Source organism: Pinus tabuliformis, chromosome J, assembly GCF_031772625.1.
Source record: "Pinus tabuliformis cultivar Carrire ecotype Pingquan chromosome J, CPIR1, whole genome shotgun sequence".
Classification (NCBI taxonomy): Eukaryota; Viridiplantae; Streptophyta; class Pinopsida; order Pinales; family Pinaceae; genus Pinus; species Pinus tabuliformis.
In genome coordinates this window covers 64,911,271-64,983,359 of record NC_142295.1, presented here as the reverse complement: position 1 = coordinate 64,983,359, position 72,089 = coordinate 64,911,271, and the positions used below count along the sequence as shown (strand labels likewise).

The window sequence follows — 72,089 nt, the reverse complement described above, 5'->3', positions numbered from 1 at the left end:
TATAAGACGCATCATGAAGAAAAGTAACACTCATAGGAAAAATAATATCAAGGCATAGGGTCCAAGTTGAAGCTTATCGCTGGGATGGGGTTCAATGGGTCATCTAGGGGATGCCCAACATTTGAGTGAATATCTAGAAAACACTTGACTCGCTCCATCCTTCGATTAAAAGTATGCAGGGGTTGTGCAAGTGGTACACATATTGGATAATGTTCATCCGATGTTCAATATTGATTAATTTTTTGAGAAAGAACTTCATCTTCTAGTACAGGTCCACCATCTTCATGTATTGGTTGAACCTGCCTCTTGTGTGTTTGATATCTAATATCCACTCTGTCCATTCCATCCACACCTTAGAATTTGGAAAGGAGGTTCTATGGTATGAAGCCTCACCTTTGGCTTGGGTAATCTCTGCATGGTGATGCGAACCCAACAATACAATGATGCAATCTAGTATTCCCACACGGGTCTATTTCCTAATAGTATGTAGCTCCATGTTGGACTATGGCCCTTTGACGTGGCATGGATGTCTAGACTAAAAATGATTTATAAAAAAAAAGTATGTCTTTTTTCTTAGATGACTAATACCCCATTGCCATACTTTCCATTTCTAGCCTGAGACTAGAACCCACTCATTGCTATACTAGCAAAGAATAATTGCCCTCAATATTAAAGGAGAGAGCCTCCCCATTTTTTTTGTATGCCCCCCAAAATCACTACAACTGCTCTAAAGTCTCAAACGAGTCACCTATAGCCCCTGACACGTAATATAAAGAGTTCTTTAACAAAAACAACCATTCACTATTAATCCAAAACACCATAAACATATTTATTGATTTTATTCACCACAATTAAAAAGTCAAATTATTTAAATAACAAAAATATATATTAACAAATATTAAAAAGTATCATAAAAAAATATTTTTTAATATCTCTCTTTAACATTTGAATGACAATTGTCTAGTATATCAACAAACAAATGTAAACCAACTAAAAAATTGTTGTCTTCAATGTCCATACAAGTAACTCAAGTTTTGACATTCTTTTATATACAAGAGAGAAAATGTATGATATTTACTACAATATCCTGAATTAAAGATTCAAATGGTCTACAATTTTGACCACGCTTTTCATATGATCCAGATGAAAAGATGCAAAACTAACATGTGTGACAATAATAACAATAGAAGAAAAGTTTGAGATTGACCATAATGAAGACTATTTTCGATTAACTAAATTCTTATTATTCACGTTTTCTATCATTCAACATTGTTAGATTATGACTTTGCATTCAAAATTTTTATTTCAGCGTTCAAGCTATTAACAATCCTTATCATCTCAACAAAATGAGATAACTAAGAAACTTTGAAATTAAAATAACCATGTTAATCTTAGACATATTTTAAATATTTTAAATGATTAGAATTATTAGATTCTGAACAAACTTTCCATGGCCGCATATGACTGAAAACAGCCTAGATCCATTTTAACCCCGAATATATCAAGCGCTAAGAGGGATCAAATCTCTTGAGGTGCAAACCTCTCTTTTATTGAAATGAAACTAGTGTCGGTCTTCTAATTATTCTTGAGTCATGACTTGATGTAATTATTGATGTACTTGTCAAAAGAAAAAGAAAAGAAAAAATATTTTATTCAAATGGGTTTCTTTCCCATCATGTTGTGGTCCTTGGTAAAATCACCCATTGAGTGCTCTAGGGGTCTTGTTTTCAAGTCAAATATTCAAGGTCGTGATGTATTAGCCCTTGGAGGGATAATGAAACAAGAAAAGAGAATTAATTTTGTATTTTTTGGAGTCCAAAATCCTATAAGTGATGAGTTTGTCAACCACCCTTCAAGTCGGTCTGAGAAGGTCTAATACATCTCCTTAGAATGCTATAAAAGGAGACGCACTCACCTTATTATGTACACACATCCAACAAGAAATAACTATGAACCAAGTGAAGTCTGATCTATCTAGAAGAGGTATGAAATTTCTATGAAATCCACAGAAGCTATTTGGAGGCTAGGGAAATTGATAAGGAAGGAAGAATTTGTCTTTGATATTCATATGTGCGAGTTTTGGAGGAGAACCTAGGGTTTCCTTAGTCTGTTTTGTAGTGACTTGTTTGGGTTTGGATGACTCATTGCTTAGGATTAATTTGGTCTGTGTTCAAGGTCTTGGAAGTCTTTATTGAAATTCTATAAGAAGAGGATTTTGTGGGTTTTCCTCTCTAGGAGAGGTTTTGACCCTGATTAGCATCCTACATCTGGTGTTCTTTTGTTTGTATTGTGATATTCTTATGAACATTTGTCTTGATGATAAAACATAACTAAATGATAATAATAATATCACCAGAAAATGTCATGGATTAACGAGAAATCAAATTTAAAATATCCCTAACTATTATGCCCTAGATTTCTCAACACGGTATCATAGCTAGGGCTTTGAACAATGGGAAGAAAGAATATTATTTTGGATTCAACACTTTTTGAGGAAGAATATAATTGTAGACTGAAGTTCTGGAGGCAACTAGAGAAAATTTGTGGGCACATATTCTATCCCTAATTACAAAGACAAGTTCACAGTATACAGTGCAAGAGAGAATTAGTTTGAAGGGTTTGTAATCCCTGTTCATAAGAACCTAAATGCTAATATAATATTCCTCCCTAATCTACACCTTCTGACAAGTAAATCGAACATTTTTGGCATACTTATTATCTCTATTCTCTGTAAATAGGCTGCAGATCTATCTTTTGATAACGAGGCTACAAGAAGGTTATTTATGAAGAAGTGAAGGGATTGTCAAGAAGCTCAATAAAGACCACAATCATTGGCATAGGAGTGAAGGGAAAACATCACAAGGTTTTCCATCTTCATTAAATCCTCCAAGTTTCTGTGCAAAAAATTCACATCTCTTGTATGTACACTAAATTCATTATTAAAATTTATTAAAATTATTGTGGAATAATTTCTCTAGTATTGCATGACGTTCAAGGCTTATCTATTATCAAGAAAGGCACAAATACTTCTATCAAAAGTATGAAATTCTGGAGTATTGTTTTAGGCATAAAAATAGCACCAGAAAGATAGTTAATAAAAGAAAAAAAATTCTCGCTCTACACCTATGCATAAGGAGAAACAAGTCAAAAGTGATTAAGGGTATCGTTGGAGGACTATTGTAAGCAAAGGTCCTAGTACAAAATTTTCGAAGAAAAGTGTCATTGAAAATTAAAAGCATAACCAAATTTTGTGCATAATACATTTCTTGTTTGAAGGGTCATCTTGCAACAAATCCAAACTAAAGGATTGAAGGAAGGAGCCAAGACCTCCCTTAAACTTTGGCTCAAGAATTCTTCCCTATTCATCACAAGGGTCTTGTGTATCCATCTCAAAAATTCGCAAGACCTAGTCGTGTAGAAGTTACATGTTTGTCTTGAAGATGTCTCTATTTTAACTATGGTAACCAGTGATCAAAATAGAATTTCCTAATTTGTTGACCTATGGAAGTGGTATAAAACCCCAATATATGAAAATAATGAAGAACCTATGCATTCTATAGTAACAAAGTTGGCACACACACACACACAGAGATAGAAGTAAGTAAAGTCGACCTACATGGGAAAGATATCAGTAAGGAAGATACATATTTGATTTTTCATATTGAGTAAAAGGAAAGTTGCAGGAAGTAGTAAGGTCATTGTGAAAATGATCAATGAAAAATAATTATGTTGACAATTGTTGTAAGTCAACCTTTGAAGCCAACTTTTAGGTAATTGTCACATCTGTTGAAAGCAATTATGTGTGAAGTCTATTTCTAGTAGCAATCTATTAACATTGAAGAAAAAATAGCAGGCCAATAGGTTGCACATAGGGTCACAATATTGTGACATGCATCTTTTGAGGGAAGCAAATCTGTTCCAATAGGTTGCACGTAGGGTCACAATATTGTGACATGCATCTTTTGAGGGAAGCAAATCTGTTCCATCATAGGAAAGGATTACTATTACAACAAGTTAAGTTTTTGTCAACAACCATTCTTGGGTATATGGTATATCATTGCAGAAAATTCTCTAGAATTGTACACCATTGATGATGAAGCAGAAGAACTGTAGTATATTGATCCTAGGGCAAGAAAAGATAAGCAAACAAATGCAGTAAATTATCTTTCGTCATCCAAAATGGATTTTGGATAGACTCCTAAGTCTAAGTGTTCGTCACTAAGGAAAATGAAAGCCCGAGGGTGTTCCTGGAACTATTCCCATTGCAGATATCGTCTCATTCTAAATCTCCTGCAACTTGAATGGGCAAAAACTGACTTAGGATGTAGAAGTTATCACAAAATGAAGCTGCCCTTTTTCCTTCGAAAAAAAAAAAGGAAAAATCCCCTAAAAATGGGTCCTAAAAGCCCTCTAAGTCTTCAAAATCTCCTAAAAGATCAAAACCATCGCAAAAGGAGAAGTTTTAGAAATATCGGACTACACTATCGAAAGGCAAAAACACAAAGAAATGACCAAAAACAGGCCTATCGGAGGCTTAAACCAACAATGAACAGGATCCGTTGGATCTGGCTGATCAACGGTCTAGATCTGATCGGAAAATCACAATCGGTGATTACAGTAGAGTGCTTACCAAATAGCCTGGGGCTTATGTGAGATGCGATTGCGACAAGTCGCATCGTAATATCGCATCGGAGCTACACAGAGGAGTGCCATATCATATATATATATATATATATATATATATATATATATATATATATATATATATATATATATATATATATATATATATATATATGTGTGTGTGTGTGTGTGTGTGTGTGATGCGATAGCCGGACCCGATAGAGTTATAAATGATATGCCATAAATTTTGAAATCCGCCCAAAGGCATTTTCTATGTATTTTTGCATATTTCGTTTAATAAACGAAAAGCGAAGGAATGCGCTGATGCGATGAATCTGGACCCAAAGGGGTTCCTAAATGCAAATGTATATTATTTCAAGTCCGCATAAAGCCATTTTTGCGATATTTTCAATGTTTTTAACGTATTTTCTAAATACAAAGGGAAGCCACGGAATGGGCATTGCGACTTGTGATAAGCGATTTCAGACGGACCCGATAGTGTTATAAAGCGGAATTAAGGACTTTTGAAGTCCGATAAACAAATATTTGGCAATTTTTCCTATGTTTTACAACGTTTCTCTGTGTAAATAGGGAACGACTATTTCTGGGGGATTTCAAGTGCCGATGCACTCTTCCATTGTAGAACAGGTGGCCACCTCCCCTAAAGGCATTAGCAATGATTATTTAATGCTTAGAGAGGGGATTTGAGTGGACCAAAGCAGGAAGCCAGAGAGCCCGAGAGGGAAAATGAACCGACAGCACCGATTTGGCTTAAAAAGCCACAGAATGACAGAGACAAGGGTTGTTGAAGGTTGTTGGGGGTTGTTTCTGAAAGCAAAGCCAAAGCAGGAAGCTAAGGCAAAAAAGAGCAGAAAGAGGCAGTGCAAAAGGAAAAAGAACAGCTAAGGGAGTCACTTGGAAGTCAAGTGAAAATCCAAGAGAGCTATAAACTGATAGAGGGCTAAAGAAGCCAAAGCCGAAGAGCCAGAGCCAGAGCCAGAGCCAAAGAGCCAGAGTCAAAGCCAAGAGCTAGGGAATGACATGGTGTCTGAACCCACTGTTTCTATGTAAAACAGTAGGAGTTGAGCCAAGAGCTTGTAAAGAGGACTTATACCATAAATCCCAGAGAGCCTAGTTGAGTTGACTAGAGCTCATGGAGACGTAGCCCAAGAGTTGTGGGTGAACTCCTAAGTAAATTGTTGTTTCTATGTGATTGTTTATTGTTGCATTGTTTACTGTTATATGCATTTATATATCAGTTTAAGCACATCAACTTATAACACAGACAATAGATTTTAAGGCATATAATCAGTTAAAAATAAACACAAGCATACACCCATATTTTCAAGCACATATTTAATTCTGCATTGGTTAATCATTAAGACTTGGGAAAATTTAAAGCTTTGGAAGTGGGAGAGGTTCTTGTAAGTTAGACAAGAAGCCTAAGTGCCCCATTTTCAGATCAGGTGGTATCAGAGCTTAAGTTTGATTAACCACACCTTCAAAGAAGGTTATATCAAAATGCTTGATTAACAAAGCAAATATTTCTTGTCTGAAAGGAGTTTAAACAGTCGGAGGTTGATTGTACGCTTGTTGCAGACTGACTATTGTTTGAGTTTGCAGAGGTGAAGGGAAAGCTATTGATAGCTCAGTCCAGGAAGGACAAGAAGGAAGAATGGCTGAAGGCACTCTTCTATTCCAAAGGACCTCAAACCAATCCTTGAAGCACAAGAGGTTTGTTGCAAAAGGTTTCTTAATAAATCCCTTTTTTAATATTGTTTGAAGTTCTTCTGTTCATTGGCATAATGACAACTTCTACAAGTGGGTCCTCAAATTCTATGTTCTTCACAAGATTCTTTGATGAAGACATGAAGCAAGAGTTGTCCACCATGATGGATATGGTGAGAGAAATGTATGAGGATGGATGGAAGAGCAACATACTTAGAGAGCAATTGCTTTCTAATAGACTGTAGGAAATGGAGAGGCAACTTCATGTTGCAAATATGAACCTGAAGAGGATGCATGAGTTGGAGTCACAGCTCTTTGTTGCCAAAGAATCCTTGGTTAAGTATCAGCTTGAAGAAGAGGTAAACCATTCCAGTTTGTCTTCAAATTCTTCTAAGAATGCTTATATTGGTTCTTTTGAAAAACATACTAGAGGCATAGGTTCCAAGCTAATGTCCAAGATGGGCTATGAAGGAAAGGTCTTGGGAAAGCATGCACAAGGTATTGTTGAACCAATAACGGTTGAAGAAAGGCCTAAGTATTTGGGTCTTGGCTATGGACAGTCTTATGGAGAGAGTTCCAAAGCTGCCATGAAGGCCATTGAAACAACTCCAGGAAGGGGTTGTATTACAGAGTGTGAAGATTGTATTCAGGAGGAATGCAACAGCTTGAAACATAATTTGCAGGATGCAGGTGTTCAGAAGCACACACTTGAACCAGAGAGTTAGGGAGACTCCAACAACCTTGAAGAGATTGAAGGTGCTCCAAAGGAAGCCACTTCTTCATTTTCTTCACCTCCTCATGAAGGCAATAAAGGTGAAATAGGTAGGTATAAATCTGGTTCTAAACATTTTCCTTTTGATTTTGTAAAGCATGGTAAATTTCCACATATGTATGGGGAAAGAATTGCATGTTCCTTTTGTGGTTTGGATAACCATAATGTTTCTAGATGTTGGAAGAGAATGGCCTCATACAAGAAACTTTTGAAGGAAAAGAAGCAAGAAGCCAAAGGTCCATTGGACAAGGAAAATCATGCTATCAAGAGGATGTACATGTGTTGCACTTACTTCCATAAGCAAGGACATCTTGTTGCAAAATGTTGGACTCTGAATCTAGTAATGCTTCCACAAAGGTTGAAGAAAGTGGAAAGAGAAGATGGTAGAAATGGAAAGGTAGATTCCATGACTAATGTGTCTCAGGATGATTCACATGTTGATGCTGATGTGCAGACAAAGGTAGTACCTTTGAAAGGGATTGGTGAGAAATGGCTAGGGTTCTTATCCAATTAAGGTTACATGTCTATTGATGCATCTATTTTCATTTCTTTGTTAATGATATGCAAGTTGCAGGTTATTACTAAGAAGGTGAGTGGAAAAGTTGAGTAGGAGACTCAATTTATTACGGAAACATTATATTTTATTTTAGCGTTGAAAGTATAGTGTACTTAAGTTAAAGTTGAAGGATGAAATGCATGCATGAGCATGATGTGCATGGACACAAGGATGTCAATGTTTTCCTTGTTTTGAACATGTATGTGTAATTAACTTGTAGGGTTGATTGCTTTGACATGCATGTGATACAATGTTGACTTGGGAGAAGTTAACTTGGCCTCCAAGATGGAGATAATAATGAAGTGTTTCATATTTTGAAAAAGAGTCCTAATGGTCTTTTTCTACATGCTTGACTTGAAGGGTCATTTGTTTAAAGGCATGTTTTGTGGGCTTGTTATCTATTCCATCATTTGTATGTAGATGTAGGACATGGAGGTGTTCACAAGATGTGAAAATTTGTTTCTTTTGTTGAAGCAGGAGTTTAGGAAATCTAGTTGTTGTCTGTATTTCTTTTGTTGTTAACAGTTGTTGTTGACAGCTTGTCAAATAGGTAGAAATGAAAGTTTTGTGGAGCATATGTACTTCACATTTGTTGAGCCACCTTGGATCCATGATCAAGGCAAAGAAGCTCAAACTACCTTCCATAACCATTTCAGCAGGAGTTTTGCAGGAAGGCAAGGAGGAAGACAGTTCTTCCCAGGAAGACCAGCCCATCCAAGAAGGGAAGTGGTCAAAAACTTTGGTTCAGAGGCACTATGCAAAGGCAAGTGGAGGGAGGCTGAAAGAAGAGGGCGAGTCACTCTCATTTACTGTTCAGATCAGTATATCAATCTTTTGGAGACCAAAAGTTCTTTTAGTGGGAAGGCATGATCCAGAATGGATATTGGATAGAATCCTAAGTCTAAGTGTTCCTCACTGAGGAAAATGAAAGCCCAAGGGAGTTCATGGAACTAGCCCCATTGCAGAGATCGTCTCATTCTGAATCTCCTGCAACTTGAATGGGCAAAAACTGACTTAGGATGTAGAAGTTATCACAAAATGAAGCTGTAATTTTTCCTTTGGAAAAAAAGGCAAAATCCCCTAAAAATGGGTCCTAAAAGCCTTCTAAGTCTTCAAAATCTCCTAAAAGATCAAAACCATCGCAAAAGGAGAAGTTTTAGAAATATCAGACTACACTATCGGAAGGCAAAAACACAAAGAAATGACCAAAAACAGGCCTATCAGAGGCTTAAACCAACAATGAACAGGAGCCGTCAGATCTAGCCGATCAACGGTCCAGATCCGATCGGAAAATCACAATCGGCGATGGCAAGTAGAGGATATCAGAACATGTTATATGATTATTGTGATCGCAATATCGCAATCGGCGATTACAGCAGAGCGCTTACCAAACGGCCCAGGGCTTATGCGAGATGCGATTGCGACAAGTCGCATCACAATATCGCATCAGAGCTACATAGAGGAGTAGCCATATCTCTCTCTCTCTCTCTCTCTCTCTATATATATATATATATATATATATATATATATATATATATATATATAATATATATATATATATATATATATATATATATATATATATATAGATAGATATAGATAGATATATATATATATATATATATATATATATATATATATATATATATATATATATATATATATATATATATATCAATCGACGATGGCAGGTAGAGGATATCAGAACATGTTATATGATTATTTCAATCGCAATATCGCAATCGGCGATTATAGCAAAGCGCTTACCAAACGGCCCAGGGCTTATGCGAGATGCAATTGCGACAAGTCGCATCGCAATATCGCATCGGAGCTACATAGAGGAGCAGCTATATATATATATATATGCGATAGCCAGACCGGATAGAGTTATAAACGATATGACATAAATTTTTAAATCCGCCCAAAGGAATTTTCTATGTATTTTCGCATATTTCGTTTAATAAACGAAAAGCAAAGGAATGCGTCGATGCAATGAATCTGGACCCGAAGGGGTTCCTAAATGCAAATGTATATTATTTCAAGTCTGCATAAAGCCATTTTTGCAATATTTTCAATGTTTTTAATGTATTTTCTAAATATAAAGGGAAGCCACGGAATGGGCATTGCAACTTGCAATAAGCAGTTTCAGACAAACCCGATAGTGTTATAATGTGGAATTAAAGACTTTTGAAGTCCGATAAACAGAGATTTGGTAATTTTTACCGTGTTTTACAACGTTTCTCTGTGTAAATAGTGAAGGAATATTTCTGGGGGATTTCAAGTGCTAATGCACTCTTCCGTTGTAGAACAGGTGGCCACCTCCCCTAAAGGCATTAGCAATGATTATATAATGCTCAGAGAGGGGATTTGAGCAGACCAAAGCAAGAAGCTAGAGAGTCCAAGAGGGAAAATGAACCAACAGTGCCGATTTGGCTTAAAAAGCCACAGAACAATAGAGACAATGGTTGTTGAAGGTTGTTGGGGGTTGCTGCTAAAAGCAAAGCCAAAGTAGGAAGCTAAGGTGAAAAAGAGCAGAAAGAGGCAGCGTAGAATGAAAAAGAACAGCTAAGGGAGTCACTTGGAAGTCAAGTGAAAAGCCAAGAGAGTTGTAAACTGATAGAGGGCCAAAGAAGCCAGAGCGGAAGAGCTAGAGCCAGAGCCAGAGCCGAAGAGGTAGAGTTAGAGCCAAGAGCCAGAGCCAAGAGCCAAGAGCTAGAGCCAAGAGCCAGAGCTTCAAGAGCCAATGAATGACATGGTGTCTGAACCCACTATTTCTATGTAAAATAGTAGGAGTTGAGCCAAGAGCTTGTGAAAAGGACTTATACCATAATCCAAAAGAGCTTAGTTGAGTTGAATAGAGCTCACGGAGACGTAGCCCAAGAGTTGTGGGTGAACTCCTAATTAAATTTTTGTTTCTATGTGATTGTTTATTGCTGCATTGTTTACCGTTATATGCTTTTATATATCAGTTTAAGCGCATCAACTTACAACACAGGCAATAGATTTTAAAGCATATAATCAGTTAAAAACAAATACAAGCATACACCCATATTTTCAAGCACATATTTAATTCTGCATTGGTTAATCATTAAGACTTGGGAAAATTTAAATCTTTTCAAGTGGGAGAGGTTCTTGTAAGTTAGACAAGAAGCCTAAGTGCCCCATTTTCAGATCATCTTGAGTTGATGAACACCCCTAAGGAAAAACAATGAAGCAACTATGGTATCCTGAATAACAAGTCACTACATTAAGGTATGTATGGATATTAAGGATCCAACATGAAATAGTTGGGTAGGTTGAGTGTATGCATCTAGGGTTTGTTGTTAAATTTATTGTGGTAAAACACCAGTCATATGGAAACCCTAACTATGTTCCCTCAAAGAAACCCTAACCCTCAGTCTTTAGGATTTGTGCATAATCTAGGGCTCATATCTAGTAGGCATGAATGAGGTTGATAAGTTATATATGGGTCCCTTAGTCTATGGTTGACACCTGAAAACCCTACGAATTTAACCTCTAAGTCTCATGGTAACCCTATATTTACAAATTTACATCATGTTTTGTTATTGTATACTTCGCTTCAGTGTACTTGTCGATGAATGTTGCAGGTACAAGAAGTAAAGAAAGAAGGATGAGAAAATCCTCTATTTTGGTAAGGATGATGGAAGAAGGAAACTGTAAGGACCTGTTGACAGTGCTGGATCTGCCAACATTCAGGGGATCTCCCTAGTATGAAGTCCCAACTAGACCTCACATAGTTTGGCGTAGGAGTCCCATCTGGTATCATGGCCCAGTTGTCATTATCTTATAGATATTCCTTAGCTCTTGCTTGTCAGCACATGAGAGTGGTATAATTAGTCTTAAAACAGTGAGGTTCATGTGCGTGGTGAGTGCTTAGTGTAATTTATGTCTAAGCTCCTTCATTGCAAAGGGGGGAGGGTGAGAGTGAGTCTCAAGTTGAAAGAGAGTAGTCCCAAATTAGTAAAGGCACACAACAAAATAGGATCTACATATCTTCTGATGGAGTAGTCCACATAGATGCAGCAACCACATACAAAAAGGTGAACAAATAGCACGTACAACACACAACGGAGTAGTCCACACGAGTGTGATGGTCGCTATAACAAGTTTATAGGAATGGGTCTATCGAGTGTCCGGTAGAGTAGTCCACACGGGTGAGACAACTATAAAAACTAATACAACACATTTCAAACAACATATGCACTAAAAACAACCAAAATAGTTCAACTATCTTAGCACAAGTTAAAGCAACATGAATTACAAGCATCCAAAGAATAGTCTTACAAACGAATACAATACATGTGTGAAAACGTGATGGCCTGTGATAGGATTTTGAATTAAGCGAAAGTTCCAAGACACATTCATACACCATACATCACTAACCACAGTAGTGGAGCATTGGAGCCACTGCTCACTCCTCAAAGAAAATATTACAGACTCTCAAGGCTATGTGGGAGGAGCCAAGGTAAAAAGTCCTTTGCTATGAAAAGGGGGTATATATAGCCAAGGGTGAAACTAACCCTTGTGACTGTTTGAATTCCCTCATGAATGTTCAACATACATGACTCTTTGACTTCATCCTTGGGTCTCTTGGACTTCCACGTTACATTACATTGATTACACAAGTATGACCCAAAGTAGTGATGTGGTCAAAGTGACTCATGAAAAAACTCGACATGACACTGCAGGTATGCACATGCTGGCTTTGTTGTTCATGTCGATTTGTTGTGTTTTTAAGTGATGAGTGTGCTTATGGTGTACCATGGCTTCACCTCTACATGACAAAGTGTGTAGAGTCTACAATGGTATTGGTGTTCGCTTGATGGTTCATGCATGTACACGTGTCTCCTTCACTTGCTACTTGGTATGCTTCGTGTGTTCGTCCAACCGCAATCAAGTCTTCTAGCATGCACTACTTGTTCATCCCATTCGTTGTCACACCATGTCTCATCTATGTACCTATTTTTGCAATCACTCATGATGAGACAAAATCAAATCTAGAAACCCCTTAGTTTACCATGATGCATTGCCTTTCGTTTCTAGGTGCAGTTGACTGGGAGAAAGGATAAGGCTTTGAAACATCATAGAGCACATGTCAAGCTGGGATGTGAGGCTTCAGGACACTGTCAGGAAAAACTGCACAGAGGTCACTGGGAGGTTGGGATGAGCAGTTCGAGACAACACTGACATCTGTGGGATATGGCTCAGCTGGGAGGCATAATTGCATAGTTTTTCCGAGGAAGGTAGTGCGTGCAACATGGAGCACTGACAGTGAAAACTACATAGTTTTCTAGAGGAGGTCGGGATCGGGCTATGAGAGCTTGTTGGTTAGAACTATTCAGTTCTAGGAGGCAGTCAATATGGACATGACTACATAGTTTCTGGGCTCAGTGGGGTGTCAGGAAACAGGTGGAATTTTAATGAAAACTGCACAGTTTTCAGGAGGAGTGAGGAGTATGCCAACAAGGGGACTTCCTGGAAAAACTACACAATTTCCTGGGACAGTGCAATGACAATAAGCGGGTGCCTTTCCTTCATGTCTGCGCAGTTTTTTCAGGAAGTGTAGGCAGGCAGGCTAGATAACTTCTATGTGATTTTGGAGATGAGTGCAGCCTTGGGTCACCGCTCAAGTCAAATTCTCTGGTTGACCAGCAGAAGGATTGATGGATAGGCTTGTGGGGAGCACATATTGAGATGGTTTCTTAGGCAACTTCTAGCTATTCTAGGTGACAGTCAGCCTGGTTGATTCCAGAATTGTGTAGTGCAAACTCCCTAGAGGGAAGCCTCAATATTTACGTAGTTTTGGGCAGCAATTCTTGGTCACTGAGGGCTGAGACTATGCAGTGAAGCCTAGTGGAGGTTCGACTCTTGGAGAGTGTTCCGATCAATATATTTTCATGACTTGTTGACAAGACGCCTCAAACCAACAATATAACATATCTCAGTGTGATTTTCTAAAGGTTAAGAGTGACAAGTGTGATAGTTGAGATAGATCATTGAGCGACCGTGATGACACTTACGCGACATCGTTTGCAACTTCATGTTTGAGTGTTATAGATGTTGACATAGCGAAAAAAATTCATACACACAAAGACAAACCTTCAACATCACCAAAACAAGGTCGCAAGCATGACATATAAATCAACATACTAAAGATGACAGTTAATCAAACAAGCGAAAAGGAAGCAAGAATGTAGAGGAAATACATGAAATGATTCTTTTGTGTTTTCACACATGCATGTTGTTGAAGATAGGATGATATTACAATGACCAGTAGTCCTAGAAACTCAACTAAGAGGTGTAGTTTGAAAGGTGTTCTTTACTTACCATACTTACCCTCAAGATGATCATGCATCTGATAGAGTTTGCACGTGATCTTCATCTTTTTCCATCACTTGGTCTCTTGGTCCTTCTCCTCAACTTCTTGGTAGTGATCTCAGCATGTCACCTTTTCCTATAGTCACTAAGAGATAGATCAACACAGTTTCAGTGGGCAGTGACTGTTTCCAGGATGAATCCCTAGGAGTCCCATCTCTGTAGTTTTTGAATGCAAGACAGATAAGGCAGCTTGGAAAACACTGCACAATTTTGAGGCATAAGACACTACTGTGGGATGGGATCCTAGGAGGACACCTCTATGCAATTTCTGAGTGCAGTGCAGTCCGGGCAGCTGAGAGGCAATACTGTGCAGTTTCTAAAGAGAGTGGGTTCCGACTAGGGGAAGGACACTAGAGGAAACCACTATGGAGTTTTGGATGCCAAGGGAGGCTGGGGTCTCTGTGCACTACACATTTCCAGAAGGAAAGGGAGAAATCTTGAGAGGTGCAAAAGCAAAGTGCACAGTTCCAAGAAGCTGGATGAGGCTAGATTGCTCAGGAAATGGCTAAGTGTGAGATCAGTGACAGAGATGTAAATAGTGATAAGACTCGACTATGATTAGTGAGATCAATGATAGAGATGTAAACAGTGATAGGACTTGACTATGATCAAACATGAACATTTAGTGATACAACATAGACCATCCAGAATGTATAAAACATACTATGCTTGATGCAAAAACCATCATGACAAGACTGCACGAAGTGAGTGTGAAACATGTCTATGTGATGATAACAACTCATGTGCGCATGCTTTCCCTTGAAGAAAAACAACATGCCCTTTTCATGACAAACAACAATCCCTATGCCCAAATATGACACATGCTACAGAAATATGGGAACATGGACAACTCTTAAGATCAAGGAGGGGATGTTGAGATCATCAGCTTACCAACAAGTGACCAATGAATGATCAATCACAAGATCCAAGGTAGGCTTCGAAATTTTCATGCGAGCCAAAATTTTGAAGGGTGGTTATAGCCGCTACAACATTGGAAACACACTGGTAGAACTCTAGCTCTCTGTATAGACCTTGTTTTGTGAAAAGCGAGTCTAACCCTTATAGAAGTACTGTTTAATGCTTTTATCGTGATGGATTTTTCACTAGCTTGTGTGAAAGATGTAGTTCCATCCAAGCCAAGTCAACTTAGTTGTTTCGATTGGGAATGAGGGGTATATTGATTAACAATTAATATAACTGTCATAGTTTAAGTTTCATCTTTGGTGTTTCTCTGCTACCAGTAGGCCTGGAAAGTACCTCGATGGAGTCACGTAGGAACAAAATGATCACTCTGCTTCTAGTGAGCCTGGTCAGTACTCAGACAGAGTTACTTATATCACCTCTCTACATAGGAAGCCTTTCTCTTCTTTCGCCTTATTCATTTTTCATTTTTTCAAAGAATTGTGCATAGGCACTTATTTATTTCAGAGGAGGAAGAGGGATCCTGACTTATTGAGAGTAGAAGAGGTTGTTCCTTCAGAGAAGTATGTTATATATACCTCTGACATACTTTTTAAGGTTTTCCCCCTTCACCTTCCTCTACTTGACTGAGCTAACATGGGTTAACCCAAAAGAACCGATTAGAGTAGGTGCTACTAGTTAATAGTGCAGGGATTGTGTTTTCACCAAGACTCACTTTGAACATAACATATTTTCCATCAAGGCATCATCGACTGAAGATAACAAGATATTAATAAAGAGAGAGGAAAACAAATAACTAGATGTTGATAGTTGTACAAATCCTCTTAGGTTTGTCTGGCATGTCTCGAGAGACAAACATGATTTCATGAGAGGCTAACCTATGGGTACAAGCAAGAAAAGAAAGCTAAAGAAAAAAGCAAAAGTAAGAAGAAATAAAAACAAGTAAGCAAAGAAAGCAAGAAAGAAAACCAAACCAAGTAAGAAAGAACAGCAAACATGCAAACCAGAAAGCAAAGCAAAGCAATAAAGCAAAGACTACTCCTACTCCTACGCTAAATAGTGCATGCACCTACTCACGTAAAGTGATATTTCTAATGTAGCCACTTGCACATTGGTTGGCCCATGTTGGTGAAGGAATGGTAAACAAGAAATATATACATGTAAACACATGAACAAGAAAGATAGAACAACGAAGACCAACACGCTTCGAGTTCTAAAGCATCCACAAAAAATAAAAGAGTGAATGCACAAGACAAACATTATGCAGACTTACCATGGTGGTGCGACATACTACGTGCAGATGGGAAACATACACACTCTTTGGACTATGACATATGAGAGAACATGAGAAAGAAAAAAATCTTATGCTTTGCAAGTGTGCTCGTTGTGTAAGATTCCTCCAAGGCATGAGCGATGGGATCATGTGATTTGAGTGGAGGAAGTAAACTTTGCGTATTAAATTGATCTTCAATGCGAAGAAGAGAGTGATGAGGAGCCTTGGGTGCTTCATAAATTTTTTGATCAGAAGTGGAACTAACCTTAGTACAATGACGGCCCAACATAACCATCAGTTTAGGGTCAAGTGCCTTGACAGCCTGCAGGGTTTCCATTTCATCAATAGATAGATCATCAGAGACCAGTGGCTTAGAAATGTTAACAATGAGTGAATCAACATCATGATCAAATGAATAAGTACAAAGATCACGACAACCATGATCAGAGAATTTGGGACATTCGTCGGCATCTTCATGATATGATAAACCATGTAGAGGGGTTGATGAAAAACAAGGATGTTCATCCTCTGTGTTTTCAGAAATGATAGATGACAGATGGGATGGATTTTCAGAGGAAGATGTTTCCTCTCCACAATGTAATGACATGATAACATCCAGTGTGTCCTGTGAATGATCGAAAGTAGAAACATTCGGAGATGAGTTTTCACATGGAAAATCAAAAGTGGTAGAATCATAAGAGATGTCAGGATAGAGTAGATGAGACATGGATGGAAGGGAGTCATCCTTCACCGCATGTTCTTCTTCAGATTCCCGCACACACTTATCATGAATGATAGCACAGGTTGGCTGCACAACACCAACTATGTTGACAACTTAATCCTCGTGAACACAAGTTGTGGAGTCAAGAACGAGAGAACACAACACAGTACAATCTGGAGGATCAATGGAACATGGGGATGGAGGTTGAGGGAATGAGTCCATGTGACAACTAGCGAGCTTGCAAGTGAAATCTGTGCAGAAATTGAGAGCAGGTGGGGTGGGAGGATGTGATAGTTCAACAAATGTGCACACACCTTCTTCCACCTCATACTACGGAGCTAGAGCTGTTTGATGAGAAGAGGATGGACAGTAACTTGTGACAACGGCCTTATCCATCTTAGATTTGAAAGCTCTAACATCGAGGCATGCTAGGAGGGGTTCAAATGATTCTAAGAATTTTGGATTTTTAGATATGTAAAGAAGATACTTAAATCTTCCATCGAGAAATTCCCATCAATTTCATCTTCAGGAAATCAGTATGTAAGATTACAAAAGCATGTGTGACATTTCTCAACAGGTTCATCAGGTGCTTGCCGTAATTTCATAATCTCTTTATTAAGTTGTTTACGGTCAAAATGATTGAAAGCATAGGATATCTCTGCGAACAACTGATGGGAAGATTGAATATAATTCTTGGGAAGCATGGAACACCATAGTAGTGGGTGCCTCCAAAGCGTGAATGTGAATAGCGTGCAGGTCATGTAATCTTCATGGATTTCATGCCTTTCACAAGATCCTATAGCGACAACTGCATGTCTAAGCAAGGTTGCTCCGCCTTCACCATTGTATGTGTCATGTGACAATTCATTCCAGAGCTCTTCTGATATTTTAAAGTCATTTCCATAAGACATACACTTCAGAAGAGGAATTCTGCAGTTGGTCATGATAAGTAAGCGGAGATTCAAAACAGATTGTGAGGACTCAGCTTGTCATATGGCCCTCCTTGTAGCACCATAAATGTTGACGGTGGTGGATCCACCAACATTTAGGGGACTCCTAGGTATGAAGTCCCAACTAGACCTCACATCATTTTGTGTAGGAGTATCATCTAGTATGATGGCCAGGTTGCCATTATCTTAAAGATATGTCTTAACTATTGATTGTCAACACATGAGAGTGGTATGCTTAGTCTTCAAACAACGAGGTTCGTGTGCCTGGTGGGTGCTTAGTGTAACTTGTGTCTAACTTGATCCACTGCAGAGGGGGGAGGGTGAGAGTGAGTCTCAAGTCAAAAGGGAGTAGTCCCAACTCAGGTAAAGACACAAAACACAATAAGATCTGCACATCTTCTAGCAGAGTAGTCCACATGGATGTGACAGTCACATACACAAAGGTGAACAAATATAATGTACAACACCCAGTGGAGTAGTCCACATGAGTGTGATGGTCGTTATAACAAGTTTACAATAATGAGTCTGTCTAGTGTCTGGAGGAGTAGTCCACATGGGTGAGACATCAATAACAATTGATACAACACATTTCCAACAACATATGCACTAAAAAAACTGAAATAGTTCAACTATCTTAGTACAAGTTAAATAAACATGCATTACAAGCATCCAAATAATAGTCTTGTAAACGAATACAATACATGTGTGAAAACATTCTGGCCTATGACAGGCTTCTGAATTAAGAGAAAGTTCCAAGACAAATTATACACCATACATCACTAACCCTAGTAGCGGAGCATTGGAGCCATTACTTTCTCCTCAAAGAAAATATTACAAACTCTCAATGCTATGTGGGATGAGCCAAGGTCAAAATTCCTTTGTTGTGCAAATGAGGGGGTATATATAGCCAAGGGTGAAACTAACCCTTGTGATTGTTCGACTTCCCTCATGACTGTTCGACTTACATGACTCTTCAACTTCATCTGTAGGTCTCTTGGAATTCCACATTACATTACATTTATTACACAAGTATGACCCAAAGTAGTGATGTGACTGAGGTGACTCATGACACAACTTGACATGATGCTATAGGTATGTACATGCTCGTTGTGTTGTTCATGTCAAGTTTTTGTGCTGCTAAGTGATGAGTGTGCTCATGATGTACCATAGATTCACCTCTACATGGAAAATTGTTCAGAGTCTTCAATGGTCTTAGCATTTAATTGATGGTTCATGCATATGTATGTGTCTCCTTCGCTTGCTACTTGGTATGCTTGTGTGTTCGTTCAACCATGAGCAAGCCTTCTAGAATGTGCTCCTTGTTCATCCTTTTCATCATCGTGCCATGTCTCATTTACATACCTATTTATGCAATCACACATTACGAGACGACATCAAATCCAGAAATCCCTTAGTCTACCATGATACATTGTCTTTTGTTTCTAGGTGAAGGTGACCGAGAGAAAGGACAAGGCTTTGAAATAGTGCAGAGCACATGTGAGGCAGGGATGTAAGGCTCTGGGACAGTATGAGGAAAAACTATACAAAGGTCACTGAGAGGTTGGGATGAGAAGTTCAGGATAGAAGTGACATCTGGGGGATATGGCTCAGCTAGGAGGAAAAATTGTGCAGTTTTTAGAGGGAAGGCAGTACGAGTAGCAGGGAGCATCGGCAGTGAAAACTGTGTAGTTTTCCAGAGGAGGAGGGATCGGGCTGTGGGAGCTTGATCCAGATTAAAATAGAAATGCAACAAATTATAGATATAACCATAAATACATAGATACAATAGAAATAATACTTCATTTAATTAATGTAAAATACTGAAATATGCTTACAAACAGAAATGGAAATAAACTAGCTAGGGCGATCGTAGCTTATCTCTGAGGAGAGATGTGGCAGCTACACACCTCTAAACTGTCTTACAATGAGACTCAAAGGCCTATTTATTATTGATAAATAATGGAAAACCCTAAACATCCAAAACCCTAACCCTAGGAGATGAAGCGCCAAACTATGGGCCCCGTTTTTGGTAAATTGGTACATCAACTTCCCGGGGTCGTAACTTTGGCATACGATCTCCATTTGATGCGCACAATACCTCATTATAAAGATATTTCCGAGGACTACAACTTTGGGATGAGAAACATCTTGTCCACAGACCCATGTTGCTCCTAGGTTTCCCCAAAAAATTCGTTTAGGGCCTCAAAAGAGCTTCAGAAGTTCAGGACCCGAAAAACTACCAAAAATATAAATTGTGCTACAAATAAGGAAACTAAAAAAATTGAAAGAAGCAATGGTGGGGCTCCAAGTGGAATTGGTGGGTGGCCACCAATATCCACCTGGATCATTCCTCCCCCTTTAGGAAGCGATGGTACCCATTGCGTCGAGTTCCTCCATGAGATGAGGAAACTTTTGCTGAACTTGGTCCCTGGTGAGCCACTTGCCCTGGTGAAGGAGTTGGCCTACTTTGACAACTTGATACAGTTGGATCTTCTGCTAGAGAGTATGATTTACCTACGTTTCCATGATCTGATAAGTTGCAGCTTTTTCCATGCAATTTGGATTTAACTCTGTTGATGTGAGTTGTTTTTCAATGTCAGATGTGTCTAGGAATGGTGGAAAGTATGGCCGAAGGCGGTCCACATTGAACACTGGGTCCAGGCCAAGGAATGGGGGAATGTTGAGCTCAAATGCATTGTCTACCATAGCCTTGGTAATGGTGGAAGGACCATATCGGAGTAGTCTAAGTTTCTGGTAGGCTCCAGTAAGGCATTCCTTTTACAAATGCAACCAGACATTGTCGCCCACCTGAAACTTGTGTGGCACCTGATTTTGATCATGTTGCTGCTTGTACTTGGCATCTGATTTCTCCATAATTTCGTGGGCCTGTTGTCGGATATGTTAGATGTTCTCAATGAATTTGTTTGCCTTATCAATTTCGGATTGGACATGAGCCAAATCTGCCTGAGTAGCTACAAATGGCATGGCCACATCAATGGGACATAGTGGTTGGAATCCCAAGCCCACTTGAAAAGGGTTATGGCCAGTCGAGCTGTGGAGAGCCTAGTTATAGTTGTGCTGAACATAGGGGAGGATCTCATCCCATGTGCGTGGATGACATGAGTTGTACATGTGCAGAATGTGTACGATCATCCTGTTGACAACCTCTGTTTGGCCATCAATTTGTGGATGGAAGGCTGTGAACTTAGTGAGTTTGGTGTCCAGCATCAACCAAAGACTGGACCAAAATGTGCTGAGGAACTTGTTGTCCTGATCTAAGATGATAGACTGTGGGATCCCAAAGTGTACCCACACTCGTTCAAAGAGGAGTTTAGCAATGGCTTTTGCTGTGATATTCTTCTTGTAGGCCGCCATAATGGCCATCTTTGAGAACTTGTCGACAACCACAAAAACACAGTCATTTCCATGCTTAGTAGAAGGAAGGCCCGGCATGTAATCCATTAATATGGATTCCCAAGGTCGACTAGGGGTATGCAACGAAGTATAGAGGCCTTGGTTCTTGATAGTCGGTTTGGCAATGGCACAGGCAGTGTAGGATCTTATGTACTTCCCGACATCCTGTTGAAGATTCGGCCAATGGAAATACTTCTGCAGTACTGCCACCATTTTCTCGACGCAGAAATGTCTAACAGCCCAACTATACTGTGCTTCCAAAATCATCTTGGCATGCTCACTTAAAGGAACACAAAGGTGACCCAGGTGGCATAACAGGGTATCCTGGAGGTGAAAATCTGGAACATGCTAACCCTCCAAGAGTGTCTAGTATGTGTGGCAGTTATGGGTCGCCTTTGTAGAGAAGTGGCCAATTAGAAGTCTCGTGACCACAAGAGTTGAGCACGGTGGTTAACGCCATGATCGGTGGTCGACTGAGGCAATCTGCAACATTATTGGTGCTACCCTTCTTATTCTTGATATTCAAATGGAACTATTTCAAGTATGTGAACCAATTTTGATGGCAATCATTCTGCAACTTCCCTTGCATCTATATGAACTGCAAGGGCTAGTGGTATGTGTGGATGACCGTTTCCTTCCCCAAAATGTAATGCTTCTATTGTCAACAAGCCTACACAATGGAATACATCTCTTTGTCATAAGAGGGATACTTCTAGACTGTGTCTGAAAGTGTCTCACTGTGATATGCCACTGGATGACCATGTTGAGTAAGGGCTACCCCAATAGCATAGTCAGAGGCATCTATCTCGAGCTCAAATGGTTGTTGCAAGTCTGGTAATGCGAGCACTGGTGCCGAGTAGAGGTGATTTTTCAACTCTGTGAATACATTCTGCTGAGATTCAGACCAAAAGAATTTTGCTTTCGCTCCTCCCTTGGTGACTTGACTCAAGGGCTAAGTGATATGAGAAAATCCCAACACAAACCTGTGGTAGAAGTTGACAAGACCCAGAAAACTGCGTAGCTCTGTCAGAGTGGTTGGAGATGGCCAATCCCGAATGACTTGGATCTTGGCTGGATCCACATGCACCCCCTATTCATCAATAATGTATCCCAGATACTGAACTTGGGTCATGCCAAAAGTGCATTTCTCTAAATTGGCACATAACTTGTGTTGCCGCAGTGTTTGGAGAACCTGTCGGATGTGGTGGAGGTGCTCTTCCCAACTCTGGTTGAAAAGGCCTCCTTGGCTTTGAAGGTAGTCTTCCACACATTGGAGCGTTCGATTGGTACTTGGTGATATCCTGACTTCAAATTGATCTTGCTAAAATATTTTCCCCCTTCAATTGGTCTAGAAGGATATCAATCCATGGAATTGGGTACCTATTCTAGACAGTGATCTTGTTCAGCGCCCTATAGTCAATACAGAGTCTCCAATTTGCATCCTTCTTCTATACCAACACGATCAGGCTCCCACAGGGTGATGAACTTAGTTGGATGTGACCTTTCTACAGCAGTTCCTAAATCTTCCTCTTGATTTCATCATTCTCCAAAACAGAGCGCTGATAGATTGGTCCATTGGGCAATGATGCACTTGGGGTCAATCAATGGAGTGATTGACCTGACTGTGGAGAGGAACCCCTGTGGGGAAGATGAAGATGTCCTTGTACTCCTCCATGAACTTGTACATCTTTAGTTTTCATGTGGAGGGGCCCTGTCTAGAGGTCGTGGCCATCGTCTTCTTCTTTCCTTGAGGGCATATCATCAAGAAAAAAAAAAATTCCGATTTTGGAAATGAGCTTACTGCATTGTTTTGTAGTAACCAAAGAGATGGCAGTAGGTAGTGCTACCTTTGGTATCCTATACAACTTATTTCCCAAACTAACAATAACAGCACGAGGCCTTGACTCATATACAGCATGTCGCTTCCACAAGTATGGTTGGCCTAATAATACATCACAAACATCAAGGGGAGCAACATCACACAATACCTCATCCGTGAAGGGCTTGATGTTGTATGGAATATGACAATGCTGGCTCATGTGAAGATCTCATCCTTGGTGAAGCCATCCAACAGTGTACGATTGTGGATGTGTTGTGGTCAGTAAGCCCAGCCGCTTCATGACCTCTACCGAAATGAGGTTCTTTTGGCTCCTGGTGTCGACAATGAACTGTAGCGGGGAGCCATTTACCCACATCTCAAAGTGGAAGAGGCGATCCTCCTCCTCTGGATTTTAGGGTTCCTCCTTCTGGATCTTCGTGGTGGAAATGGTGGCGTTGGGCTCCGCATCAATAATATACTTCCCTTTGTCATTCCCCTTATCAGGTTCTGACTCAGTCTCTGAACATGCGTCTAATTCTGAAGAGTTCAGCTTGACCATAAGTGACTGCTTGGCCCGACACTCACTTGTGTTGTGAGTGGACCTCTTATGGAACTCACACCACTTTCCTGTGTCCTTATTTAGCTTCGCGCTGTTGTTCCTTGCTTACAGCTTTGGCGGGTTGTCCTGGGCCACCCTACCTTGTCTTTTTCCTTTGTTGAATGATTTGGGGGTGCCTTTCCCTTGCTTCGGATTTGCAGCTCCAAAGTCTCACTTCTTCTGTTTAAACTTCTGCTCGATCTTGACAGTGTATCTGTATGCCTTGCCAAGCGAGGAGATGTCCAGGAACTCCATCTCATCCTGGATGTGCCTATGTAGGAAGATGCGGTATTTAAGTACCAAATGTAGCTCAAAATCCTTGATACCCAAATTTGTACGAAGGGTACGAAAAATATTGGTAAACTTCGGCACATCTTGGTCTCTTCCTTGCTGCAACATGGTCCACTTTATGTATTTATCCTCATAGCTTCTGACAGGGTAGTACTGCTCCTTGATGGCATTTTGGAATGAATTCCAAGTGGGTGCAGCTGAAAATAGTGAGTTCGTACTTTCATCCTTCTACTTGCAGTAGGTTTTTCACCAGTCCTTGACCTCGGGGGTGGCTTTGAGAAGAGTGAAAGTAATCTTTTCCCGGCTGGAAAAATCATGAATAGAAAAATACCCTTCTAGCAGATTTAACCATTTATCTACAGTGTCTACATCTATATGACCCTCAAATATAGGAATTTCAAATTTAACTTGTACCTTAAAGGGTGTGGTGCTTCCAGAGTAGTGGCTAGAAGTAGAAGTGCTGTCCCTGGGTAGCCGATGAAGGATCTGGGCAAAGTTGTCCATCATCGCGTTCCTTTGTCACTCGAGGGCCTCTTCGAGCAAGATTTTGATAGGATCTCCTGTTCCCTCGTCTTTCTTTTCATCCGCCATGGGAGGCCGTAAGGATTTGTGAGGCTGGTCTTACAAAGGTTCAACTAGTTCAATCCCTAACTCCTTATATCTCGACCTCGTTAGGGACATGCAAAGAAAAATAGAGAAAGAGAAGACCGCTCTGATGCCACTGATCCAGATTTAAATAGGAATGCAACAAATTGCAGAGATAACCATAAATACATAGATACAACAAAAATAATACTTCATTTCATTAATGTAAAATACTGAAATATGCTTACAAACAATCATGGAAATAAACTAGCTCGGGCAATGGTAGCATATCTCTGAGGAGAGATGTGGTAGCTACATGCCTCTGAATTGTCTTACAATGAGGCTCGAAGGCCTATTTATTGTTGAGAAATAACGGAAAACCCTAAACATCCAAAACCCTAACCCTAGGAGATGAAGCGCCAAACTATGGGCCCACGTTTTGGGGAAACTGGTACATCAACTTCCCAGGGTTGTAACTTTGGCATACAATATCCGTTTGACATGCACAATACCTCGCTAGAAATATCTGTCTGAGGACTACAACTTTGGGATGAAAAAAAATTGGACCATGGACCCATGTTGTGCCCAGTTTTCCCAAAAAATGTTGTTTAGGGCCTCAAAACAGCTCTGGAAGTTCAGGACCCGAAAAACTCCCAAAAATAGTAAATTGTGCTACAAATAAGGAAACTGAAAAACTAAAAGAAACAATGGTGGGGGTCCAAGTGGAATTGGCGGGTGGCCACCAATATCCACCTGGATCAGAGCTTGTTGGTCAGAACTCCACAGTTTTGGGAAACATTCAAGCAAAAGATGATTACATATTTTTCGGGTTGAGCAGGGTGTTGGGCAGTAGGTGGAATGCGAATGAAAAATGTGCAGTTTTTATGAGTGGGGAGCAAGCCAGCAGGGGGATTGCCTCGCAAAACTGCACAATTTCCAGGGATAGTGCAGTGACAAGCAACTGCCTGTCCCTCATGTCTGTACAATTTCTTTAGGCAGTGCAGGCAGGTAGGCTCGACAACTTCTGCACATTTTTGGAGAAGAGTGTAGCCCTGGGTGACTACTGAAGTCAAATTATCTAGTTTATCGGCGGGAGGCTTGATGGATAGGCTCGCGACAAGCGTAGACTAAGATGGCTTCTTGGGTAACTTCTACATTATTTTGGGTGATAGTCAGTTGGGTTGATTCCATAATTGCATAGTGCAGACTGCCTGGAGGGCAACCTCAAGCTCCACGCAGTTCTGGGCAATAATGCTTAGTCACTAAGGGCTAAGACTGCGCAGTGCAACTCAGTGGGGGTCCGACTGATGGAGGGTGGTCCGATTGACATGTTTTCATGACTCGATGACAAGACACCTCAAACTAATAAGACAACATGTCTCGGTGTGACTGTGTAAAGGTTAAGAGCAATAAGTGCGACACTTGAGATAGATCATTGAAAGATCGTGATGACACTTGAGCGGCATTGTTTACAACTTCATGTGTGATTGTGATAGATGTTTACATAGTGAACATAACTCATACACACAAAGACAAACCTTCAACATCATAATAACAAGGTCACAAGCATGACATAGCAATCAACATGCTGAAGACGACAGTTGATCAAACAAGAGAAAATGAAGAAAGACACATATAGAAGAAATACATGAAATGACTTTTTTGTGTTTTCACACATGCATTTTACTGAAGACAAGATGATATGAAAATGACAAGCAGTACTGCAAAATCAACTAAGAGGTGTGCTTCAAAAGGTGTTCTTTACTTACCATACTTACCCTTGAGATGATCATGCATCTGACGGAGTTTTCACGTGATCTTGATCTTTTTCCATCACTTGGTCTCTTGGTACTTCTCCTCAACTGCTTGGGAGTGATATCACCATGTTAACTTTTCCTGTAGTCATTGAGAGATAGATCAACGCAATTTCAGTGGGAAGTGACTGTTGCCGGGATGAATCCCTAGGAAGCTCAATTGTGTATTTTCAGAATGCAAGACAAATAGGGAAACTTGGACAACACTACACAGTTCTGAGGCACATGACACTACTGCGGGATGGGGTCCTAGGAGGACACCTCTGCGCAGTTTCTGAGTTCAGTACAGCCTAAGCAGCTGAGAGGCAATACTGCGTAGTTTCTAGAGACAGTGGGTTTCAGCTCGAGGAAAGACACTGGAGGAAACCACTACACAATTTTGGATGCCAAGGGAGGCTAGGGCCTCTACACAATGCACATTTCCTGCAGGCAAGGGAGAAAATTTGAGAGTTGTAGAAGCAAAGTGCATAGTTCCAGGAAGTTGGATGAGGCTAGGTTTCTTGGGAAATGGCTAAGTGTGCAATCTGTGGCAGAAATGTAAATAGTGATAGGACTCGACTGTGATCACACATGAACACTTAGTGATACAATGTAGACCATCTAGAATGTATAAAACATACTCTTCTTGATGCGACAAACTTCGTGACGAGAGTGCATGAAGTGAGTGTGAAACATGTTTATGTGATGATAACAACTCATGTGTGCATGATTTCTGTTGAAGCAAAACAACATCCCCTTTGCATGAAAAACAACAATCCCTATGCCCAAAGATTACACATGCTACATAAAGATGAGGACATGGACAACTCTTAAGATCAAGGAGGGGAGCTTGAGATCATCAACTTACCAACAAGTGACCAAGGAATAATCAATTGCAGGATCCAAGGTAGGCTCTGAAATTTGCATGCGAGGCATAATTTTGGAGTGTGGTTGTAGCTGCTACAACAGGACCCTTGGATCCTTAGGAAATATGATTTATAAAGATAGATTCATGGTATAATGGTGGGACTATGGATTCCTGAAAAGAATTAATAGTAACGTATGATAGAATTCATAAACTTGATATAACAATCAGCTAGCTGATATAAATATTTTTCATGGCAAGAAGATAATAAGGATGATTTTTGGATCCTCCTTTGTAATGTAATGGACTTCTTCATCTTGGAAGAATGACCATGATGATTTTTATCCATTCTATATGTTTTTGGTGTAGGCCTCTTAAGAATCTTGATGGTTCAGTTGCAACATGATGGATCTCATTCTGGAAATGAGGAGTAGGGCTAAATGACTGGTTGAGATGTATTTCACTGGAGACTCTAATGAAATTTGAACGAATACCATGATTCTGTGTGATCTTGCTATATTAACAAGATTTTCCTTAAGTAGGATATGATTGGGTTGCTGCCTTGGTACTTGGTGTGAGGAGCTGATATACACCATGATGACAGATATGATAACATGTTGCAGATGATTTAATGATCATGTTCGAGAGGGATTCATGTTCAATATTGATGATGATTAGCTTGTGAAAAAGGACCATCATGAATATGTAACTTTAATTTGATGTTCACTTTGATTTTTGAACTCATCTGGTTGAGTTGAATCACGGATACCAAAAGAGAGTTGTAGAAAATCACTTACAACTAGTACTCATGTAATTGGATGGAATATATTGAAAGGAACATGACTTGAAAGAGGTATTTGTATGAAGGATAACCATATGTGAAATAAAATATCACTTTCTGAGGAAGAAAAAGGATGACATGACTACTAGATCAACTCTATGATTTTTTTAAGGGAAGTAATGTAGAAGATTACCTATTCCATACGAAAAATTTATGGAGAAGAATGGCTCCATTTGAAGTGTATTTATAACATGATGATGTTTGGCTCTGTAATATTCAAAGAAAAGCTCATGTGTGTGATGATAATGACAGAGCCCTAAGATCTACTATCATAGTAGTTGATGATTGATACTTCTCCCTACTTGAGAGGGAGATCCTCCCTGGTTGAGAGGGAGTGATGGATATAGTTCTCTGCTTCATGTGTCATGCACTAGACTAGGACTAACAACCATAAGTCTTAGTGAAGCTCATGAGGAGAGAATGAAATCTAGAGGATTGGCTAAGCATATGATGCATATACTCCCTGAGGATTTGGAATCCAAGATACGAGGTAGTTTGGTGACTGATACTCTTTGAGGACGAGGTAGGGAATCCAATAGGTAAGAGTAGTTGAAGAGGAAATTCATTGAGGATGTGTAAATCCAATACAGTAATGGTCATATAAGGACATACCTTGTGAACATCTAGATGGGGTATGTGACTTAAGAGGTAGTGTGGTGTCCCACGTAAAACCTCCCAACAGTGCACTCTAAACTATTGAGAGATAGAGCGTGTTAGTCAAGACATTGCTATGTTGACAATGTTGGTTGTATATTGATCATAATGTTGATGCTTAATCATAGGGGCTTCACTGGGGAGAAATACCATAACACGTGCATTCATATTGGTGGATTTATATTGAGGAAAACATGGCATAATATATTTATCATATATTAGGGGGTAAAGGATTTTTATATTGGTAGGTATAGAAAATCGATCTCAAAGTTAATGAAAAGATATAAAGGGGTGTAAAAAAATGTTAATGAAAAAATAGATACACATAATATCTAGTGAAGTTAGGGCTTTTTAAATTTGGAAGGTGCATTAGGTTCATATTGGTAGGGGATTAAATAATGTGATTTATAGAGGCATTATCCAATATGCAGTCAAATTAGGGGTATTGTTTAGTATTCCATGAACGCACGTGATATGTTAGAGGTTCATTGAGTGAATCCCATGTGTGCTTAATATGGCTTACCAATCTAACTCTTCTTATGAGAATAATTCAATGGAAGTATTATCCTTATACATGTGGTCAATTGTGAATACCTACCTAACTACGAGGGAGTGTTGAAATGTACCTAGTGTCTATCTTCATAGTTGTTCTTGAGTCTACGAGGGAGTGTTGAAATGTACCTTGTGTCTATCTTCATAGTTGTTCTTGAGTCATGACTTGATGTAATTATTGATGTACTTGTCAAAAGAAAAAGAAAATAATTTTTTTTTTGTAAAAAGGAAAATTATTTTATTGAAATGGGTTTCTTTCCCATCATGTTTTGGTCCTTGGAAAAAACTCCCAGTGATTTCTCTATGGGTCTTGTCATAAATTCAAAGAGTCAAGGTCATGATGTATTGGACCTTGGAGGGATCATGAAACAATAAAAGAGAATTAATTTTGTATTTTGTGGATTCTACGATCCTCCAAGTGATGAGTTGTCCATCCCCCCTTCAAGTCAGACTAAAGAGGTCTAATTCATCTCCTCAAAAGGCTATAAAAGGAGGCTTACTCAACTCATTTTGTACACACATACAACAAGAAATATCTCTAAACCAAGAGAAGTCTAATCTAGCTAGAAGAGGTACAATTTTTTTGTGAAAGCCAACGAAGCTATTTGGAGGCCAGTGAAATTGATAAGGAAGGAAGTCATTGTCTCTGTCATTCACATGTGTGAGTTTTGGAGGAGAACCTAGGGTTTCCTCAGTGTGGTTTTGCAGTGATCTGTTTGGGTTTGGCTACTCATGACTTGGGAGATTGGTCTTGGGTGAAGGTCTTGGAATTCTTCATTGAAATTCTACAAGAAGAGAATTTTGTGTGTTTTCCTATATAGGAGAGGTTTTGGCCATGGCTAGCAGCCTACATCTAGTGTTCTTGTGTTTGTATTGTGATATTCTTATCAACATTTGTCTTGAAGATTAAACAAAACTAAATGATAATAATAATGTCATAAGAAAATGTCATGGATTAAAGAGAAATCAAAGTTAAAATAACCCTGACTGTTATGCCCTATATTTCTCAACATTTTTTGAGTGCAAAACTTGAGTACAAGTTTGCACCTTTAGAGATTTGATCCCTCTCGATACTTAATAGATCCTATATTAAAAAGGAACTAGGTTGGATTCAGTCATGTGTGACCATGGAAAATTTGTTGAACATCTAATTATTCTGATCATTTTAAATATGCTAAATATGTCTAATATTAATATGGTCATTTTAATTTTAAATTTGGTCAGTTACCCCCGTTTGTTGAGATGATAGAGTCAGTTAATAACTTGAATAATGAAAAATGACGAAATAATTTTTTTGAATGAAAAGTAACAATATAACAATGTTGAATGATAGAATATGTCAATAATAAGAATGTAGTCAAATTAAAAATAGTCTTCATTGTGATCAATCTCAAACTATTTTCTTCTATTGTTCTTATTGTCACACCTATTAGTTTTGTCATCTATTCATATGGATTATATGAAAAGGGCGGTTAAAAACGTAGACCATTCAAATCTTTAATTTGAGCTATTATAGTAAATGTCATACCTTGTCTCTCTTGCTTTCCAATATTAATAGTAGCATTCTCCAAAGGAAATAATTGTGACTTATGGAGTGTTAAACCTAAAATAAGTTTCAATAATAATTGTTTTCTATTATCTCATTTGAATGCAAAGTGACTAACACTGTTGAATGGTGGAAAATAGGAATAATAAGAATGTAGTCAATTACAAATAGTCTACATTTTCAAGAAAGTGAACATTTTATTTGAGATGAGAAATCAAATATTTTATTTATGGTTGAATTATTGTAACACAAAGATCAATGCACGTCATCAATAAAAAAAATTGTACTTACACTGAAATCAATGCATCTAGTACAAGAATCAAAATATAATTAGAAATCAATAACTGCACTAAAATCAATGCATCTAGTGAAAGTGATCAAATAGGATTAGGAAGCAATATCTACATTGAAATCAAGTCATCTAATGCAAGTAATCAAATAAGATTAGAAATCAATAAATATACCGAAATCAATGCATCCAATGTAATCAATCAAATAATATTAGGAATCAACTTTCTCCCTCTCTCTCTCATCTCCCTCTCTCCCCTCCCTCTTTCTCACTCTCTCTCACTCTCTCTCTCTCTCTCCCACTCTCTATCTCTTCTTCCCTCTCTCTCCCATACTATCTATATCTATATATCCCTTCATATATCCTTTTTTTCTCTCTATCTCATCCCCTAAATACAATCACACACACTCTCTCTCCATATCTATCTATCTCTCCCTCTCTCCCTCACTTTGTCTCTCTCTTCTTCCCTCTCTCCCCCTTCATTTATATCTCTATCTCCCTCCATCTCTCCCTTTTCTCTCTATCTCATCCCCAACATGCACACTCTCTCTCCATGTCTATCTCTCTCTATCCCTCACTCTTCCTCTTCCCTATCTCTTCCCCTTCTCTTCCTCTATCTCCTTCTCTCTCTCCTCCCTAAATGCACATCATAAATAAATTCTTTTGTACTTACATTGAAATCAATGCACACTACAAATTTAATTACTTTTAAATTAAGGTAAATCATACATCTAGCTACATCAAATAAAAAATCAACATTTATAGTGAAATAAATGCATCTAGTGCAAGCATTCAAATAGAATTATAAATCAACATCTACATTGAAATAACTACATCTAGTGCAAGCATTCAAATAAGATTAGAAATAAATTTCTACACTTAAATGAATGCATCTAGTGCAAGCAATCAAATAATATTAGCAATCAACATCTACAATGAAATTAATGCATCCAATGTAATCAATTAAATAGGATTAGAAATCAACATCTACACTAAAATCAATGCATCTATTTCAGTGGATAACATTGTATCTCCCCATTCCTCCGCCTCCCCATCTCTCCCTCCCTCTGCTATCTATATCTATATCTCCCTCCATCTATCCTTACTTTTATTTCTATCTCAGCTCCTAAACTCTCTCTCTCTCTCTCTCTCTCTCCATATATATATATATATATATATATATATATATATATATATATATATATATATATATCTCCCTCCCTCCCTTTGTCTGTCTCTCTCTTCTTCCCTCTCTCCTCCTTCCATCTATATATTTATCTCCCTTCGTCTCTATCTCACCCCCAAAACATACACACACTCTCTCCATATCTTTCTATCTATCTCTCCCTCCCTATTCCTCCCCTCCTGTCTCTCTTCCCCTTCTCTCCCTCTCTCTCCTTCTCTTTCTCTTCGCTTCCACTCTCCTCTCTCCCTCACTCTCTCTCCATCTATTTCTGGTCACTCCCTCCCTCTCTCCACTTTTCTCTCTATGTCTTTCTTCTTCCCTCTCTCTCCCCCCCTCCAACTCCATCTCTCTCCCTTCCTCTCTCATTCTCTCTCTTAAGACGTCTCTCACCTCCCTTTGTCTCCCCCCATCATACTTTCTCTCTCTATCTCACCACCCTTCAACTTTGTCACTATCTCTCCCTTAAATTTTACATTAAATTACATTTTACTCACTTATATTGTGGATACACATCTCCGTCATACATATACATATATATATATTTAAAAAATGTATATCTATATATATATATATATATATATATATAGTGTTGACATACTTACTTACATTACACATTTCCCTTATATTAGATTGAGCACCTCACAATGTAACAAGAATAATATAGATGGAAGTTGATTAAAATTTAATATATAATGAAATATACATTAAAAATATGGTTAACTTTTATATATTTTATATTCGTATTATTTGGAGTCTAAATGATAATATAAATTATTTTATATAATATGTATAGATATCTATATGTTCAATAATTTGGTAATTTGGTTTTTTATAAATTATTTTTTGTATATATATATATATATATATATAAAACTTGTATATTCAACTATTTGGTAAGGTGTTTTTACAGTGCAATGGAAATATACAATAATTTGGTAGGTTGTTTTTGTATTGCAATGGAAAATATTTACATCAGCCTGTCAAAATTTATTTTAAACCTACCTAAATACCAAATATCATACTATTTGAAAGACGTATACCACGAATATTCTTTGACATGTCGCATCACTTGTTTTAATTTATGTAAATCCCATCAATGTAATCACACAAAAAATTTTCAATCAACAAAAATATCTTTTATCACTTGGAATCACATTACAAATAGGACTTACTTAGTTTCAGGAATGCACTCCAGTATCCTGCGTAATCATCAATCCAAAAGTAGCCTTCGACGGATTTTTAGGTTTTAAAACTAATGGCTATGTGTATATCCATTCACTTCATTGTCCACGAAATATATAAATAAATATATAAGCTTTTACATATAAATCTAATCAACAATATTTATATAAATATAAATAAATACATATAAATCTAATCAACAATATTTATATAAATATAAATAAATATATAAGATTATATATATATAAATCTAATCAAGAACACTCGCTGTGAGAAGTATATCCCGGCTGCGCTTGTATTGGTTATGCAAAATAATTAATGGCTTTAGAATTCGATAATCTCGATGCTATAAACGATAAAATATACCACTGAACACTTTCGGTTCAGCCTCGGAATTAGCGGAATACAGGAATGAACGCAGAAGAGAACATTGTTTGAGCAAAATGTAGTCTGTCCCACGATATCTGAGAAAAGCAGGATTACGAATGTGAGGAGGGCAACCCGAGAAAAAAAGTGATTGGTAAGATTGAGCACAGCAATGGATGAGCGGGGTCCTCGCGTCGTGTATTTGTTGGCGGTTGGTACTGGCGGTCCCAGGACTAAGCACGACTGGAAAGCCAGACAAATTTGATAACTAGCCAGACAAATATAGAAGTGGCAATCAGCGATAGAGCATATTTCACCGTCGGTTCTATTTTTTGGAAGACATTAGGCATAGGTCTCCGCTGATGTGGTCGTTTTTCTTTTGCTATGAAGGTGACACCCACGACACTCACTTTAAAGGAACGCTTGCACTATAGTCGGTGCTCATATCCAGCACGCCACCGGAAGAAAAGTAGCTATGTAGTTATCTGACTGTGGGCAGATCTGCCTGTAATTCCGATGAGGATGTGCGAGTTTTTGGCCAAAGTGACTGTAAGAGTTCCAAGATGCAAATTGTGAGAATTGTTGTGGGCACAAATTGATATTGGCATGTAAGGTTCTTGTAAACCTTTGGGGTAAAACAAATCTGAGGTTAAGATAGATTTCTGTTAGTTTCCTTTAAGGATTGAGATCTGAGAAATTTCCAAGTGAGAAAGTGCCTTACAAACTGTGGGGAGTGGCCTCTTTCTGCATTTACCCAAGTTTTTAGTTGGCCAGAGTTGATAGAAACTCCATATTACTTCCCGGTGAACCGAGGATCGTACCGGATCCAGTAGTGGTAAAATCCCCCAATTAGAGAGCTACTGCTAGATGACCTCAGAACTGGCAATAGCCCTGAAGGAAATGGACTTGAATTGGCAAGAATTGGTATTGACATCTCAAACTCCTCCATAAATCTCAGCCCATAACAAAGTTTTTTCATCAGTCTCCCGGTTTCACACATTCGGGTTTAAAATGGATCTGTCCCAATTTCAGCAAAGGGAATAGAGTTTATCTGGAGTCTGGGTTTGGTAGTTTTGTATATTGTTGAAGACTGGAAGGGGTTTGAAAGAAATATATAAATTACATATCTGTTGAAGATCCTAGGAGATGAGAACCGGGGGCTGTTCGATGCACCAGACGCTCACAGCGCCGGCCGCAACCGTGGTGAGAAACGCGGTGGGGTTAGCCAGGAGACGGGGCCACGCGCAGGCCACGCCGCTGCACGTTGCAGCGACGTTGCTTACGGCGGATTCGAGTCTCCTACGTCGCGCCTGCTTGCAGTCCTGGGATGGCGCTCCCCATCCCGGCGGAGCCTCGGCCTCGGCCTCGTCTCTGCAATGCCGGGCGCTGGAGCTGTGCTTCAACGTGGCCTTGAACCGGCTGCCGGCGGCCGTTCAAGGGCAACCGGCTTCGCTGTCCAACGCACTCGTGGCGGCTCTGAAGAGAGCGCAGGCGCACCAGCGGAGAGGATGTATAGAGCAGCAACAGCATCAGCCTCTGTTGGGCGTGAAGGTCGAGATGGAGCAGCTTATCATATCAATTCTCGATGACCCCAGTGTTAGCAGAGTCATGCGGGAGGCCGGCTTTTACAGTGACCATGTTAAAAAAAACGTGGAGGCCGAGACCCTAACCCTGACCATGGCGGGGACTAATTCCAGTGGCTTCCCATTCACCGTTTCATCATCTTCAGAATCACAGAATATCATCAGACCTAACACTGCTGAAGACCGGAGTAATTATACATTTCTCCACCGCCATCAAGAACCAGAACCGAAAACACCATCAGATTTGCGCTTTCCGAGACAAAAATCTGTTATGAGCAGCTCAGAATTCTTGTACTCACAGGGAACTAGAAGCAAGGATACCGAGTCTCTCGTGCAGTCATTAATTCTCGGCGAGAAAAGAAAAAGCATGGTTGTTGTAGGAGAGGAGGAGCTTTATACTGAGAGTATTGTGAGAGAACTCATGGTGCGCGTTGAATCTGGAAACGTACCCGAAGCTTTGAAGAACGTTCGGTTTATTATCCCTCAGTTTTCGGGGTTTTGGGATGAGGTTGAGATGCAGCTTGCAGAGCTGAGTAGAACTATCGCGAGCTTCCATGATCATGGAACTAATTGTATCGTTTATGTGGGAGATCTGGGATGGACGCTTGAAAACCATGAGAGGGAGGAATTTAGAATGGATTCTCGGAATCGGTATTGGTATTCTCCTGTTGGGCACGTTGTGAAGGAGGTCGGAAGGATGTTGGGTCGTTATGGTGATCATCTCTGGTTGCTCGGCACTGCAACATATCAGACCTACATGCGTTGTAATACAAGGCGGCCATCTCTCGAGTCTGAGTGGGGACTGCAAACACTAACTGTTCCAGCGGGAGGTCTCAGCCTGACTCTCTTCTCCAGGTATGAAAACAAGAATTCTTATGCCTCCTTCAATATTTTCATTGTTGATCAGATTTCTCCTACAATAGAAAACGCATTCCCACACGATAATCTATTGGATATTGAGACCTGTTACTTGAGGTTGATTTCATTCGAATGTTTTTGCTTCAGAGGTTGATCTATAAGGCCCAAACAATTTTTTGCGAACAATACGACATATACTAATTAACTGGTAAAGATTCATCTTTTTCTTAGTGCAAAGATCAATATTCATAGTTAAGGTGACAAAATCCTTCACTTATCCTAGAACCTTACTTCTTTGTAAACTACTAAGTGAGTTACCAAATAAATAACCTGAAACCCTACTTCTTTGTAAACTACTAAGCGAGTTCCCAAATAAATAAACAGACAACAGAGAAAATAGCAGAACTCTCTTAATGAGAGTCTTTTATTAATTCAGGCTAACACCACATAATATGATAGAGTCCCATTATATAACAATGGATAGGTAAATTCATTAAACAAAACAATGGATAGGTAAATTCCATAAACATAGCAGAGGATAAAAATTCTACACAATTCCACTTTATATTTACATAACAAAATCCCACTATCACAATCTTGAAAGTTATACAATTCCACTTTATCTTTCCTTAACAAAATCCCACTATCACAAACTTGAAAGTTATACAATTCCACCTTATCTTTACATTACAAAATCCCGCTATCGCAGTCTTGAAAGTTATACAATCTAGAATCTTCATTTCTCTATTATCTCTAACCCTAACCCTCCCACTAAATTAAATCCTATCTCCTAATTGAAGACTGCACCCCCGCGAAAGCCCCACATGAGCTATCTTCTGTTTCTGCATATTATGCTCCAATCCCACGGGAGCCCAACTCATCTTCTGTTTCCTTATATTATGCTGCAAATCGGTTCTCCAAGAAAAACTGTTATTAATTGGAAGCTTTACCCCAAGACAATAGTCGATTACTTTTAACAGTTTGCGACTGGTAACTAAAGGTCGAAATTCAATTGCACGTATGCTTTAATTGGCCTCTAAAACCAAGCAGAACTAACGTGTGACCGATTACCCAGTTGAATCAAATCAGAGAGCAGAACTGGTCCCCTGTAACCCATACCAATCAAAGCAGTCAGTAGCTAAGAAGCATTACTAACTACACCAAATCACTGAGCAGTAATGTCAAGTTTGAATGTAGAGACGTCAGAGGTAATAATAGTAGTAAACTTTGATTGCCCAGTCGAAACAAATGATCAGTTGCCAAAACTGGTGGCTAAGAACCCCTACCAATCAAAGCAATCAGTAGCTAAGGAGCATTACTATCTTCTCCATATCAATGAGCACTAATGTAAAGTTTGATTGTAGAGATGTCACAATGGTAATTATAATCGTAGTAAAGTTTGATGGCGGAGATGTGAATTTCAAATTTTATTAAGACTATGTATTGATGTCACCCAGGTATAATAATAGTAGTAACGTTGGATGGCAGAGGGGTGAATTTCAGAAGTTGTTTTTTTTTAAATCTATTTATATGTATTTATAGTGATTTTTGATAAGTTACTCCTACTTAGTTTGAATGAGGGACACTTTATTCTATAGATTTTATTTTTCCTCAATTGACAATTTTGAGGTCTAAAGTATTTATATACTTTCCTGGAATCGACAATATGGAGAAGTCTTTATATGCTTTCCTGGTTACTACATTTGTATTTTTATAATTTCTGGATATTTATATACCGTTTCTTTCCAGAAAAGGTATAAGTAAGGTTTAAATCTTTATTTTTTATATAAAAAGTGATTTAACCAAAAATAAGAATTTCATTAATTAATCTATACTCATTGTTTTTTTATATATATATATATTATATATATAGAGGTTAGCATATTTTAAATTAATTTTGTTATGTTTAATTAATTTTTTTATAATTATCATTATCTATATATATATATAATTATCACTATATATATATATATGGATGGGCTAACATATTTTATTAAATTAGTTTGTGAGGTAAAAAGTTGTGATTGAAAGGTATACAAGTTTTCAAACTCATTTTATTTAAGTCACACCAACTTTTAATATGATTGGATTTGTGTTCATGATGTTTCTAAATAAAATCTTAATCTAAGAAATGTATTAACAATAGACATTATCTCATATATATATATATATATATATGATTTTTAACATAATGTTTTAAGTATTATTAATAAATAAACTTCTTTATATAGTATAATTAAACTTAATAAATTATGCAAATTACTCAAATATTCTTGTTTAATTAAATATTTTTATTTTACTTGTCTATACATTCATAAAAAATGTATCATCAAATGCTTTTTTTTGTTTTTGAAACTTTTCTTTTTTTCCAAAGTAAATATAAACATGGGTATTGCTTTAAATATTTTCACCTAGTTGTTTTAAATGTTAACATAGTCTTAATCCTCAATTTCTCCATGTTTACAATCTATGTATGATCATTCTTGTCACTTTTAGATTTTCCTTACGGAGTTATTTTTTACTTGGAAACACTAATATGATAAATAGATAATAGGTCGATTTCAAGTTTATAAAATCTCATTTTCTCATTATGTTCTTCATTACTTTTTTTAGTATCAAGATTTTCTTTGGAGACCATCATCACTTTTTCCCATAAATCTACATCATAAATATAAATTAACAATAATAACACATCACACTATGTCTATTCATCCTTCCAAATCATTTTTATCCAATCTTCTAATTGATGTATAAATAATTGAAATATTGTTAAGTAAAGGGGATAACCTTGTTTCATGTCTTTATGACTTCCATTTATTTTATTTATAGTACCACCAATTTTGCAATAACATTCTTATATACAAATAAAGAATCTTTTCTCCACTTAACTAGAATTCTACTTTCTCCATTTTTCTCTAAAGTATTTTTAAGATCATATCAAAGAATTAAAAAAAAGAAGGAAAATAAAAAATATTTTTTTAAGACTATATCAAAGAATTAAAAAAATAAATGGAAAAAATAAATAAATTTTAATGACCATTCCCTCATACTTTCTCTAAGTGTTACTTCATGGTCAATAATTGAGATACTAGATTAAAGCCAACTTGAAAAAAAGCTTTGACATTGTTTTCTTGATCTTATATATTTTCTCTCTCTAAAATGTTCTCAAATATCCTGCAAAAAACACTAATAAATCTTATGATTATGTAACAATCTTGTTATTTATATCACCAACATTTTCAATAAGTGCCAATTTCCTAATTTTTTAATTTATTAGAAAACCATAATATATGTTATCTTTGTTTAAATGGATTTTTCAAAAATGCATGCAAACAAAGGCATATCTCTCTCTGTTCATTAAAGTTTTTAAACTATGAGGCACATCTCCCTCTTTGCTCATTTTAGTTTTTAAACCATGAGGCACATCTCCTTATTTTCCTCTTTTAGTTGTTAAACCATGAGCATCGTATATTTTGTAAATGTAGTTGTTTTAAAAAAAAGATTGGATGATATGTTATTGTATAAACTAATTAATTAAAAGAATTCTTCTTATTTTGCATATAATATTTTCCTTCATTCATCTAACATGTTTTTCATTTATATTATTAGGTAGTTGTGTTTTGAGGATTGATGTGCATTAATCATTAAATAAATCATGCCACTTTAAAAGGGTTGTATCAATTTATTATGTTTATTATGAAAATAAATTGCATCTTGAGATAAGTGTTATTACATGTTAAAGAGATTTAAAAAGGGGTGACCATACAAAAGAGGGTGATAAAAAAATGGCAAGATCATAGTGAGACAATGAGATCCTATCTTTTTGAGATAACCCAATGATCACTTACAAATAACAACAATACTCTCGCGAAGGAATATTTATACATAACAAACATTTAATGTGTCAATTCAAGCTAATTTCTTGTTTGGAGTAGATGAAACAAGGAGATGAAAAGTATATAAATAAAAATGAACCCCTATGTTTACTTTGCAAACAAGGAAAACTCATGATGAGATGTATGTGATATGCAATGTTAGCTATGTATGAGGACAAAAGCTCCCAAATCCCATGAACAATTGAGTAGCTTACATGGTAGGTTGAGTTTTCTATTCAAACAAATTAAGTTATATTAAGGATGTTTAAATATACCTTGAAATGATTATATTTTATCTTGAGACATCCTTGAGATAATGATATTAAAATTATATAATGTGATCTATGTGATTCTTGGTCTCATAATCTTAGAGAATTTCTTACCAACATAAATAGATATATTATATTCTATCTATTTTATTTTTTTTATGTGTATCAATTCTTTTTTTTCAAATCATATTCATTTCTTGGCAAGAAATAAGCCATGTCACATTCTAAATTGTTGTTTTTCTCACATATATGTTTTGGTGGTTCAAACTATGTGTATGATTTTCAATTGTTTTTTTTCTTCAATTTTAACCACTAAAATAAGGGAAAATGAAATGGACATATAAAAAGATTCTCTTAACGTAATTGTAATCTTAAAATTTTATGTTTAATAAATTGCTTCTTATTTTACTATTAAATAATTTTTTATCTTTAAATCTTATTTTATTTCCCATATATATCATATCATACATATATATCATATCATAATAGTAAAATTCAATATACCACTACAAAAATATCAAAGCTCTCTCTTACTCCCTTTATATCAAATTATTCAAACTCCATGACATCTCTACCTTTTACAAATATAGTTGATTATAGATAACCTTTATTAATATTAAAAGTTTTCACCAAACTTCTATTTCTTCTAAATAAAAAAAAAAAATGAAAAAATGAAATCATTTCTTAACCTCTATTCTCTTCAATCTATAAAAATGATTTATTATTATATTAGTTGAAATAATAGCTATATTTTATAACATTAAAAGATCCATATAAAGATTTGTAAATTTGGATGTTTGACATAATTCCAATATTTCAATTTTTTATTTATTTATTTTCACATTCTCAAATTTCTAAAGTAAAAATCATATCAAAATTATTAAAAGATCACCATAAAACATTTACAATAATTATATATAAATAATCAATATTCCATATACAAATTTCTATTTAACTTAATCCAACTACCAATATTTTACTTTATCCAAAAAAAAAAAACTAATTCCTCTTTTATTTTAATAAACTTTCCCATGATTAATTCTTCATAAAATCAAATTTTAAATATATTTTATATAGTTATCATATTCTTACTTCTATTTATCTCTATGTTTTAATTAATTTTCATATTATTCTTATTATTTTTTCATTTTTAATTTAAAAAAATATATAAGATTAATTCTTCATTCCAATTCTTTACCTCTTTAATACTATATTTATATAATTTTAACATTCTTATATATAATAATTACTATTAATTCTTTATATTCCATTATTCTTTATTTTTTTCCTCCCTTAAATATTATAATCTGAATTATTAAAATGAGTATATTCACTTATAGTTTCAAAGCCCATGGAACCATTCATTGTCGTACAATACGAGTAAATGTATTAGCTAATAGTCTCAAAGCACATGGAACCGTTGGTTGTACTAGGAAGTTTGTGGTTAAATGCACAATGAATTTTTTAAAGCAATTTTGGTTGCTTTAATATCCTCTCTTTTAAAAATTCTATTTAATAATTTGGTTTTTTCTTTTATTGGCTATTGAGCCGTTAGTGTTAGTTAATTATGGAATATTTAAATAATTTATTTAGTATAATGATAATTATTTTGAAATTAGGTTATATGTGAAACCTTATTTTATACCTCAATTCGGATGTTTCTCTCACATTGTTATGGGCTATGGCGGTGCTTATTGTTTAGATTTATGAAACTTTTTCAAGTCATCACTGGGCTCGGCATGTCTAGATTCAATCCGCTCTGCATGTTAAATCCAACGGTATGATGATCGACTTGCTTAAATCTAACTTAACAATATAATTATGATGATGTATTTGTTTAAATCCAACTCAATAGCATAATGTACTTGCTTAAATTCAACGTTGGACATATACAACCCCAGATATTAATGGGTGAATAACACACTAACCTTTGGTAACACTAAATCTGTATTGGTGGGCATATACAACCCCAGACATTAATGGGTGAATAACACACTAACCCTTGGTAACACTAAATCTGTATTAGTGATTTCTGTACTACTTATGTATAGATTAATAGATAAATATTTAATTTTTTGTAATTTTGGTAGGACTACACCTTCATCATGTCCATCTTCTCACCCGTATCTGCGATTGCCAATTGACCTACCCCAAGCGAACTATTAATAGATAAATATAAGTAACTCACAAGGAATAAATATATTTAAAACTAGTAAAAATAGATATACTAATGTGAGCTCACACATACGTGAGTAACACTCCGTATCATGTTATATGTAAATTGTCTGAATCTACATATTGTGTAATGGATTAATTATCTCCAACACTTACTCCAACATTCCCCTTAATTAATTACGACAGTAAATGATTGCTCGTCTAAGTCTAAGCTAGTCTTACAAGACTTGAGATAAAGTCGAAAACTTGTTTTACTATATAATATAATATTTTTCTTCTTTTTGCTTCAAACATATCTCTTCTAATTATTTAGTTTTACTTTGGTAGTCACCTTCAATATGTCCTTATCTTATTTGTGTTATTTCTTCATCAAATTTTATAAGATAAAAAACATCATCTATATTTCCTTTCAATTTCTTTTCTACAATTGCAATACTTCCAACAACTTTTATAAATACCTTTATCTTTCCTATTTCATCTTGTGATGTAGCTATGGTAGTTTTTCAATAACCACTTTTGTTTTTATTATACTTAAAGGTTACAAGCTACTTTGTAAGAAAAACTAACTAAATCTTATAATAAATTTCAACATTCACTAAGCCCCAAGGGTTAGCTCAGTTGATCAAAATTAGTGCCTCATCGTTCGAGAGGTCACAGGGTCCATTCTGCTCGAAGCCCTTGGGGTTAGGCCTTGCTAGTGGGTAGTGGGGCTGGGGTTAGGCCTTGCTAGTGGGCCGCGGGGCTAAACCCCCTTCGGGGTCGATTGACCTTTGTACTCATCCGTCACAGGGTCCATTCTGCCTGAAGCCCTTGGGGTTAGGCCTTGCTAGTGGGCTACCGGGCTGGGGTTAGGCCTTGCTAGTGGGCCACGGGGCTAGATCCCCTTCGGGGTCAATCAGCCTTTGTACTCATTTGTTTTGTCATCCTTTTTTGCTACTACAAAGGTGACCTTAATTTTTTTATCCTTGACATGTGCATCTATACACTTGGGTTTACTTCTTTTACCATATTACTACACTGCATCTCATACATAGTCACTATTTTCTTCAACAATTTCTTCAACTGACTTTACTCTATTATTTAAAACAATTTTAATATATGTTTCAATAAACTCTTTCATAACATCTTCAATTATTTATACTACTATATCAAAATCTTCATTTTTTTCTATTACAATGAGCATTTCATTGTATCATATCTTCAGCTTTTCCTCTTACAATGAGCACTTCATTAATAACTGCTCTACTTTGTGTGGTTTATTTAAATCTTACTCGTCCTTTCTGTTACAATGAGCACTTCATTAATAACTGCTCTACTTTGTGTGGCTTATTTAAATCTTACTCGTCCTTTCGGTATATGCCATCTCTAGAATGTACCAACCTTCTCGAGACCTAATTGTTGAATATGCTATCATCCCAGTCATGTTGCATGTCCGAAAACGCTACTCTATCATATTTGCTCTTATCCTCAAATACATACCAATCTAAAAAAAGTGTTCCATAATTCATCCATTCCTAATCTGCTTCTCATCCCCCATATTCATAGTTTTTACTTAAAAAAAATAAAAATAAGACCTCATGGAAAATAAGAACTTAAAAATAAACTTCTGTCACCTTTCAAAAATAACAATAAAAAACACCTTTGAAAAATAAATTTACCTACTTTATTTTCTTTCCTTATTTCTCACTATTATCTTAACTCTCTTTAATTTTCAAAATATCTCTAAAAAAAAGCCATGGAATAATGAAGATATGCCCCCGAATATGTTTAAACATTTAACTTCCAAACATCTCTAAAAAACGACATGGAATATGGAAGATATGGCCGAATATGTTGAAACAAAAAGCATTGGACCTTTGATTAACGGTGTTTCCTGAACAATAAGTTACAACTCGTGCGGCTAGTATCAAAGAAATGGACATAAAACCAATTTTCCCTTTTTTAATCTCTATATATTTTCTTAACCTTTTTGTCTTTCTAACTTCGAAATCTCAATCACATTTTTTTTTAAATTATTTTAAGTACACTAATTAAAAACCATTTAAAAAAATATAATAAACATAGTTCCTATTTTTAATTAACCGCTGTTGAATACAACTTACCCGTTATTCTTTCTGAACCATTAATGGATTCCATGCTCTTGAATAACTTATAAAACCTGCAAACCTCCGACTTTCGGCGGCTAGGGTTGGCCGCACTCTTTTGGTATGCTGGCTTTAGAGCTTTGCTAACAACGAGATACGACTTCTCTTCTGCGCGGATTCTGCAAAACAAACGAGTTTACAAACCCTCGGCGAATTTCGTTCATGCTGTCTGTCGACTAAACGAGTGCATCAATGGAATTGGATTTGCGCGGTGTTCATGACAGCAGCGGCTGTGACCGAGTTTGATGACACCTTTCCGATATCGATATGGCAACGATGGAGGCTCTTTCCCTTTAAACACATTTGTCCTGCAAGCCAGTGGCCAATCACGACTCCCAAATGGTGATGACGACTGTTCAGACCGTTGTGAAAAGCTGATGTGCAAACGGCACAGTGTTAATTTGATTTTTCTTACTTTTCGACTTCTCTGGTATGATACCAATCCAATAAATAAACTAAAATAATACAATTTGATGAGTTGTTACTCACCAAATTGTATTGATTTAATTGATTGAAGTTATATGATTAAATAAATTCAAAATTCTTGGGTTGTATAATTTGATGAGTGGTTACTCACTAAATTGTATTGATTTAAGTTATATGATTAAATAAATTCAAAATTCTTAGGTTAATCTTAACTCATACATATATGACTAACACTTCCTAAATTTCAGCATCACTAATAATAGAACTCTAGCATCACTAATATGTCCTAAACTTCCTAGATTTCCTAAATTATAAAACTCTAGCATCACTAAAATATCCTAAATTTAAATTGTAGGTAAACTATATAAAACTGCATAATAAATATCTCCATCACGGAATACAGATACGTTCTGAAATCAATTGTTTCTTAATCTTAATTATGTATGGGTAAAATATGTCCAATGTTTACCAAAATGAAAGTGACAATGAGTCGTTTCTTAATCCTAATTATGTAGGGGTAAAATATGTCCAATGTTTACCCAAATGAAAGTGACCATTTCTTACATGTTGGAAAGGTCGAGAAGTTTAAACATAAAATTCACCTAAAATATATTAGCGGTTGTTTTTCCATTTATCACACAAAATTGATTGATTATACAAAAATTTAATTATATAAAATTTTGATGATTATAATAAATAAGGTGAAGGGTATTTAATTTTTTCTAACTAGTGAATTGTTTAAAATACATACAAATACACACTATAAATTTTACTATAAATTAATTTGACTTAACACTCAATTAACTGACTCTCTAATTTTAGCCAATTCCTCATACTAGAGTAATTAAATTATTTTAACACCACCCAAACCCAAATCTTCTGCATGAGTGCACTTTGATCCCATTATTGTATTTCATTGGTTGCCTTAGCCTGCAGGTAAGGAATTCTGGGAATTTTTTATTCCATGGGGGCGAGTCAGAGGCAAACAGAAACCCGTAGCGTAACTGTTTGTTTGGTTTTAAGGAACCTAATTTCACTTATTTGAAATTTCAAAAAGATTGATTATAATACTGTTTTTCTCTTTTAAGGAACATAATTTTTTTCTTATTTGCAGAGAAATTTGTTGAAATTACTAAGGTTTAAAATTTCAATATACCCCATCGCTGGTGTAATCCGGTCCCACTAATTCCTCGTGTAACATATATCTCGGTTCTCCCGCACAAACTACGATGGCCAACAAAATTATAATGTTAACAAAGTAGCGGAGCCACTTAACTCGTGGCGTTCAAAGGTTTTAGATTTCAATATACCCGATCGCTGGAGTAATCCGGCTCCACAAATTTCTCATGAAACGTCTCTCTTGGCCGTTCTCTTCTTCCGCACAAACTACGTGGCTGAAAAATTTATAACGTTAACAAATTATCGGAGCCACAGTCCACTTAACTCGTGGCTGTTGAACGACAGCGGGAAGAGACTGCTGGGATGGCCGCAGGAGGAAACTGCAGGGTTTGCCGCAAAAGTTGATCCGGAAGTGACGGTTGATAGCAGCAGAGTTGGTGGGCGGAAGAGACTGCAGGCCGTTAGCCGAAGGTTATTAGGAGGTGGCGGCCGGAGACGGAGAGCAAACTTCGATTGACGGGAAGATTGGACGGTCAAGATCAAAAAGGGACGCGACAAGTTGATGGTGCAATCCTTCGTCGTCTTTCAATTTTTCGAAATAAAAAGACCTCTCAGCCGAGAAAAACCTCCTACCAGCGATCTCTAGGAACTTTTTTACAGGCTCCAGTTTTAGCATTTACTACTAGCCCAACTGTCCAGGGTTTGCGGGTTGCATCTCTATTCTGAACATCCGGACGGGATAGTGATATGTTACTACATTATTGAAAAGACCAGTCTTATAAATTGGTTAGTTGTTTGGCGTCAAGTATTACGAAAGATGTTGATGGTGACAGTTAATTCAACGGTGATAAAACGGTTTCAGGGAGCGTCAAGTTAGATTGAATCTCACACTATTTTTGTTTGAATTGTGTTTTTTTAAATGGTGAAATTGGATTTAGTACTATCAAAAATAATTAGATTACTCAAAATTTTAAAATTTGACAACTGTAACTTGGATTTATAAAAATTTCTGCCAGATTTTATTAAAATTCTGTCAAATTTCCATAATTTTCCAAACAAATTTGAAACCTTATTAAACTATCCAAAAGAATCATTTTTCCATTCAAATTCTTTAAATTTAATTCAAATAACACTAAAAAAGAATATCTCTCATACCAACATTTAAATTTAATTTGGATAACACAAAAAATTATCTCTCACACCACCACCTCATATTGATCTGATGGGCTAATAATAGAGCCATAAAGATTACCGTTTTGGAATTAATGTTTTGGCCATATCAAACACTCTGAACTTATCTAGATTGTTGATTCGCTGAATATTAGTAATCAGATAGTTGAATAGGTAATCAGATGGAAGACATAGGCGTCAGTGGTAAATTATTCCACCCCAAGTCCCTCTGATTACCAAATATTCAGCGAATCAGCAATCGAAATAAAAATACCCTATCAAACATTGTAGCTACTATATACAAAATAAATAAAATTAAAAATTTTACAAACATAAATCAAACAATTAACTTCTCTCTTGTTCATTACATTTTAAAATATTATTAAATATACCCTAAAAAATACCAAAATCACTACCCACCCACTCATAGAACTTGGGAGGGTCGAGAGTTGCAGTCTTGAGCTAATGCATGTCATTCAGGGTGAGAAGAACATTTTCTGACGCGCTTAGAGATCGCTTAGAGATCCCGAACCCGATACAAACAATTGCACTTATATGATTTAGTGTGCAACGATTGCGGCGGAGGAAACTTAAGGGACCACCGTGGGAGAAAACTGCTGGAAAACTGCAAGGCCTGCGGCAGCAGGTGATCGAGAGGTGACAGGCGGGAGGAGAGTGCAAGGCGGTAGCCAAAGCCCGAAGGTGGTGAAGAGGTGGCCGCATGAGACGGAGGCTCAAAAAGGGACACGACGATCTTATTCTCCTATTCTTCGGCCGTCCTTTAATTTCTCAAAATAAAAACACCTATCAACCTTCAAAAATAACCCATCAGAGATCTCTACGAACTTTCACAGGCGCGACGCTGAACTGTCCGGGGTTTACGGGCTGCATCTCCATTCTGAACATTCGAACAAGAGAGTGCCATGTTTGTAAACTATTAAAAGAAGAGGACCAGACCTCTAAAATGGCAGTTTTAATCCCATAAGACATTATCTATTGCACCAACTAGTATATAGATTTTACAGGGGCATGTCAAAACCCCTCGACCACAGGTTGACACAGCCGTAAGGAGCACCACCCGCGCCCCGGACGTGGGAAGGGCTGAGAGTTGTAGTCTTGAGCTAATGCATATCACTCCTGGTGAAGAACAGTTTCTCACACGATTATAAATACTTTAATTAAACTTTATCAAAACTTCTCAGTTATATACATTAAACAAATGTAATATGTAGGGTTACTATTTAACAAAAGTATTATTAAACAAATGTAATATATAGCGTTGTTAGTTACATACATTAAATAAATGTACTAAACAAATGTAACATATAAGGTCACTCCTTAACAAACTTGTTAAACAAATGTAATATATAATATTGCTATTTAATACTTACTTTTTACGAAAAATTAATTAATAATATATAATAATAATAATAATATAGTATAGTAGCAGCACTGCAATAACAATTATTTTACATGGAAGTATAATATGAAATTTATTGTTTTTATTATTATGTTAAATTTTTAGATTATATATATATATATATATAATTTAAAATTATTAATTATTTTTGTAAGGAGTAAGTAACTATAAGGTGAATTACATCTATTTGTATATAAATGTCATTGATATATTGTTTAATTTATTTTATATTTTTATATAAATATTTTAAAAATATATTTACTATATTCATTATATATTACTGGATGTATATATAAAAATAATATATTATAATTATTGTGGATGTGTTTATTTTATAAAGTATATTCTGAAAGTAAAATGATATCAAAATATTGTTTCTATGTTATTGCAAAATTTGCATAACAAAATGTCATGTGGCCACCCATTTTATGCACATATTGCTTAAATTATGGTGGGTATTGTAGGCCACTATCCACATGAAATTATGTTGTGCAAATATTAAGATAACAAACATTATTATGGCAATAGAAACTTTTGTTTATTTATTTTTATTATTTTTTAATATAATTTTCATATTTCATAATTTAATTTAAAACAATGTAAAATTAGACATAAAAAAATTAGAAAAAATAATTTGAATTTTAAAAAATAAAAAATGTTTTTCTAGTATTCATAATATTTAGTTTAACATTTTTTTTTCAAAACTTTAATAAACATAATATAATTTATTTAAAAATTTCAAAACTAATTGAAAGTGAATTTTTTTTTAATCAAAATAAAAAACAATATAATATACTTTCATTTATCATATCATACCACTCCTAATAGTTTTATGAATTATGATTACCCTCAAACCTTTGTATGATCCAATTTAGAAAGGTGTAATAACTTCTCTTGATTTGTATTATATAAAACCTTTTCTTACTTTTAAGAAGGGTTTCATATATATTTATAGATCATGTTTTAAATATTTATTGGAAGCATCCCTAATGGATATTTTAACATGTTTACATTCATTATCTTATTAAGTGTTGGTAGTTCTATTATTATTTTTATATGACACCTCAATAAAAAAAAGTTGTTAATGGAAGTAGAAAGTGTTTAATTAAAATTATAGTATAGGTTTTTGATGTTGTCCTTATAAGTTAGGATGTTTATATCTGCATTTAAATCCTTTAAGAAGAGATCATTTTTTTTTTGTTTTTTTTTAAGGTGTCTTTGATTGTCAATTTTTCTTTCATAAGGTTTTTGTGCATGACAAAATTAAGAGTTAAGGTAAAATTTATATGGTCGAAGTCAAGTTCATGGTCACTTAAGGGGTCAAAATTAGCTATTTGGTTGGAAACATGGATATCAAAAATCCCATAATCCAAAATAATATTGTCGAACCATGCATACAAGTTAGTTTAATTGCTTCTTTACACCATTGCAAATTATTAGCTTTGGATAACAACAAAGCTTGACTTGTTTGGTATAAAAAGATTTGGTATAAAAAGATTCTCGGGTAAATTTTCCTTTTTCTTTACTAGTTAAACAAGGTCCCCATTATGCCATAAAAAAATTAGGGTTGGAATCATTTCTTATAAGAATAAATTGGTTAGATGTAATCCTAGCATTAATGTCTTCTAGCAAAAAGATATTACATTCCTTCTTCAAAACATAAATATCTTGTTCTAGAAAATTATAAGGATAATTTTTATTTACATTTTTTTTATAAACTTATAATTAATAAGCATTAAATAACAACTTACGTTATAAATCCTCTTATGAATATCTAATATTTCTATCCAAATTTATTGGTTCAAAAGGTCAATTTTATGAAGCAAAATATCATTAAAAAACACTATTCTTTATATAATAAATTTTCTCTCCAACTCCTTTGCAATAAAATTTCTTATTCAATACTAACAACAAAATTAATCAAAATTAATCCTTTTATATGAAAGACTTTAAACTATCATATTTTCTTTGATTCATCATCCTCCTCGATTTTAATTAGAATAATAATATCACTTTCACTCCATATCCAACCCAACATAGGATGTTTTTACATCAATTCCAATAAAAAACAAATAAAAATAAAAATTCTTAGAAAATATATATTATTTTCTATATTTTTAAAAATTAATTAAACCTATATATTGTATTTTTTTATTTTTATATTAATTTAATTTATGATATTTACCTTGTTTTCGATCAACATTTTATAATTTTTATTTATAAATAGGGTTTTTAAATTTTCAATATTTTTAAAAATGAATTAAATTTATATATTATATTTTTTATATTTATATTAATTAAATTCATGAAGCTTATTTTTTTAATCAACATTTTATAATTTTTATTTATAAATGAGGTTTTTAAATGGTGAAAAGTAGAATAAGTATTGGGGTGGGGATGTAGATGTGGATGTGGAATACAAGGAAATTATATAATAAGGGTGAGATGATAAATTCTCTGTATTATGAAGAAATTTATGATAAATTTATTTTATTTTATTTTTTTCTTTACATTATTTAAAATAAAAAAATATTTTTAATTTTTTAAATTAAAGTTAATTATGTTTTGATAATATTTTAATTTATTTTTAGTTTTTAATCTTCTGTCATTTATATATATAATTTAATTTTAAGATCACACCAAGTGAAACATTAGTCCAAGTTGTCCTGATGATGGATCCCTGTAGAAAATGGTTCTTACTGTGGATTCTCCGGTAACATTAGTGAAGCATTCAAGTTGTCCTGATGATGGATCCCGGTTGGGATTTGAAACGGTGGCAGAAAATGGTTCTTAATGTGGATTCTCCCGTAACTAAGTCGAAAATAGTCCAACATTAAATTAGTGTATGAAATTTTTGTTTTTGTGACAAAAAGATGTTTATGAAAGTTTATTAAATTTGATATACTTTTTTAGATTTAATTGTAATTTTTTACACATTTTTAACCATGAGTTATAATTTTTTATTTATGCTTATATTATAATATTGTATTTTTGTTAAACAAATTTAATGGATATGACTAAAAATAGATAAACTATTTTTACATTTATATTTATTTCAATCACATGCATATCTCTTAGGTCTATCTTAACCATAAATTTATGAAGCTTCATGAGGGATCAAGAAGCTTCGTGAGGGATCAAGAGACAAGCCTCTTCTAGAAAGCAAAAATTTGAAAAATAATTTCACTTCAAAAAATTTATAACTACCTGAAATGTTTTAACCCTACATATTATTTTTATCATTAATGATATCTTTTAAATGCTAAATATAAATTTCATATTAATAATTATAATAATTAAATGAATTATTCATTAAATTTTTTATTCTCAATTACTTCTTCTCTTTGAACATTGAAATATTCTATTATGGTTGAGATTAACATATATGTGTGTATTTCTTATATATATATATATAGATAAGTATTAGTCCTTGTGGCTTACAGGTAAGGAAATTTCATCAAAATTATTAGTTCAAAATTTATAACATAAGGAAAAAAACTATAGACATCATTCATTGGACTTAGATATTTTATATGTCTAAAATTAACCACGGGGTAAGTATTCCTAGTGAAAGAAAACTAAAAATAAAAACTATACATGACAAAATGTAAACAAGAGAATTAGTTTCCTTCCAATTCAACTAGCAAAAAGCTATGTAACCAAAACATGGCATAATTTTAATAGGGGGAGTATTTTCCTTCAATTCAGTGACCTAGACATAAGAAACTATTGATGATGGGTTCTCAATGTCCATTGCTTTAGATCACCAAGCATAATCTTTACAATCCACTTCTTTAATTTATAGGCCACGAGTCTCATTTAATTGAAGCACTATAGAATGATACTCTTCACTTTTTTCAATCGAGAGCTTACCCATGATGATCTTCAACTACTAGTATAGGTCTAGGGTGTGAAAATATTGAGTGTCTTAGTTTCTGGAGGTGTCGATGTATGGTGCCCACAACTCTATCTCCTCATGAACAACCTCATTAGTTCCAAAACTATGTTCCAATCAAGCTTCATTTTAACCAGATTCAATCTCTTGGATTGCAGGAGGAGTGTACCTATGGAAAATTGCCTCAATGGACTTTGCCTCATGTTGGGCAAGAGTGATAGGTCTCTATGGTGTAGATCTCACCTATTATGGTCCTTTCCTTGTTCCATATAGGATGTATAGAGAAAACTATGCCTAAAAACAATGTAAGAATATTGTTGAGAAAATCAATGAAGAATTCTATAGAAAAATAAAAATAGAGTTAACCAAAGATGGAGAGTTTACCTATGAAAATGCTATGTGAAAATGATGGTGACAATAAACTAGAAGAAGAATGAAAGTAAGTTGAAAGCATAAAACCATCTAATAAAAACCCTAACCCTACTTTGTCCTTGTCATCTATTATAGCACATGTAATGTAAACATTTTGAAGAATAGTTCAGCATAGGTAATAAGCGATGATAACTTTAGGGATAATGGAATGAAAATACATCCAAAAAATAATTTAACTTATTTCTATTTGGTTGCGGAAAGTATATTCTATGGTAAGTAGTTGCCTAGCAATTAAACTTATTTCTATTTGCATGTTGCAAGTATTTTCTATTGTAATTAGTTGTCTAACAATTAAATTTATTTCTATTTGCATGCAACAAGTATCTTCTATTGTAATTAGTTGTCTTACTAAGGGTTGGAGGCAAAAATGTACTCTCCTGAGAAAATTATGCTTCCGCATCATACAATTTTGTGATTTTGGAATTATAATTAGTGGTCTTACTAAGGGTTGGAGGCAAAAATGTACTCTATTCAGAAAATTATGCCTCCGCATCACACAATTTTGTGATTTTGGAATTAGATTAAAGAATATCTAATTCTCTTTAATATATATATTTTTTAATTATTTCAAAATGATATTCATTATAAATTAAAGTAGCAAAAATATCTTTAAACCTACACTTATAATAAGTTAATAATGTAGTGTTCAAACAACTAGTGTTAGCTATCTAGAAAATCGGTTTTGGCTTTAAAATATTATTAAATTTTGGTTAGAATATTTTTAAATTTTTTAAAATATGTATGGGGTTGTAATATTGAGAGAAATTTACTTAAAAGTTTAAAATTATTTTGTAATATATAATTTTGTAATGAAGGAAAGTGGAAGTTTTGTTTTATTTTATTATTTAGTAATTTTAATTATTATTAATAAATTAATTTTGTCTAAAAAAAATAGAAATTTTAATTGGATTTAGTTAATTGGCTTTCTTTATTTAAATTTGATTTCAAAAAATTACTTTCAAAATTCATTCCTCTCAATGAATCTTTTTTTTTTTAAAAGCTTGGGAAGACCTTTTTCATTCATTTTCTTCAAAAAGGACAAGTTACAACCAGAATTTAAGTAGTTAGGTGGCCTTAACTTGCCCATAGGGAAACTAAGTATATTGGTCACCGAACTGTAATATAGGCCATAAAAAAATAGAAAAGTTTATGATAGTCTAACAAAGCTATATATGTATGAGTATCTTTAAACCTTCTACATTCTAAATAACGAAAACCAAAAAGCATATTATGCAAATACTTCATGTGACAAAATTAAAAACCAAAAACTAATCCAAACATGTCATTAGTCATCAAAAGAATCCACTGGAGTTGGATCTTTCGCGCTTGAATTAGGTAGTTCTGTCTGTGGGAGGCACAAAATATGTCTCTCAATGTGACTGAGGCAACTATTCTTTTGCTGGACCTGGAACTGAATCAATTGAAATTCCTTATGAGTTTCTGAAAGTCCATGATCAGACTTGGAAGAATCAATAGGATGGTTAGCCAGGCGTTGACTACTGTATTCTTCATTAACGAATAGAGATTATCTCTATTTGTTTATACTATGAAGACCTTCCTCTTGAATGACCTGGGTTAGGCACCAAATCATGCTAATCATGCAAATCAATATCTGTGTCTGCTTCCTGTTGGTTCATCTCAACTTGCCAACATGAAATTAACTGGAGAACCTATGACAAAGTACTAATATGAAATTCTTGAGCTACATCTCGGATGAATTGTGAAGTGGTTTTGCAGCCTCTACTCCTCACTTGGAAAGGTTGGGGTTGAATACCTCTGCAACTCGACCCCAACTTCCTGCCACATCCACGATATCCACTAGCCGAAGAACCTTTGACAAAGGAGGGGTGATCCATGTGATTGTTTAAATTTGGACCACAAGGATGATAGACCTTGGGACAGGGCATTATAATGTCGGGCTCGCGACGGGTGACAAACTTAAAGTCCCGACACCATTTATGTGCAAATAAACCTGAAAGGATACCTGGAATACATCCAAGTAACAATGAGTACAAGGGTTGTCTACCCAACAATTGTATGGGAAAATTATTTGGATCTGGCAAAGAAGTCCTGAGACAACCACCCAAGGCTCCCCAAGTCATCTTAAGAGAGGATAAAGAGTTAGATTAAGAAAAGCCATATCCGGGAGATCCCAATACTTATTGGCAAGCAAACGAGTGAGAAATCAAGGTAGAAAACATAGACATCCATGCATGAGATATAAATAAAATGTGCTCCCCAAGTCATCTTAAGATAGGATAAAGAGTCAGATTAAGAAAAACCATATACGGGAGATCCCAATACTTATTGGCAAGCAAACGAGTGAGAAGTCAAGGTATAAAACACGTACATCCATGCATGAGATATAAATAAAATGTGCTCCCCAAGTAATCTTATGATAGGATAAAGAGTCAAATTAAGAAAAACCATATCCAGGAGATCCCAATACTTATTGGAAAGTAAACGAGTGAGAAGTCAAGGTAGAAAACACAGACATCCATGCATGACATATAAATAAAATGTCATACGAGAAAACCGCAATATATCCCCATGCAAGGTAGCAAGATTCCATAATAAACAGAAACAATAGTGCATTATTCAGACAACCCATGATGAAAACCCACTATTTCCTTCCAACAATCGTGGGTGAGCTTCTAGCTAACTCCAGGCATCAAAATATAAACACTTCTCGAGTGATAAAGCAGAGAAAATGAGTGAACAGGGGAGGTGGAACAAGAGAAGCCTAGAAAAGAAACATAACCGCTGAGATAGATCATTGAGGGAAGTAGGTCGTCGACACTTAGGTGGCAGACTACATGGAGCTCCTTCCCTTTAAGCGTCAATATGCCAACAAACCTGTAACCTTATCCTCTCTCAAATCATGTAAACTACGAATTAATGTTGAATGATTGCCATCATATAACACCGACACATAAGCGGTCCTACCACCTTCCCCTGTGTCGTTAATGATACGCATGCATGATGCCAACTCTCCATACAACCTCTCCATATGACTTAAGTTTACAAAGGCTGGAGTGAAGCCACCCTCCAACCTTTCCCTTCATCACCTTAATCATGGCACGATCCCAATACAACTGGCTCACACCTCGATCGGGACCAATAATTTTAATTTAAAAATACATTATAATATATTTTTTTTCAATTCCTTTATCCACAAATTTTAAATAAATAAAATTAATATCAATTAATACTTTAACAATACATCTAATCAGTATATATTTAAAAAAAAATAGACAAAAAATTATTAATATAAACTTAAATGTACAAAATAATTTATTCTTAACTTTATATATATATATATAGATAGAGAGAGAGAGAGAGAGAGAGAAAGAGAGAGAGATAAAAGTTGAGGCAAGTTTAAAATATTAGTAAATATCTTAATAGATTTTATACCAAATTTGAATTATATTAATACAAAATTTTAAAAATAAATAAATAAAGTTAATTTTCATTAATATATAGAAAAATAAAACAATTTTTTTATTAATATTATTTATCTCATTTATAAATATTATTATTATTTTATTTTATTTTATTTATTTATTTATTTATTTTTATTTTTATTTTTGTTTTTATTTTTTTTCTGAGTAAGACTAATTCTATTAACAAAGTAGAGAAATATTTACATAGAGACCGAAGTCAATACACTGCTCTGATAAGAGGCAGAACTTTCAGGAAAAAAAAGGTAAGAAGACATAATTCAGATCCCACGCAGGGGATTGGGATGATACTCTTCTGGTGCTTCATAGTAAACAAAAACATCAAAAAACATAGGAAATCCACAACACTGTTTACATAGCAAACTTGCCCGGTGATAGCCATAGCATAACCAAAAAAATGATGCCAGGGAGAGCACGCTAGTCATCTTGTGGTTCTTCCACGATACGGCACCATCCAAATTCTGGCTCATCCTTAGCTTGAGTAGCATTCTGATCAGAGGGGCCAGGGTCGACCGGCAGCATCTCTGCATCCTGAGTGCTGCAACCCGGAGCATTCGGATCCTGCCGAGGCACCATACCAATTCCTAGCTGGATAGAAGGAGAAGGACCAGAGACTGCCCCCGAGCCTCCCGGATGAGAATCTGAGTCCTCCATCTGTGTTGTCTCATGGAAGACCACTGTAATGTGAGCCGTTATCCGTGGCCGATGCAGGGAACTATTAAAAGAGAAAATTGCAGAGTCGGACGAGGAAGGAGGCCCCGGGTAGTGTCTGGAGGCACGGTGCCACCCTCTCCCACTACACGTGCTAGGGTAGCGATCGACAAACAATTCATTGGAGGGGGAAGGCGAATCCGAAGACGAGCTTGTCGGCGCGCGCCGGGGTTGGCCTCTTCGGCACCCCATTCTTTGGCGAAGTCGAGCCATCTGTGAGGGTGCGGTAGTGAGTTGGCAGACAGGCTGAGCAGCTATAAGGCGAGCGGAGCAGCAAAGACACCGATACCAGGAGGGGAGTCTATGGATGCCCTTCGCCAGCAAAGACAAATTGAACACAGAGTGATTCTCTCCAGAGAAAATTCGAGCGACCTGTGGATTGATAGGGCCAATCTCCCGCCACCCAGTGTCAAAGACGAGGCCTGAGACCAAGTGATTGATCGACGGGACAGAGGCTATGAAAACACAACTCAAAACCCACCACCCAAAGCCAGAGGCAATACCTGAGACCTGATGATGAAAAGTCGAGACTAAGACCACCAGACTATGGCTCAATACCCCGCGGAGGAAAGAGAGGAACTGCAGGAGCTGCCCCGGGAGGGCCGAGCTAAGCTTCAGCGAGGCTTTCCCCGTCAAGTGCTGAGAGACTTCTGAGAAAACCGAAATGAGAGCAGAGGCGAGGGGATGAGCCAAATGAAACAACACAAAAGGCTTCGACGCAAACCCAGAACAGAGCCTATCCTTAACCTTTCCAGACATGTCTCGAGAAACCCCTTCCATTACTACCGCATTGAAGATTGCCGTCATCTCTTGCAGGTTAGAGCGTGCGGAGGGACGAGCCATCGCAGTGGACAAGAAGAATGAACCAGAGCCACTGGAGTGTGAGATGTTAAAAATTACCTTGTGCACATGCCAAGCGCTCTCCAGCTTACATGTATTTAACTCAGTGTACTGGGTGGGCAGGTGTCAAACTGCCTTGCCCCACCCCAGTCTTTTCACCTTAAATGCCGCCTCAATCACCAACATCTGGGGTTATAAATATTATTTTAATATACTATAGTATTTTAAAATTTAAAATATTTATTTATTATTATTATTTTTTTATAATAATTTATCTGTTTGTAAGCTTAGTAGGACTACATCTTCATTATGTGCAACTTCTCACCATGATCCGGTGATAGCACAAGATTTGAACCCAAGACTTCTAGTTACCATTTGAACTTGAAATATAAAGATAGAAAATTATAAATAAAAATTTTTGAAATTTAGAATATTAGTAAATATCTTAATATATTTTACACCAAATTTAAATTATATTAATAAAATTTTTAAAAAATAAATAAATAAAGTTAATATTCATTAATATATAGAAAAGGAAAATATTTTTTTTAATTAATATTATTTATTTCATTTATAAATATTATTTTAATATATTTATTGTATTTTAAAATTTAAAATATTTTATTATTTAAATCTTATAATTTAAATAATTAAATATTAAAATATTATAAAAATAATTTTTTTGTTTATATAAATATAAAATCATTTACTTTTGAACTCAAAATATAAAGATAGGAAATAGATTAAGATTTTTTTTAATTTTTAAATTATATATATATCTATATATATAATCAAATTTAAATTTAAATGATATTGATTTAAGAGTTGTATCATCATCTTTTTCGTGAACATATGTAATTTTTCTAGTTTTCAATTGGGATTGGAGATATATTCTTTTTTAAATAAAAAGAAAATATTTGTTACATATAAAAATTATCAGTTATATTTTGTTATTATTTGGATTATGTTATTATTTGGATTAGTAATAATTATAGAGTTGAATTTTTTGTGGAATGTATTGTTTGCTTGTAGATTTTTTTTGAGAATAAAGTCTATATAAATTTCGAAAAATTAGGTTAATCATTCATATATATATATAATTATTTATTTTGTTATTATATTTAAATAAATAATATATTTTAAATAACAAATTCATTTCAAACATATACATATGCTTAAAATTATCATTTTATTGTTTACAATTAGAATCATCATAAATCTATCTTAACTTTATCATGCTCCAACAAAAAATCCCTTTATATTTAAAATATCTTCAACTTCTACATTTTGAATTTCTTTTTACATCTAAATAAATTTAATCTTTTAACACATTCTAAATCTAAAATTAAAATAAATAATTAATCTTATCAAATAAAAACTAAAATAAACCATATCCTTTCAAATTCAAAATAAAAATACACATAATCACATATACCAACTGAAAAACCCAAATTAACTTACACTAATCAATCAATACTGCTTATCATATTCTTCTCTCATGCTCATATAATGCACCTTGTCCTGATTGAATCTCGCATACATCTGCGTTAAACTAATAAATAAATAAATCTATTCTATGTTCATATTGTTCCCTCGTCTTCCATGTGAGTTCTGGTTGGTCTCTTTCCCGATTCAATCTCTATACACCTTTTCTCATAAATACTTATATCAATAGGTTGATATTGTTTATATCATATAATATGTTTATAGTGTTGTTTTTATAATATGTATGGATTTATTTATTGCGTTTTATTTTGTAAGTTATATTTTGACTTTTGATTTTGTCAACTCATGATGTGATTAATTCTAAAGAATTTATCAAAATTAGTATGGATCACAAAAGTCTATAATCAAAAACTATAAATATTGTTTATATTATATAATATGTTTATAATATTGCTTTTATAATAGGTATAGATTTATTTATTGATTTTTATTTTATAAGTTAGACTTTCACTTTTATTTTTCTCATAAGTATATTGAAAATTTAATTATGTTTAGTGTTAAATGTGGTTTAGATTAATTTTTTTGGTAATTTTAAATGTTTTTATTTTTATAAAGGACAGGTGATGTGGTTGAGAATAAGATTTTCCTTAATTTTGGATGCTCTTAAATTACCATTTCTTCAACCACATGATAACAAACAAATTAGAAATTAAAATTAGATGAAAAAGATACCCATTCTTCTTTCCCATCTTAGAAAAAATCCAATTCTCTTTTCGCTTTTATATATAGATCAAATTCATCTCTAATTTAAAATTAATTTTTGTATATCATAAACTGAAGGTTTTGAATAAACATTTTTTTAACAACATACTGTGAAATACTCCTCAAATATAATCTTTAGGGTTGTTTTGGATGTCAAGGCTTCCTGCTTTTTACCGAAATATTTCTGTAAGAATTTTTTACAAAGAGAAGTGTTTGTGTGACAAAACAATACAGTGCAAAAAATCAAGATGCGAAGATGGAGGATGGCAAAGTGTTCTTTGCAAATGAATCAGAATTTCAAACAAGTTTAGATGTTGACATGGAAGATTTAAGCTGTTGCGCTGAATGTTCAGCCAACTTTGTGGTAGAGGCTCGAATATTCACAGATCATATAAGCTCAGTCACAGAAATGGAAAGATCTGGTAACAATCTGCCTTATTGGCTTCCAAATCACAAACATGAGGAATCTTCGATATCATCTCATCAGGTAAACATGGATTGATGTTTACACAATATCTTTTGATAGAATAAATTATTTATGAAATTTTGTTATTTAAATAAATTATTTTAAAAGAAATATGACACATGCAGATATTTGCTTTGTACGTTAAAATAAACCGTCAGGAAATATTTGTGTGATCATACTACATTGCCATGTGCACAATTCAGGGTACAGATTCAAGTGAAATACTGAGAGGTCTGCGCAAGAAATGGTACCAGAAATGTTGCAGTGTTCATCCAAACGAATTTAGACAAATATATCAAACACAAATGAAAATGAAGCGTGAGAACTTTTCACCATCTATCATGGGTTCATGTGCATGGCAAGAGCTTGGGTTAATGGAACAGTCGCCCGTAAATTCCTGCGAAAGCTTTTGTATTACTTCTAATTCTCCTAGTTTGATCTGCTCTGTTCAGAATAAACCAATTCCCAGCTCGACTCAGTGCCCCTGGTCAGTAATGGGATCTTTAGATTCAACGGACAATTCTACTAGAAATTTTCTTTTTGAAAATAATGCCTCTGCTTCTCATCAAGGCAGAAAATTGGAGGTCGATACTACCCTTGCTCTTGGCAGATCAGCGCCCTCCAGTGACCATGAAAATACAGCATCAGATAAGCTGAGTTCTGCGAAGGATATTATACCATGCACTAAATCTTCTAATCGGCTTTTCTGGCAAAATGCTCCAAGTTCTCCAGATTCAATGTCAACTTCAGTGGGCAACGATAGTTTTGGTCGAAATGCAGAAATGTCTAACAGTAGGTTTAGGAAGTTAGACCAAGAAAGCTTGAGGATACTGTGCAAGGAACTAGAGGAGAAGGTTAAATGGCAGAGTAGGATCACAAAAGTCATTGCAACAACAGTGTTGAGATGCATGTCTGGAATGGGTAGAAGGCAAGGAGATACTGTTCTCAAGCGCGATGCATGGCTGTTATTTCTGGGGCCTGATAAGATGGGCAAGAGAAAGATAGCCAGGGCACTTGCAGAGATTGTTTATGGTTCTGAACACAAGCTTTCCCGCATTGACATTAACCATTTTAATTCTATCGATCAAAAATACCAAGATTTCCATGGTCTTAGAGGGATGAAAACATTGGAAAGAATTGTAGAGCTAGTCAGACTTGATCCTCATTCTGTGTTACTCTTGGAAGAAATAGAGCAGGCAGACACAGCTGTGATAAACAGTTTAGTTAATGCCATGGAAACAGGCAAGATACTTGATTCAAGCGGGAGAGAAGTAAGTGTATCTGATGCTATCATAATCATGACCTCGTCACTGGGAAAAGAATCACCTAATACCCCTGGATCGTGGATGTACGAGGACAGGTTACTATCAATCATGGAAACTAGTATAAAAATGTTAATAATATCTCAAGATGGTACTAAAACTTCCCCAGCCTCGTGCACCTCCAAGGCTTCTATAGTGGATTGCAAACAGTACAGTAAAATGAATCCCATAAACGATCAACAAATTGGAAAATGGCCATGCAAGCGCAAGGCAGACTGCGTGGAAGGAAGCACTACAGAGAAAAACATTAGGAAGCCATCATCACGAGCATTGGATTTGAATTATTCTGCTGAAGCTCTAGAGAATTTTGTTGAATCTTGCAAATGCAGCAGCACGTTACAGGATGACTGTGATCGAACAGCTCATGAACTCCATGTTCTTCACCGTGTTCAGGAATATTTCTCCAACAGTTTCCTCAAATTAATAGACAACGCCCTCGTTTTTCAGCCATTTGATTTTGAGCAACTAAAAGAATGGTTACTAGATGAGTTAAACAATGCTTTCTTGAAAATAACAGGAGGCAATGGCTATCTACAGATCGATAGAACTCTCATGGATCACTTTATAGCAGCATCTTCATGGCAGTTCTCTGATCAAATATTTTCAAAATGGTTGGAAGATGTATTCATGGATGGCTTGCTTAAACTTCTTTCCATCCATAAGCTTTCATCAGCCACAGTTATCAGACTGATTTCCGTGGAGAAGATAGAGCACAGTGATTCTTATCTTAATTCGACTCTTCCAACAAAGTTTGAGATCTAATTCTCTTCAATGCAAAGTTTGAGATCTAGTTAAATCGACTGTGTAACCGAGATGGTTTCCCTTACTGTGGCTGCTGCATAACTGATCCAGACAAATAAAGCTGTCATCTAGATTCATTATGCAAATGAGGAAAATAATGTTTGCTACGAAGATTCATTAAGAAAATCTCGTTCTCCTTGCAACCCTTCAAGTTTCTAAAGATTGTGAAGTAAGTAAAATTGTTTCTCCTTTCTGAATTGAAATTTAGTGCATATTAACAAAGCTCCGGTGCAATTGAAATTTGGATGTTAAACAAATGATGCGAGAGCATTCTTACTCTCTGTCTAATAATACTAAGCTATGAAAACTTTGAATTAAGGGTGGTACCGAATTCATAAAAGTAATATTTCTTTGTAAATGACACTCCATTATGCAATTTTCTCTCTACCTTCCATTATACTTGGTGTACATACACTTAGCTTTAATTAGTTTCATTTTAACTCTAGTTCTTACATGTTTAATTAGTTAACTTAAACTCTACTCTAGTGCTTGTGGTGCAAATGCACATTAAGAGAGCATAAAGCACACTTAGCTTCCTTACTTATTGCATGTACAACTAAGCTTAACTTAGTTTTATGTATTGATTCTCAAAACCAATATTGAGTAATCAAAATTCATTTTCAATTCTTGCTTCAGCTAGATCCGTATCTGTGCTCTAATAAATTTACATGGTATTAGAGCTCCAAGGGTCTTGAAAAGGTGCACGAACAATATTTTGCAAGTTTGAAAATCAAGAATTGGAAATTGTTTGGATATTTGATTTGCTAATCATAATATTGGAGAACTGCCGCAATTGTTGCTACAACTACAAGGTGAAATAATGGAGTTCTCATCTTTAGCTATTCTTACTCTGTATAACTACTTCCAGAGATTTTGCTTCACCTTAGAGGCAAAGGCTTGTATCAGATAATTATGAATATGGAATCTGACCCTAATTCCGCCATTGAAAAACCAAAATACTTCAACATGATGGACAAGGCTTTGGGTCTTGTATTGTTGACCATATCTCCAACATTGTATTTCCATATGGAGACATGCACCAATCCGAAATGAAGTTTGGACAACCTTGAAAAATTTATTTGGAAAGCAAGATGAGATGCATACTCATATTCTCGAAAATGAGTTAAATTCCTTAGATTCAAATAGCTTTGAGAACATTCAAGATTTCTTTACAAAATTCAAATCATTGCTTCTACAATTATAGGATCGTGTGATCGATAAATCCAAATAGGAAGGTGAATTGATCCTTTCTATTTATTCTAAATTAGGTCCTGAATATGCCATTTTTGTTTCTACATTTCATACAATTAGACTTGAAACTGGATATAAATTGAAAATGCCCAAACATGATGCATTGATTGAGTCTCTCATTCATGAGCAGGATAAGCTCATCAAGATGGGTTCATTAAAGTCTTCAAATGTACATGCACTTTCCATGTATGAGAAAGGAAAGTCCAACTTGAAACCAGATCAACAATCCAAGGGAAAAGGAAAGGTAAGAGATCTATATCCAAGAAAGGGAGGAAATCCAAAACCTGTAGATGATTCTTCCAACTTCAAGGGTAAGAAGGGAAAGAATGGAAACTCCAAGTGCCTTGATTGCAATAGAGGCTATCATCTTGAATCCTCTTGCATGCTGAAGACTATTGATCTGATGGCAAAGACTCTTTAGCTAAATAATCTTGGTCATGACATTCCAGAAAGTGCCAAGAAGAAGGCAGAGGAAAAACCATTTGCAACGAGGGTTAATGGTCATGCTTTGATTTCCCTTCATTCTACACCGCAAGAATGGATTATATATTCAGGAGCTTCACATCATATTCCTTCTTCAAATGAATATTTTTCTTCTCTACATGCATACTCAGGTCCTCCTATTCTCATGGGGGACAACTCTGCAGTTGAAGCAACTAGATAAGGAAGAGTGCAATTCAAAGATGGAAGTTTTGAGAATGTCTTTCATATTCTGAGGCTTTCTGCGAGTCTTATTTCAGTGTATCAGATGATACAAACTAGCACAGAAAGGAAAGTGGAATTTACCCCAGATTCTATGAGCATTTATGATATGCAAACCAACTTGAAGATTGTATCTTGTAAGGTAAATGATCAATCTTGTCTGTATACATTTTTTTATTTTGTTCCTGAGTTAGATTATATTTTTCTACTTACACATGCAAATGAAGAAATTAGCATTTGGCACGAGATATTTGGGCACATGAAATTCAGATATATGTTGTACCTTAGCAGGAAAGGGAAGGTTAAAGGATTGCTGACCTTTGAATTTTCAAATGGTGTTTGTAATGGATATGATCTTGGAAAGCATCCACAAGACAAGTTCAAGAAGAGGCATGCATGGAGAATCTCTTCACCTTTGGAGCCTGTACATAGTGATCTCATGGGTCCATTTCCAGTACCTTCAATGAGAAAACCAAGATATGTGTTATCGTTTATAGATGATTACACAAGATTCACTTGGGTTTACTTCTTGCAACTAAAGTTTGAAGTTTTTCAACATCTAAAGATTTTTAAAGCACATGTGGAAAATCAGTTTGAAAAATGCATCAAGATCCTTTGCACATATAATGGGAAAGAATATGTCAACAAAGATATTCATAATAATTTTAATGAAGTAGCATACAGTTGCAACAAACAGTTCCTTACACTTTGCAGCAAAATGGGGTGGCTGAAACGAAGCATATATCTTTAAAAGAGATGACCAATTTCATGTTGCATGCAAGATCTCTTCCATCAAATTTGTGGGATGAAGCTATCAATTGTGCCTCATACATCCATAATAGATCTCCTTGTAAATTTGTTATTGGAAAAACACCTTTTGAGGCTTGGACTAGCATGCAACCCGAAGTTAGTTATTTTCGCATTTTCGGATATTGAGCATGGGCTCGTATTCCTATAGAGAATAGAAAGGATTTGTAGCCTCAGAGAAAGGCATGCATGTTTGTTGGATATTATGATGAAGTCAAAGGCTACATATTACTTGATATCAACACTGAAGATCTCTTTATCAAAAGGAGTGTAAAATTTGAAGAAGATGCTTTTGATGCACCACCAAATGAGATTGTTACAAAGCTTCCCTCACCACTAATTGATGAGTATGAAAATGATACTTCAGATCAAAATTTTGATCTAAATGAGCCTTTGTTTGCAACACATATTGGACCACTAGTTGTTGAACATCAAGATAATATTTGCTCATGCAGTTTAGAATATTCTCGATGACCTTCAACACAAAAATGGTGTAGCATGAGTGATATCTTAGATGATCCTGCCACTATACCTCAATTTTAGGAAGCACCAAAAGAACCCTTTGCTATGTAGCCATGCATTCCTGTGCACTGTTATATAATGTATGTGTATCATCCAAAAACTTATGCAAAAGCAGTTGGGAATCTTCAATGGGAAGCAACTATGGATGATGAATACAACTCTCTCATTGAGAACTAGACTTGGGACATAGTTCCTCTACCTTCCAATCGAAAATTGGTCAGGTGCAAGTGGGTTTACTGGACCAATAAAGCAACAAATGGCTAGGTTAGTCGATATAAGGAATGGTTGGTAGCAAAAGGCTTTCAGCAGGTACATGGTGTTGACTATGATGAGACTTTTGCTCCAGTGGAAAAAATGGATTCCATTCGGCTAGCTCTCTCCATTACAACAACAAGAGGATGGGAGGTGCATAAAATGGATGTGAAGAATAACTTTCTTCACGATGATCTTGAGGAGTAAATCTACATGGAGAAGCCACAGGGATATGTTCAAAATTCATCTCTGGTATGAAAACTAAAGAGGTCTCTCTATGGCCTCAATCAGGCATCTAGAGTGTGGTATGCAAATATGCATTCCTATTTGTGATCTCTAAATTTTGTAGGCTGTAAATATGATTCCAATGTTGATTTTTTGAATAAAATTGACTACTTGTTAATCATAGCACTCTACGTAGATGATCTTTTGATAACAAGTAATCCAACTTCTGCCATTACTGAGATTAAAACTGCATTGCATAAGTAGTTTTCTATGACAGATATGGTCTTGCTAAATTTTTTCCTTGGACTAGAGATAAATTAGAGTGGTTATGGGATTACCATTTATCAACCAAAGTATGCTAGAGATCTATTAGCATGATTTCACATGAGTGTCTGCAAGCCAACAACCACACCTTTCTTATCAGGGATAAAGCTTGAGAATCGCAAAGGCACACCATTGGTCAATTGCACATTGTACTGACAACTTGTGGAGGGTCTTATTTATCTCACTCACTCACGTCCTGATCTCTTATATGTGGTAGGAGAAGTTTGCAGATACACGCAAGAGCCACATGAGTTACACTAGAAAGATGCAAAGCACATCCTTCGATAATTAGAGTACACTAAAGTTTTTCAAATATCGAGTGCAACGACAATGGACCAAACACATCGAGATCGACATGCACTTCATCAGTGATCTAATTCATGGTGGGATCATCAATCTGAAATACTATCCCAGTTCTGAGTAGACTGATAACATTTCCATCAAGACCTTCACTAAGCACAATTTTCAATTTTTGCGAGATCGTCTCAGGGTGAAGGACATAAATGCTTAGCAATTATCTTTTCTCTACTTTTTGCATTATATTTTGAAGGGGGGTTTTCTTCCCACTCGGGTTTCCCTATTTCCTCTTTTTCATGCATTGTACATGGGTACCTAAAATGGTCTTATTACCGTGACCCATTCATTTTTCATCACACTCACCTAAGTTATGCTTCAGGGGGGGGTGTTGGTGTACATGCACCTAGTTAGCCTTAATTCGCTTCAATTCAACTCTAGTTCTTGCATGTGATGCACACTTGGATTTAGTTAGTTAACTCGAGTGCTTACATGTGATGTGAAATTATCTTTAGTTAGTTAAATTGAGTGCTTAGATGTGGTGTGAACTTGGATTTAGTTAGTTAACTCTAGTGCTTGCAAGTGGTGCATGTGCATGTTAACATAACATAAAGCACACTTAGCTTTAGTTAGATTTAATTATCCTTAGTTATTGCATATAAAAATAAGCTTAAATTAGTTGTTTTATGTGTTGGTTCTTAAAAACAATATTGAGTAATCAAAATTCATTCTCAATTCCATTTTTTTTTCAATTCTTATGAGTTTCTACAATTATTCTTCAGCTAGATCTGTATCTATGCTCTAAATATTTTACACTATTCTCGAAATTCCGTGCCACGATGTAAGTGAATTTAATTATGAGTTAATCTAAGGGTGAGTTATGTGAAAAGGAAGGTGGTTGAATTTCCCTACCAAGAGAGAATTTTCTTTGGAATGATTTACTCTATGTTATGAAATTATCTATCTAGTGGGATGTTGCTCCGAAGTGATTTTTTTGGAGACATATTTAATGTTTCTTTTACTTTTCCACATAAAATATGGGAAATTTTGTTAGAAATGTTAATTGTTTTATGGAGCAACACTCCTCACCCTTTCAGCACTGCCTCCACCATTGACACACTGGCTTGAATGCTTTCACTGCAGCAACACCTCATCTCACTGAGATTTGAAGAGATAGCCACCACTGCAACTCCCCGAAATCTAAAGGGAAAAAAATAAATTTTTAATTTATATAACTGACATAGAAAATTTGTATAAATATGGATCACAACAAAAGAAGGATGTATGCACCGACATTCTTGTTAAACATTAATTGTAATTTTATTTTATTTGGTTATGGTTGTAGCTGCATTTTCTGCCATGTTTTGACTGTTAGACCCAATTGAGATAATTTGTGAGTTTGAAATTTTATAAACATTATTTTTTGTTGATTCAAGGTTTGTTTGCGTGTAAGTTTGTGCAGACATTTATGTGTGGAAAAAGTAGTGGAAGTGGAATATTTGTGTGGAAGTGAAAGATGTGTGTGGAAGTGGAATGTTTGTGTGGCCCATGTGCAACCTATGGAAACATGAAAGTATTAAAGGTTCACAGAGTCCATAGTGGAAAAACTATGCTACTAACAAAACAAACTCAACAAATGTCCAAATCCCAAGGACAATTACAATGGTCCTCTACTACTGCAACAAAATATGCATCTAATGCTACAACACTGACTACAATACCTTGCAGCTACAGATGCATTACAACTGTGACTCTACATCTCTGTTATGCCTTATCTCAATTTATACACAAAATAATTTGGTTCATTATACCTTCAATTTGAAAGGGTTATGGTGGTGATGGCCCTTCAAATTTGAATAGGTTAAGGCAATGAGGCGATGTGCATCGGTGACTTGACACAGGGTCATAATTATCTCTAACCCTCCTCCTTAAATACGACCAACAACTTAACCTTGACTCAACATAAATTAAACATGCTTACTAGTCTAAGTCTTAGCTAGGCTTATAATGACTCAAAACTTTGACATCAACTCTTGTGCTGGATTTGTTTTTCCTTTTCCTCCAAATCCTATATCGTCTGAATTGCTTCATTTTTTCCTTTTTGGTGTAGGCTCCAAATTTCGGTTTCTTCATTTGATGTTGTAGCGCTTCCATCATGATATATTTGTTTACCATAAAAACATAGAAAACCATTTCGAGATGTCCATGGATGTCCTCTACATATTCAAAAAATTGTTGTTATGTGAACTACTTCCACTTGTCATCTTCTATATTTTGTTCTTCATCATCAATCTTTTGATTATAAATTTGTTGCAACATAAGTTCATAATATAATTTTATCTCTTCAGGACTCCAATACATGAAAATTTCATTAGCATTTTCATTTTCTACATCATCCATGTTGTATTCAACATTCATTGCTACAACTTCTATGTAGACATCATCAACACATGGTGTTTCAAGCCATGCTTCAAGGAAATTTAATTCTTCTTCAAATTTTTTTGTTTCATCTCGGTTGCTTCTAACATCTACACAAACAATGTTAGGAAACCGGCTCACAAAAAGATAAAAAGACAGATCAATGCCTTAGAATTCAACCTCTTCGAGGGGGCAACCTCCTTTACATTACATAAATGAACAATTCTTGGATGATTGAAATGAAAAAACCTCCTTTCTATATATAGGAGTCTAAGGGGGCACAATATAACCAAGCCGACCTAACAATAATAATATAAAGGCACACAAATGAAAATAGTGGGATTCTATGGGGCATAATAATAACAATATGGGGAAAATAGGGGCACAACAATAACAATAAGGGATACAATGACAATAGTAATGGGGGAATCACTAGTATTATAGGGACCTAACATGCCCCTCTCCTTCAAAAAAGTGTTTTCCTCAATGCATGAGTAGTTCTGGGTGCTTTTTTATAAAATTCTCATCCTCCCATGTGGAATCTTCAACGGGTAAGTTCTTCCACTTGATGAGATACTCTGAAATTGATCGATTTCGTAGCTGTCAAGTTCTTGTTTCTTTGACTGCTTCAGGTTCCAATATGATTTTTCCTTCCTCATCAAGTTCTAGCAATATTATTTGAACTAGAATCTTGTCACCTATAACCTTCTTTAAGCATGAAACATGGAAAGCTGGGTGCACTCGGGAAGTTGTAGGAAGTTCCAATTTGTATGCCATAGTACCTATCTTTTGCAACACCTTATATGAACCATAATACTTTGGTGATAATTTATTATCCTTCTTAGCTTTCTTGAGGGACATTTGTTTATATCGTTGTAACCGTAGGAATACCCAATCACCTAAATCAAAACTTCTTTCGTTGCGATGTTGATCTACCTACTATCTCATTCTATTATGCACCAAGGTAAGGTTGTCCTCTAAGAGTTGGAGAACTTGTTGTTGATGCTCGATGTGATCTTCCACTGCTTGAACCTTAGAATTTTCTCTTAAATATGATGTGATGTATGGTGGATGATATCCATAAAGTTCCATAAATGGGGTCATTTTTGTTGCAGTATGGAAGGAAGTGTTATACCACCATTCAGCCAGAGGCAACCATTTGACCCATTGTGTCTGTTTATCAGATACAAAGCAACGAAGATATCCTTCCAAACATTTGTTTACTATCTCAGTTTTCCCATCAAATTAAGGATGATAAGATGAGCTATGAGCTAACTAAGTCCCAAGACAAGAAAATAATTATGCCCAAAAATTTCCAATGAAAATGGATCTCTATCACTTACAATAATCTTTGGGTTTCCATGTAGCTTTTGAATTGTTTTCATAAATGCAGTAGAAATTGTACTCACTTTAAATGGATGAGATAATGCACAAAGTAAGTCTGTGAACTACCACCATGATAACACTCTTTCGTTCAGACTTGGGTAAACCTATGATAAAATCCATTGAAACCTCCTCCCAATGTCGGATTGGAAAGGGTAAGGGTTGTAATAGTCCCGGGGTCTTAATTGTTTCAACTTTATTTTGTTGGCAAACCAAACATTCCGCCACAAACTTTTGAATCTCTAATTTAAGGCCATCCCAAAAAAATCCTTCTCAATCCTGTGGTAGGTTTTTAGAAATCCTGAGTGCCCTCCTAAGGGAGATGTGTGCAATTCCCTAAGAAATTTTTGTTTGAGTTGGGAATTCTTACATAGGTATAACCGATCCTTGTACCATAACGAATCATTTTTTGAACTATATGTATGAGATGTATTGGGATCTTGTTGTATATTTTGAATGAGTGCCCACACTTCCTCGTCATTCTTCCATTCATCCCTTGCTTCGTTTATCCAATCTGGTTGGATAATAGAAATGGTGCAAAGAAATTCTTCCACATCCTCATCCTTTCTTGAGAGTGCATATGCCACAACATTTTTCTTCCCTTTTTTGTAGATGATTTCAAAGTCATAGCCCAACATCTTTGTGACCCATTTTTGCTGCTCTTCTGAAGATAATCTTTGTTCCAAAAAGTATTTAAGACTATCATGATCTGTTTTTACCTTGAAGTGTCTTCCCATTAGGTAGGGTCACCATTTCTTAAGTGCATGTAGTATTTCCAGCATTTCCTTCTCATAAATAGCTTTGTGTAAATA

At 35.6% G+C, this 72,089-nt stretch overlaps 1 protein-coding gene across 1 annotated transcript; it reads left to right on the top strand.

Moving 5' to 3' along the window:
- The first annotated feature begins 34,324 nt into the window (after positions 1 to 34,324).
- On the top strand, positions 34,325 to 63,417 carry LOC149225523 (protein SMAX1-LIKE 3-like). Its single transcript, XM_089377118.1, has 3 exons — positions 34,325 to 36,362; positions 60,745 to 60,997; positions 61,180 to 63,417. The coding sequence occupies exons 1-3, from the start codon at positions 35,071 to 35,073 to the stop codon at positions 63,058 to 63,060; spliced, it is 3,426 nt and encodes a 1,141-aa protein (XP_089233244.1). The 5' UTR covers positions 34,325 to 35,070; the 3' UTR covers positions 63,061 to 63,417.
- The last annotated feature ends 8,672 nt before the right edge of the window (positions 63,418 to 72,089 follow it).

Excerpts from the sequence above, each read along its gene's own strand:
- LOC149225523 (XM_089377118.1), top strand. The coding sequence starts at position 35,071 with ATGAGAACCGGGGGCTGTTCGATGCACCAGACGCTCACAGCGCCGGCC. Across the intron at positions 36,363-60,744 it reads AGCCTGACTCTCTTCTCCAG|TGCAAAAAATCAAGATGCGA; the intron begins GTATGAAAACAA and ends AAAACAATACAG. Across the intron at positions 60,998-61,179 it reads CTTCGATATCATCTCATCAG|GGTACAGATTCAAGTGAAAT; the intron begins GTAAACATGGAT and ends TGCACAATTCAG.